This window comes from Salvia miltiorrhiza, chromosome 2 (assembly GCF_028751815.1).
Source record: "Salvia miltiorrhiza cultivar Shanhuang (shh) chromosome 2, IMPLAD_Smil_shh, whole genome shotgun sequence".
NCBI lineage: Eukaryota > Viridiplantae > Streptophyta > Magnoliopsida > Lamiales > Lamiaceae > Salvia > Salvia miltiorrhiza.
In genome coordinates this window covers 31770049-31842137 of record NC_080388.1, presented here as the reverse complement: position 1 = coordinate 31842137, position 72089 = coordinate 31770049, and the positions used below count along the sequence as shown (strand labels likewise).

The 72089-nt window shown below is 39.5% G+C and overlaps 3 protein-coding genes, 2 long non-coding RNA genes and 1 other non-coding gene across 6 annotated transcripts; 4 read left to right on the top strand and 2 right to left on the bottom strand.

Annotated features, from left to right (window-relative positions):
- The first annotated feature begins 30884 nt into the window (after nt 1-30884).
- LOC131013357 (protein DETOXIFICATION 18-like) lies at nt 30885-37480 on the top strand. Its single transcript, XM_057941420.1, has 7 exons — nt 30885-31350; nt 35766-36310; nt 36398-36484; nt 36553-36609; nt 36691-36929; nt 37004-37122; nt 37206-37480. The coding sequence occupies exons 1-7, from the start codon at nt 31090-31092 to the stop codon at nt 37338-37340; spliced, it is 1443 nt and encodes a 480-aa protein (XP_057797403.1). The 5' UTR covers nt 30885-31089; the 3' UTR covers nt 37341-37480.
- Nucleotides 37481-42232: 4752 nt separating this feature from the next.
- Nucleotides 42233-42772, top strand: LOC131008305 (uncharacterized). Its single transcript, XM_057935193.1, has one exon. It carries the CDS (start codon nt 42233-42235, stop codon nt 42770-42772), a length of 540 nt encoding a protein of 179 aa, XP_057791176.1.
- Nucleotides 42773-53195: 10423 nt separating this feature from the next.
- On the top strand, nt 53196-53301 carry LOC131013731 (small nucleolar RNA R71). Its single transcript, XR_009097818.1, has one exon. It is a non-coding gene; the product is annotated as a small nucleolar RNA R71 (small nucleolar RNA).
- A 1939-nt stretch (nt 53302-55240) lies between these two features.
- LOC131013356 (uncharacterized) lies at nt 55241-58680 on the bottom strand. Its single transcript, XR_009097653.1, has 4 exons — nt 58504-58680; nt 57096-57175; nt 55678-56133; nt 55241-55592 (listed from the first exon to the last, which is right to left on the bottom strand). It is a non-coding gene; the product is annotated as an uncharacterized LOC131013356 (long non-coding RNA).
- A 1750-nt stretch (nt 58681-60430) lies between these two features.
- LOC131013354 (uncharacterized) lies at nt 60431-63010 on the bottom strand. The gene is made up of 7 exons (XM_057941419.1): nt 62933-63010; nt 62517-62691; nt 62141-62411; nt 61680-61779; nt 61030-61168; nt 60588-60936; nt 60431-60513 (listed from the first exon to the last, which is right to left on the bottom strand). Exons 2-6 carry the CDS (start codon nt 62664-62666, stop codon nt 60775-60777), a joined length of 822 nt encoding a protein of 273 aa, XP_057797402.1. The 5' UTR covers nt 62667-62691; nt 62933-63010; the 3' UTR covers nt 60431-60513; nt 60588-60774.
- Nucleotides 63011-68068: 5058 nt separating this feature from the next.
- LOC131013353 (uncharacterized) lies at nt 68069-69052 on the top strand. Its single transcript, XR_009097652.1, has 2 exons — nt 68069-68590; nt 68687-69052. It is a non-coding gene; the product is annotated as an uncharacterized LOC131013353 (long non-coding RNA).
- Nucleotides 69053-72089: the final 3037 nt, after the last annotated feature.

Sequence of the window (72089 nt, the reverse complement as noted above, 5' to 3'; positions counted from 1 at the left end):
GCTGCGCCTTGTGGGTGCCTGGATTTGGGGTCGTCCCTGCCGCCGCTGTCGCCGGCGGCGTTACTGTGCGTTGAGATCTGTTGATTTTGTTGTATTTTGGCCGCAAAAAATCCCCAAAGAGTCGCCTGAATCCCCTTACGATTTGCTCGAAGAACTTCTGGTTTGCGATTTGAGATGTCTGGTTTGGAATTTGATAGAGGGGCGAGCGGCGATCGCCGTCGCCGTCGGCCGGAAAATAGAGAAGAAGGCAAAGATTTAAATTCAAGAAAGACTTAATTACTTCTTTAATTTTGGTGGACCATACTTAATTAAAACATAACAATCCCTTTCTTAATCCCCGTGCCGAAAAGAACGTGGCCGATTTTAGCGGGACGGAGGGAGTATAAGATTTGAAATATATATATATATATATATATATATATATATATATATATATATATATAGGGGAGGGCTATCATGAAAACACCCCTTAGTCTACAAAATAAGAACAATAATTGACCATAGATTTAGATTGATCGATGGCTTGGATTTGATTCTGATGATTCATTTCAATTGGTAGCGGTTCATAATTAAATTCATACGATTATTTAGTAGAAGGATATAATTGGTATTGTGAAAATTTGACTTTCCATCTCTAACCACTCAGTTCCTATATTTGTGGCCATTAATTAGGAAAGTAAGATTTTCCATGTTTGACACTTAATTTCCTGAATTAACGTGAGATTTTAGAGGTGTGATTTATGTGAGTCAACACATTATTCTATGATGTAATTTCAATTCCTAATGGTTTGACACTTATAAGTAATGTTACGATTTGAACGTACTTTTGTTACGAATTAATTTTTGTCATGAATTTTAATTTATGTTACGAATTGGAAGTTTTTTTTGTTATGAATTATATTTTCATGTAACAAGGAAATCTTTCATTCTATGCACAAATTGAAAATACTTTTGTTATGAATTAATTTGTGTTATGAATTGGACGTACTTTTGTTACGAATTAATTTTTGTCGCGAATCTTAATTTATGTTACGAATTGAAATTATTTTTGTTACTAATTTTAATTTATGTTACGAATTGAAAGTATTTTAATTTAGCTTTGGTCTCGTTAATTAATATCTCAGGTTTAAGGATACAATTTCTGAGTTTTACAGTTAAAAAAGGTTTAAATTTTAGGTTAGAATGGCTTCACATGTATAAGTGTTAAAAGAAGTGGAATACGTATATAAGTGTATTAAACAAAGAATCTTAAAAAAATATGGAAATAAAAATTTGATTACTTAATCAAATCTTCTTAATCGATTTTAAGAATGTAGAATTACTAGATTATCCTCAATATGATTTGCCGTGAATTATTAAAAATGTAATTAGGCAGATCTCAAGCCATTAAATCAAATAATATTTAATGGACAAGATTTATCCATATTTTATACACTTAAAAATATTTTTATTATATCCCTCCCCTATATATATATATATATATATATAGGGTGGGGATCTACAAAGAATCCCCTTAGTATAAAGAATAAGGAATTAATCTCTACCATTAAAACCGCTTAATCATGCGGTTGAGATAAATCTGATTTTCAGCTTTTAATTTATTATACCAAATTTTCATTAATTGGTTTTAATTGGAAAAGGGCAATTAAGAGACTTTGAAAATGATAAAAACGGATGGGGCGAAATTTACTCCCCCGTTTTAATCTCTCACTTCTATCTCTCTTGCAAATCCCTCAGCCGCCTCCCTCATCCCTTCTCCCCATTCGACGGATTTTTCACAACGATTCACATCCCCCTCGCCGTGCAAAACAGTAGGGTGGATCGTCGCTTCGTTCAACGGTAGATGCTCCGAAACTCGCGCAGCGTGAGATCTGAAAATTGCGTGACGCCGTGAATGGCTGAGTTGATGTTGCAGTCACTCGCAGGCGGTGCAAACATGTAGCGACCCGCTCCTTTACTATAGTTTAAATCCAGTAATGCGTGATTACTAATCTCTTTTTAGTGAATGAAACACTTTTTATTGCTATATGAATTCAGTTATGACTCTGAATTATATATTTTTGGAGGCAAGGTTATTATATGAGCTTATGCATTTAATTTCGCGTGATTTAAGACCGCGACATGAATCTTTTAGTCGATGAATATTTATTATTCAAAGTTATAACTGACTTAGCGAAGTCATGTTATTTCTGTGATCGAGATGGATTTCTAATCCTATTTATTTTACATAATTACGAAAGTCGTGTATTATTTTTTTCCGACTTGTTAAGTAAATTAAATCTATGGATTTAATTTAATTATTAGAACGACCAGTTTCGACTGCGAATAAACGATATTAGCAAAACACAAAACCAGTACTTCAAATACAGGACGACCAACACTGAAGGATTTTATTTAAATCACATCACAACTTTTAATCCCTTACAATCAACTTTATACCCTACGCCTCTACTACACTTCTACTCTACCACCTGCACAAAGGAAAATAAGAGAGAGGGAAGAATAGGAGCAGCTGCAGGCGTCCCATCTCTTCCCAACTGCTGCACTTTTCACACTCCAACAGTCCAGCCATACCCAACTGCCTAATTGTTCTAATTTTGGGGGTTTGCTTGTGCATATTTTAAGTTAAATCTTCTGGAAATTGGTGCGTTTTGTGGTTTGTTTTATGCTTTGCAGGAGATTTAGGTTTTATAGATGGAAGTGTGTAATTTTGGAGATTTTGGAGTAGAATGGCGTATTCTGGCACACTCTGGTGTCCAGAGCTGAAAAGCCCGCGCCAGAGCTGAAAAGCCCGTGTTAAGAGCTAAAAGCCCGCGCGCAGAGTAGAGCTAAATCGACAGAGCTGACTTACGCGCCAGAGTAAACTTGACAGAGCAGAGCTGAAGATCGACAGAGTCAACATATTTTGCCAGAGTCAACATATGCAGAGCTGAACTTTGCAGAGCTGACTTTCAGCTCTGTCTTTTTCAGAGCTCGCTAATGCCAGAGCTGACTTTCAGCTCTGCACTATACTTTCCAGAGCCGAATTTCCAGAGTTCGCTTATGTTGCCAGAGTTGAGATGACTTGCAGAGCAGGATCCAGATGGACTTTCCTTCCCTTTCACGATTCTATTTCCTTATGAGTCCTAGTTTTCATGGCAAGTTTGATGGTGATCAAGATTGGATTGAAGTCTATAAAAGGGGACTTGAACGTGAATGAAGAACAATCCTTCTGCCTCCGGCGCTTAGTTAGAATCAATCTCTTTGCCCTAATCTTTAGTTTCCGCCTAGTTAGCTAAAGACTTAGGTTTATTGTTTTCTTAGTCTTAGTTTCGAATTATGTTCTTAGTTAGTTTATTATAGTTCTTTCAATTCATGTTTTAGATTAGTTCTTCGTTTAAAGTTGTAATCACGTGACATGTTGCTTCTCGAGACGTTTTACGGTATTTCTTAATCAAGTTTATTTATTTACTTTTACTTGCTTTCCTTTAAATTCTGTAATTTAATTATGTTTATGCTTTACTTTCGTTTATTGATTTCCTTTAAATTATGTAATTTAGTTTATGTTCATTAGATTAGAAGATTTAATTCAAGTATTTAAATTCTGCCTTTACTTTATGCGTTTAATCATGCCTAGGTTTAATAGTTTAATTATGCTTAAGTATTTACGTTTGTTCTTTCTCGCCTAGTTAATTCTTAAGTTTAAGTTTTAGTTAAGTTTAATTTACAAGCTTTAGTTAATTCCTTTTCGCCTAGTTAAGTTTAGTTTTCAAGTTAAGTTTACTTTACAAGTTTTAGTTAATAATCCCTAGTTTATAGTTTTTGTGTGACATAATTAATTTCCCTTTAAGATCTTCCTTGAGAGACGACATTGGGTTAGCTTACCACTGCTAGAGTGTCCTTGTCCTATTGCAAGTCAATCTAGAGGTGTTCTAGTTGAGTCAAATTTTGGCGCCGTTGCCGGGGAAGGTTTTAGGCATTTTAGTTGTGTCACTTTTCTTTCCGTTTTTACTTGTTTTCTTTACTTTACATTTTGTTTTTACTTTTTCTCCCGCCGGTGCGTTTAACCCGTGTGTTAAGTGTTGTGTATGTAGGGACGCCGTAGTCTGAAAAGAAAACTAACGTCTCCGCTAGATAACACTCGCACGCGTGACAGAGCAGACGTTCTCTACTCTGAAGGGAAGGCGCATACCAGAGCAGACGAGTTATACTCTGACTCTGGTTCTGAGGCGCGCTCTGACTCTGACTCTGATCGATCAGAGCAGACCATAGACACGGCAGAGCACACCGTAGAAACGAAGGAGGAAGCCAGCTCTGACTCTGACCGAACAGTGCAGAACATAAACACGGAGAAGAGGGAGATGGCGCAAAACATGGAGTACATGGGAGATTTCACCAGGCCCATCATCGGAGACACCAACACTTCGGCTATTATGCTCCCTACCGCCGTCCGAAACTACAATTTAAAGCCGAATGATTCCAGCTTGTTACCTTTGTTCCACGGGATGCCGAGTGAAGACGCACTGCAATTCACTCGTGATTTTTGCACGCAAGTTCAAACCATCCCACTGCTGAATCTTACGAAGGATCATCTTAAGCTCAAGTGTTTCCCGTATGCCTTAAAGATCGGGCGAGGACGTGGATGCTATCTCTGCCGCCCAACTCCATCACTACTTGGGGAGAAGCTTGCGAAAAATTTATGTTAAAGTATTATCCCAACCACAAAACACAGGAGCTCAGAACGCAAATCATGGAATTCACCTAAGGATCGGACGAGCCCTTACATGAAGCTTGGGAAAGATATCAAGAACTTCTCCGCCAATGCCCTCAACATCAATTTACCAATGTGATGTTGATGCAATTCTTCTATGATGGGTTAGTGCAAACTGCCCAATTTATGGTGGACAGCACGGCAGGAGGGAACATCGCTAGGAAGACGGCAACAGAGTTAAAGGAGATAAACAAGACCTTAGTCGAGAGCTCCCAGCAGAAATTAGTCCGTGGAATGAGAGTTGAGGCCAGCGCTGTGACGAACCAGTATGAGCTGCAGCAACAATTAGCTTCAATCATGCGCGAAGTACAGCAGCTCAAGATGAGCCATACAGAAGCTGCACCTGTCCCTGCGCAGAGCATAAATTATAATCAAAGCAATGGTGGATGGAGAGGTCAGCAACAAGGAAATTTTCAGCCTGCTCAACAATTTAAGAATGCTCCACATTTTCAAAAGCAGAAACAATTAGAGGAAACGATGTAATCGTTTATGGAGATAAGCAAGCAGAACATGGAGATGACGAAGTAGAATTTGGAATCTCAGTCTACAACCATAAAAAGACTTGAGACCACCGTGGGGCAACTGTCGGGCGCTCTGAACCAATTGCAGCAGCAGCAGTCCGGGAAAACAAATCAAGCGCTAGCTTTGGCGAGGATGCCAGAGCAGACTAGGATGACAGCTCTGACGCGATGGCCAGAGCAGATAAGGGCGCCAGAGCAGGGGAAAAGGGGGCCAAAGTAGAGGAGAAGGGCGCCAGAGCAGAGAAGAGCGCCAGAGTTGATGAGGCCAGAGCAGAAACTTCATAAATCCACTATGCCTTATCAACCACCGAATCTCAGCCCACCTCTGCCACCATCAAGTTTTGATCCAACCCAACCATTACCGAAGCAAGAAGATCCAGGGAGTTTCATTATCGATATTGGTTTGGGTAGAGTTGGAGAATTCTCGGGCATGTTAGACTTGGGTGCGGCAGTCAATTTGATGCCGTTTTCTATATTCCAGAAATTGGGCAGGAAGGAAGAGGAGCTTAAATGCATGACACGAGACTTCAGTTAGCTGACGGAGCAATTAGCAACACGCATGGACTTTTAGAGGATGTTGAAGTCACGGTAAGAGGAATTAACGTGTTGGCAGATTTTGTGGTGCTCGAAGCAGGGCAAGGTATTACTGGAGAGAATGGGCATCTTGTTCTACTTGGCCGGCCTTTTATGACTACTACCCAGACGCGCATTGATGTGGGTTCTGGAACTTTGAGCATGGTCGGGTCTGGTAGATCGGTAACATTCTTAGCTTTTTATAAGAAGCCTATTATTTCTAACACTTCTATGCATATCTGTTCTCTTGTTGAGATTTCTGACCATGAGGAAGAAGTGGAAATTTTCAGAGCTAACAGCCTTTTGCCAGCTCTGCCTAGCACGCCAGCTCTGCCCGTTCCACCAGCTCTGACGTTGGACGCCAGAGCAAACATTCTTTCGCCAACTCTGACGAGCCCAGTTCTACCGAGTCCAGCTCTGACCACCACTCCAGCTCTAATGTTGGATGCCAGAGTAGACATTCTTTCGCCGGCTCTGACCAGCACTTGCCAAAATTCTACCGAGGATAATTTTATGAACACCAGCCCGGAAGAGGATGAAATTATACAGGATTTTCTTGACAATCTGCAAGATGAGGAGGCTATTGAAGATCAGTTTTTGGCTAAGCTTCCACTCGAAGTTAGTGCAGAGCAAGAAGTGCCGACAAACTTGAAAGATGACACCGCAGTTGAAGAAGGACGGGTTGATGTGCTGAAAAGCAATGAGGAAATCGTGCAAAGAGTGCAAAGTAAACTGCCTTTGGAGGAGAAGGAAGAAAGGAGATCTCGACCTAGCTCTTAGTTCGAGAGAATGATGAATGTGATGAGCACTGCTTGCTCATTAAGAGGACCCGCAGCTGACATGGAGGATGATGTGTTATCACAAGGATTAATTCAGCTGACTTTTCATAGTGATTTTGGTTAAGGGTTTCTCTACGTCGGGCTGGCGACTTTAAAACTAGCGTTTGGTGGGAGGCAACCCACCGTTGGTTTAGTTTTTTTTGTTTTTCTTGTTTTATGCTTTTTGTTTTTTGTATTTTCCTAAGTTTTGGTTGCTTGTGCGGATGCTTTGATTTTTGGGTGTTTTTGTTTTGTTTTCAGCGCTGCATTTCTACTCTGATTTTGCCGCCAGCGCTGAAGAATGCCAGCGCTGCACTTTTACTCTGACTCTGCCGTTCAGAGTCAGAGCTGAAATTTCACTCTGCAGATGCCAGCGCTGAAATTCTACTCTGCCACAGACCACAAATTCCTACTTTTCGCCGCCTCTCACAGAGCTTATGCTTTTCAATGCCGATTATCAGGGATGTTTTCTAACTCTTTTATTTTTATGCCCTGAGGATATGGCATGCTTTAAGTGTGGGGGGGTGTCTTATTTTGTTGCATGTTTTCAATTGGGCGATTGATCTTTCTATGCTTAGCTTATTCTTTGATACTTGCTAATTTTTATGAATTTGTGGAAGAGAAGATGGTTTTCGATGTGAATTTCGGGTTTGTGTTTGTTTGGTGGTTATTCTTATTTTACTTTTGATATATGTTTCTTGTTTGTGCAAAGAATTATGAGTTTTGTTGCAACACGATTGTAAGTAAGTAAAATGTGATTTATCCGGTAGATGCCAGAAGGAGTGTTCTCATTGTGATTGCCTATGATCGTATCCTTATCTGTGAAAATGCTGGACGAATTGCCAGCTCTGAAAATGCCAGCTCTGAAACGTGACAGCTCTGAGTCTCTGCTCCTCTAGTCTAACTATGAGCATGGGAAACCACGTGAAAAAACTTTGGATTACATCCAAATGGTTTTTATTTCATGAATTATGGCTCAGCTGTCCAAAAACTTAAGCACACAAAGTGTGAAAAAAATGGTGATATTGATTATAAAGGCGATCACATTAGGAAATTCACTTCTAGCGGAGAATTGGGTCTGATCGAATTACTTGCATTACTATTTTGTTGCTTCGTAAACTTTAAGTTACTTGCATGATCGAGAGATGTATGTTGATTGTAAAATTTTGAATTGACTTTGTTGAATGTTTGGATGGAAATAAACATTGTTGAAACTAATATCTTCCTAGGATTCATACTGATTTTGCTTGAGGACAAGCAAAAGGCTAAGTGTGTGGGGGGGGGGGTTGATTTATGCTTAATTGTTCTAATTTTGGGGGTTTGCTTGTGCATATTTTAAGTTAAATCTTCTGGAAATTGGTGCGTTTTGTGGTTTATTTTATGCTTTGCAGGAGATTTAGCTTTTATAGATGGAAGAGTGTAATTTTGGAGATTTTGGAGTAGAATGGCGTATTCTGGCGCACTCTAGTGTCCAGAGCTGAAAAGCCCGTGCCAGAGCTGAAAAGTCCGTGTTCAGAGCTAAAAGCCCGCGCGCAGAGCAGAGCTAAATCAACAGAGCTGACTTACGCGCCAGAGTAAACTTGACAGAGCAGAGCTGAAGATCGACAGAGTCAACATATTTTGCCAGAGTCAACATATGCAGAGCTCAACTTTGCAGAGCTGACTTTCAGCTTTGCCTTTTTCAGAGCTCGCTAATGCCAGAGCTGACTTTCAGCTCTGTACTATACTTTCCAGAGCCGAATTTCCAGAGTTTCCTTTAGTTGGCAGAGCTACGAATTTTCGCCAGAGTTGAGATGACTTGCAAAGCACGATCCAGATGGACTTTTCTTCCCTTGCACGATTCTATTTTCTTAAGACTCATGGTTTGCATGGAAAGTTTGATGGTGATCAGGATTGGATTGAAGTCTATAAAAGGGGGCTTGAACGTGAATGAAGAACAATCCTTCTGCGTCTGGTGCTTAGTTAGAATCAATCTCTTTACCCTAATCTTTAGTTTCAGCCTAGTTAGCTAAAGACTTAGGTTTATTGCTTTCTTAGTCTTAGTTTCGAATTATGTTCTTAGTTAGTTTATTATAGTTCTTTCAATTCATGTTTTAGATTAGTTCTTCGTTTAGAGTTGTAATCACGTGACAAGTTGGTTCTCGAGACGTTTTACGGTATTTCTTAATCAAGTTTATTTATTTGCTTTTACTTGCTTTCCTTTAAATTCTGCAATTTAATTATGTTTATGCTTTACTTTCGTTTATTGCTTTCCTTTAAATTATGCAATTTAGTTTATATTCATTAGATTAGAAGCTTTAATTCAAGTATTTAAATTCTGCTTTACTTTATGCGTTTAATCATGTCTAGGTTTAATAGTTTAATTATGCTTAAGTATTTACGTTTGTTCTTTCTTGCTTAGTTAATTCTTAAGTTTAAGTTTTAGTTAAGTTTAATTTACAAGCTTTAGTTAATTCCTTTTCGCCTAGTTAAGTTTAGTTTTCAAGTTAAGTTTACTTTACAAGTTTTAGTTAATAATCCCTAGTTTACAGTTTTTGTGTGACATAATTAATTGCCCTTTAAGATCTTCCTTGAGAGACGACATTGGGTTAGCTTACCACTGCTATAGTGTCCTTGTCCTATTGCAAGTCAATCTAGAGGTGTTCTAGTTGAGTCAGTAACCTTCTACCTCAGTTGCTACTTCTATTGACGTGAATCACACTCACAGAAATCATGTTCATATGCATTACGAGAGAATAAATGCATAGTCAGTCACGTCCATGTAGAGCCAGCAACATAGAACCTTTCATAGGCTACGAGAATCTCCAACTCATAACAATATAGACGAACGTGAATAACCACAGCATGCTCTCACTGGTAGAGTTTTAAGGTCTGTATTTTTACGCGAAGAGGTCCATAGGCTTTTTACCATATCGCTGTGTGAGAATCAAGGCGAGACCTATATGGTTTAAATCCGATAGCCTGAACTAATAGTAGAAATTTCCCTAATTATTATCTCAGCATAATTTATTAAAGGGAATATGAGTCATGCATGATTACTTCACGCATCCTCATTACTTGGGGACTTGTCTCGAATTAAAACCTTACGTTATTTTTTTCTCGAATCAAGGTCAAGCGCAAGAGTTAAAGCTTAGCCACAAGCCTTTACTACCAGATGGGCTTTCTTATGTATAAACTAAAACCATATTATAGAATTGCTAAGACTTTATGCTTATGAATTTAAATGATTGTCAATGTCTAAATGCTTTATGTTTTATTATTAATTGCCTATCTGATGTTAATCAAATTCGAATTCTGGATGGGACCGCAAATCCCTTCGGAATTAGTGTACACCTTTGTGATCGTGAGTCATCTAGCGGGTTGGCCGATCATAGTATCCGTAGAGGGAGGCCTCCCTCTCGGCACGAGTTACTGATATGGTTATTAATGATATAAAATGCATGCGCGGGTTATTTATGAAAGAAATGATATTTGTAGTAAATACGAGTCTTTAAAGGAAAACCCTCGTATCTTACTTCTGATGAAAGGCTTGACGATAAAATATTATGCATGTATGTAAATTTCGGCAAGTGTCCACTAAGTACTCCCGTACTTAGCCATGTATGTATTTATAAATGTGCAGGTTGAGCTGTGATCGGAGATGCAGTGTGCAAGCGGAGCTTTTGTCAATCTAGAATGAAAACCTCAGAGTAGAGTATATGTCTTTATACATATACTCGAATTACGATTTTTCCGCTGCGAACACTGATTTTGTTAAGAGATATTTTGTTGCTCTGGCAACCTTGTCATGTATTATTAACTTTATACTCAAACTCGTGGGTACCCTTTCGATAATTATGTAAACCCCCTTTGTGGCCTTCTTGGACATCTAGCTAAGTTCAATTATATTCCTTTATATAAAGTCGAGTCATCAAGAAGTTAAACACGCCCCCTTTCTAATCCCGATTTGCTATCCTTAGCAAAATGCGGTCGTGACAGAATGGTATCAGAGCGTTTCTCTTGCTCTGAGTACTAACCATTCCTTCTAAGTTAAGTCTAAATTAAATAAGTCAACATGCTCATGAACCAGTTGACAAAAGCTTGGCACTACATCTCGTCACGCTCAACGAAGAATACAGTAAATGCTTTCAAGTTTTGAAATTTAGTTAATTTCTTGAACTATATGAAGCATGAATAAGCATGATTATGGTATGAATCAGAAGAACTTAGAACTATTAAGTGATATATGCTCACTTTCACAATGGGACATAGAAGAGAACTTAAGGAGAGGACTTAACTTTTCTTCATGTTACGATGAAATCAACAATGACGGTTGAAAGAGGGAAAGAGGAATCACACGAAGGGTTGCATGATGAAAAAAAAAGAGCATGGAGGTAAAGAAGAGTATAACGAACGTCATTAGTACGCTAATGGCGTGGGCATAGCTTCAACATTCGAGTGTTCTTCTACGAAGAGATTCTGAAATTGGCTTTGCCTTTTATGAACTTATTTTGTTGAAACTTTTTAGTGCTCGTTACTAGATCTAAGAGTATATCATCATCGCATAACAAGCCCTAAGATTGGTAGACAATCACACTAGAACTATATGATAGTCGAATTCTTAATCTGTGATTAAGTATTAAGGACCTCTATGACTTGTGCATGAATACTAGATTTAGATGATGTGGTGATGTCTAGATTTTACTAGCTATGTGTTTTTTTCTTATTCGAACCGAGCTTTGTTTTCCGATTATAGATGTTTAGAACCTTATCTTTTTAAGTTACATGTCACGTGTTACATTGAGTTTGACGATAGAACTTTCTTTTGTTAGATGGCGAGGACTGTTTTTACCCGACGACGACCATTGCCCCCTTGGGCGAGTCTAGAAGAGGTCAGGCGGGCCTACCGCACCTATGCCCCATGCCACGGGGATAACCTCGGACAGTTCCTCGCAGGACTTCATCGACACTGGGTCGAGGCGAGTGCACACGGAGTGTCAGGTTATGACGGTATCTTGAGGTTGATTCCATTGTTGCCTTCTGAGTGGCAAGGGTGGGCTATGCAGATCTCTCCCCACTATATCTTCCGCCTGGAGGATTATCACAACATCATGGGAGACTTCCTTAGTTTCATCGTGGAGATCCAGACCTGTTTCACTTTTTGGGGCAGTGCCCCTCTAGGGCCATACATCATTCCGGGAGATTTCGTGCAGATGGGGATGTCTATGCCCGCTGGAGCACCCGCTGCCGCTCCTGAGCCCCCGATGACCCCACCACGAAACCCTCCACCATATGCCTCGGTTCTAGGGCGTCGTGGTAGGCACGATGATGAGGAAGGCCCATCTCGTCCACGAGCCCGCAGAGATTTCCCATCGTCTCCCGACTCAGCGTTCCGGGCTGCTACTCCTCCGCCACCATTGATGCCTACTGTAGATGTAGAGCTTGCGGCTGCCATGGCGGACATCGACCGAGTCATGGCTAACATGAGGGAGTTCCTAGATAGGGGCAAGGCCCCTATGCAGGAGGATGATAAGATAGTATAGTATGGTACGAGGGGGATTACTCGCCTCGAGCCTCTGCCACCTCCAGCTCCGATCGAGCCTCGTGCCACGGCCAGGATCCGCACTAGAGACGATCCGATCCGTGAGATTATGGACGATATTTTCCGCTCAGCCCATACCATTTGGGTGACAGGCGAAGGTCAGGGAGAGACCCTTTTGCCCAGCGAGGAGCCGGACGAGGATGTGGAGGAAGATTCCGAGGAGGATCCTGAGGAGGACCCCCTGGTGTCACCGAGGAGCAGCCGTACCGTGACTCGGGGTTCGCAGACTTGATAGTTTTTAGCTTATGGATGTATTCCGGAAACGATGATTCGTTCTGATGTTTTTGTAACTCTATGACTATGATTTTTATTTTGTTGTCTTTAGCTAGCATTAGTACGGAAACGCTGATCTTTAGGACGTTCCGTAACTAAGTACCTTTTGTGATTGCTTAGCTAGTAAGCCGGTACACCATATGGAGTACTTGGATAGACTTCTATTTTCCGATTTAGATGATGATGTAAAAGTCCTCGTCGAGGCAATTTTTCCATGATATATGTACGACCCTACTAGCATGGGCTTTTTGCGGCAATCTCACGTATGTTTTATGCTTCTCTACGGATTTTATTCTTGGGAAGTCAGTTGAGAATGTAGTGACTAAGAATATTGTGACTTGTGTATGCAACAGTTTCTGTCAATATCTATGTTTTTGAGTTTATGACAAGTTAATTTTTTTTATATAAGTAGTTCTTTACTAATTGCCTTAGACTCGTGTTTAGAACGTGTTAATAGGAGTGTTTTGTAACTTGCAGAATGCCGCCTAAGAGAGGTTGCCCTACTAGGAAAAACGTTAACAACGTTGAAAATCGAGATGAAATACCAGAAGAACCGCCAAACAACAGGGAACCTACCCCACCTCCTCCACCCCCTGCGAGGAGAATCGAGGAACTTTTTCTTCGACAAAATCCGCCCACGTTCAATGGAACAGGCGACCCAGCTGAGGCTAAAGCTTGGGTACGCGCCTTGGAGCGCATTTTCACTTTCCTACACTGCACGGAGGAGGAGCGACTCTCGTGTATGTCTTTCCAACTAGCTAGATCGGTTGACTTTTGGTGGGAAGCTCGTCAAAAGACGCTGACTCCCGAGCAATGGGCAGCCTATACTTGGGAAGACTTTAAGACTGGATTATACGATAAGTATATTCCCAAGAGCTACAGGAAGAAGAAGGAGGCTGAGTTCTATAGCCTGAAACAAGGAAAGAAGACAGTGACAGAATATGACAGAGAGTTCTGTGATCTATCGCGTTATGCTCCGCAGCAGGTGGATACTGATGAGAAAATGGCAGAGAAATTTTGTGCCGGTCTGAGGCACGCGATTAGAATGACTCTAGCAAGTCATGGTGGACTTTCATACACCGAGTCTTTGAACAGGGCACTGGACATCGAAGCTGCGATGCCAGTAGAAAGGTTGGCTCCGTCACAGACCTCAGCACAAGCCAACCCACCTACACGCCCTCAAAACTTTAAAGGGAAGCGCAACTGGAACGACCATGGAGAAAATGAAAACCGAACTAACAAGAGGCCATGGCAAGGAAGTGCATCGTTTGGACAATATCAGCAACAAGGACAAGGGAAGCAACAAGGTCCTGCCCAGGCTAGAGGCATCCAAAGACAAAATGAAGTTTTCCTGTGTCCAAAGTGCAACAAACCGCATCGTGGTGTCTGTAGGGCTGGAACTGGCAGTTGCTACACGTGTGGCCAGAAGGGCCACCACTCATCTCAGTGCCCCAACAAATAGCAAGGCGCGACAGTTAGGGCCACTCATGCCCAGTCCCTACGGGCAATACCAACTCCGCCAACAATAGCTGCACCAGCACCAACAGCGCCAACAGCAACAAAAACGGCCGCAACAACTACCACAGCAGGCGAGAGCCTTTGCACTCAACCAAAACTAGCCCGAGAAAAACCAGAGAAACCTGGCAGGTATGGGCAAGCTTAAAGGTTTTTCCATTATGATTCTGTTCGATACTGGTGCTTCGCATTCTTTTATTTCTGCCCCTTGCGTAGATACCTTAGAAATCGAATCAGAACGAGCTAAGTGTGACTTAAGAATCACTACACCCTCAGGAGGAAGATCTACCACCACACATGTTTGCTCGAACGTAGAATTTGAAATGGGAGAACTTAAGATGGTAGCGAACAATCTTAATATTCTGCTTATGTGGGACGTAGACATAATATTAGGAATAGACTCTCTAGCCAAGAATCACGCCACCATCCTTTGTAATGAACGAAAAATTTCTCTTCGACCACCTGGAAAAGAACCGACAGAATTTCACGGCATCGGTATGAAGAAGAGAGTACCAGTGATATCAGCATTGCAAGCCAAAAAAGAGATGATGAAGGAAGGAAGCAAAGCTTATCTCGTCTACCTAAACGGGGAAGCTAGTGAAGACAAGAGGGTGGAAGATGTGGCAATAGTACGAGACTTTCCAGAAGTTTTTCCTGAAATATTGTCGGGACTACCTCCAGACAGGCAACTAGATTTCACCATTGATCTAGAACCTAGATCTGCCCCAGTATCAAAAGAGCCGTACAGGATGGCCCCAAAGGAACTACAAGAATTGAAGGTGGAACTACAAGAACTCTTGGACTTGGGTTTCATCAGGCCCAGTGTTTTGCCTTGGGGAGCGCCTGTACTCTTTGTCAAAAAGAAAGATGGAACCATGAGGATGTGCATTGATTATCAAGAGTTGAACAAACTGACGCTTAAAAACAAATACCCCCTTCCAAGGATAGATGATTTGTTTGATCAACTCAGGGGAGCCAGTGTATTCTCAAAAATAGATTTAAGGTCTGGGTATCACCAGCTGAAGATCAGACCAGAGGATATACCCAAGACCGCTTTCCGTACAAGATATGGTCACTATAAATTTGTTTGCACGCCATTCGGTCTAACCAATGCACCGGCAGTATTCATAGACCTCATGAACCGAGTCTTCCATCCATACTTAGACAAATTTGTCTTAGTATTTATAGATGATATCCTCATCTATTCTGAGAATGACCAGGAGCATGAAAAACATTTGAGAATCATCCTGGAGACATTAAAGATGGAGAAGTTGTTCGCCAACTTCAGTAAGTGCGAATTTTGGCTGAAAGAAGTAATGTTCCTAGGGCACATCATTTCAGCAGATGGAATCAAGGTGGACCCCGCCAAGGTGCAAGCAGTGCGCGAGTGGAAATCACCAACCACACCTAATGAAATCCGGAGTTTCTTAGGTTTGGCGGGATACTACCGAAGATTCATCGAAGGATTCTCTAAGATAGCAAAGCCAATGACGCAATTACTCCGCAAAGGAATCAAGTATAAATGGAACGAAGAGTGTGAAGCCAGCTTCCAAGAGCTGAAGAGGAAATTAACAACTGCACCAGTGCTAGCAGTTCCAGCAGCCGATAAAGAACATGTGATCTTCACAGACGCGTCCAAAAATGGGTTAGGTTGTGTATTGATGCAGGAAGGAAAGGTCATCGCCTACGCCTCGCGACAACTAAGGCCACATGAATTGAACTACCTCACTCAAGATCTGGAACTGGCAGCAACATGCCTTGAAAATTTGGAGGCACCATCTATACAGAGTTAGATGTGAAATCTTCACCGATCACAAAAGCCTTAAGTACTTTTTCGAGCAGAAAGACTTGAACATGAGACAGAGGAGATGGCTCAAACTCGTGAAGGATTACGACTGCAATATCAATTACCACCCGGGCAAAGCTAATGTAGTAGCCGATGCTTTAAGTCGTAAAACTCAATCCGAGTTAGGACTTCTTCTTGCTCAAGAGGACACACTCGTAAGAGATTTTGACAAATTGAGGATAGAGGTGGTTCAGCCACCGGCGACAACAAGAGTAATTATTGCGACTCTGGTAGCCACCCCAGACCTCAGAGAGAGAATCGTCAGTGCACAGAGAGTGGACGAGGCATTGGAGAAAGTTCGTCTGAAGATCCAAACAGGCACACCAGGAGGCTACCAAGAGGCAACGGATAACGCCGTTCTTTTTGAAGGGAGACTGTGTGTTCCCCATGACGAGGAACTCAGAAACGAGATCATGAGTGAAGCTCATGACACGCCCTATACCGCACATCCCGGGAGTACCAAAATGTACCAAGATCTGAAATAGAAGTTTTGGTGGGACGGGATGAAACGGGATATAGCCTCATTTGTAGAGCACTGCCTTGCATGCCAGCAAGTGAAATCTTTACATCAACGACCATATGGAAAATTGCAGCCATTGGAAATCCCAGAATGGAAGTGGGAGCACATAGCGATGGATTTCGTGATGGGTCTACCAAAGATAAATAGGGGCAACACATCTATTTGGGTAATAGTAGACCGCCTAACGAAGTGCGCCTATTTTATGCCGATTCCAATTCACCCATGGATCGGAGAAGCTAGCCCAACTGTACATCCGTGCGATTGTACGGCTACATGGAATACCAACATCCATGACCTCGGATAGAGATTCGAAATTTACTTCTAGATTTTGGATCAGCTTGCAGAAAGAGTTGGGAACAAGACTAAACTTTAGCACCGCCTTCCATCCTCAAACAGATGGACAATCGGAAAGGACAATTCAGACCCTTGAAGATATGTTGAGGACAGTGGTGCTAGACCGAGGAAGAAGTTGGGAATCGGTGTTGCCACTGATCGAATTTGCCTACAACAACAGTTACCAGGCAACCATTGATATGGCACCTTATGAGGCGCTGTATGGAAGGAAGTGCAGATCACCACTTTACTGGGACGAAGTGGGTGAAAGAAAAATCCTTGGGCCAGACGCAGTAAGCGAGATGATCGAGACCATCCGCCAGATTAGAGAAAGGATAAAAGAGGCCCAGGTGACAAACATGGTTTTCGTACCTCAATATCGCATGAATTGTTGTCATTTTCCCCCATGAATTGATTGCTAATATGTGTTTGTATCACAATTTTGAGTTTTGTTGAGTTTTGATTCCTTGGTGTAGTTTTGGAGTGATTTCAGGGAAAATCAAGGATTAATTGGAGGATTTTGAAGATATGAGATCGAAGTACGTCTCGATAGGAATTCGTGAGCGCAAACGGTGACCAAATCCGAGTCCGGACGAGGGAGAACGGAGCCGAACAAGCGGACTGCGCATAAAGCCCAGGCACCCGCGGTCCGGGCCGCGGCCACGGGCCCGACCGCGGGCCTCTGCTCCAAAATTGCCCAGTAACCCGCGGTCCGGGCCGCGGCCACGGGCCCGACCGCGGGCCTCTGCTCCAGAGCAGTCCAGAACGTTTTTTACAGTCACCCGCGGTCCGAGCCGCGGTCGCGGCCCATGACCGCGGCCTCCCCTGCTTCCAGCCGCGTTTTCAACCGCGGTTCATGCCGTGACCGCGGGGAAGAGGCGGGGATCCGCCTTTTGGTGGGCCCAGACGTGATTTTTAGCCCAAAACTCCATTTTTCCCCTCTTTTCTCATATCATTCATCACACACACCCACTCCATCTTCCCCAATTCTCCAATTCCAAACCCTAGCCTCCATTCTCTACCATTTTTTCTCTCTTCCACACACAAAAATCAAAGAAAGAAGGGGAAGACTTGGAAAGGAGCTCATCAAGACCACATGATTGAAGATCAAGATTATAGGATTTGTCTATGAATCTCTATCTCTCTATATCTTTATTTATGTTTTCTTATGACTTGAGATTTGCTTTTATTATGAATATGCTTGGCTAAAATCTCTTATCTTAGGGATTAGATTAGATGGATTTGTAATGGATTGATTTCTTTGTTCTATATATATCTTGATTGTGCTTATTGTTATCTTTTCAAGCCCTAGATTTATCTCTTGTATGATTGGTTGGCCACCTTTTGTGCATTTCTAATTTGTGATTTGAATCGGGAGAGGATAATTACAATAGATTAGGAGCTTGAAACATATCATCTCAATAAACCGGGAGGTTGAGAGTTGGGTGAGGGCTTGTTGATCTTTTGTGCTCTTGGGAGTTATAGGTTAGAAATTGACCGGGGACGGCAATTATGACCCGTAATCTACTGTTTTAGTCGTCCGGGAGGGGGCTAGAACTAGTGGGGAGATCGCCCTAGATAAGTTGGTCATATCAAGATTAATATTGCTTTAGATTGAAGTTCATTACGATCCATCGAAATCTAGTCCCTAGGATAACTTTCCTTCGAGTCATTCTCCAATTTATTAACTAAGTTTATCTTGTTGTTATTTTATTTACTTGCTTTATTTAGCTATGTTTTAGTTCTCAACACCTCTTCATCTTTGGTTGTCTAAATAGATTGAAAACAACTCATTAATAATATTCAGAAGTTTAAATTCACCAATCCTTGTGGAATACGACCTTGCTTCCCTATATTGCAACTACACCGTGCACTTGCGGCGTAGCGAAAATAATAGCGAACAAGTTTTTGGCGCCGTTGCCGGGGATTGGTTGAGTTTTTACTTTTGATATTATGTAAAGTTGCTTTTGTCTAATTTAGATATTTTTATATATATATTAGTTTATTTATATGTTTATTTACTTTTGCTAGAGAAAATTGCCGCACAACCGAAAAAGCGGCACCAAAAATGGATGATGGAAGGAATGAGTTGGTTGAGCAACTCCAACTACAATTGGCGTTTATGCAACTTAAGTTGCGTGTTTTGGAAGCCAAAAGAAATTGTAGGCAACCAATGATCCAAAAAGCCTTCCAACCAACACCTTCCTATGGTGAGTATTATGACATGGGGTGCAATGCCATGGAGTGGCAATCACCATTGGAGTATGAGGACCATTTCAATAGTTGGAATTATGATAATTCTTATTCCACTCAAGAAGGCTTCCAAGGGGGAAATCGATGCTATCAAGAGGAGAAATCGAATTCGAAAGACGATCTCCTACAATGCTTCTTAACTACACAAGCTTGGATAGAAAAAAGTCTAGCAAAATCGGAGGTTATGCTAGATGAGCAAAGGAGGTCTTTGGCTACTACTATGGAAAATCAAAAGCGAATTGATGATTTGTGCATGGCCATTAGCCTACAGAATGGAACCTTGTATGAGGAACCAATGCCAATGCTAAGTGAAGAGCCTCAAGAAGTTGAAGAAGAGTATGAAGAAGATGTGGATCAATTCTCCAAACCCCTTGAAGTCGAGAGCCCAACTTTTCCAACACAACCTCTACAATTCCAAAAGGATGAAGATTTCACAAGTTTTAAAGAATGCAAAGTCAAAAATTTTGTCGATCCTTACCTCGACATGGGCGATTCTATGAAGGCTTGCTTCTTTCACTTTTATTTATCTTCATCTTTTGATTTTCACTTTGATTTGTCTAATAAGGAATTGTTTGAGTGTGGTGGTACTCTAGATGGTGAACGAGATTACCATGACGCCCGGGATGTCTCAAGAATTGCAAAGCCACCATATTTTTGGGTCGCGGTGGATGGAACATGCAAATTTGATGAGAAATGGCCACCGCCTAAGCCTCCACCTCGTTTGTGAGTACGAGACAAGTAACCATTTTCTCCTTCATCCAAACTTATTTCTCTTTTGTGTGAAATAAGTTTGGGGGGAGGGTGAAGATGGGTTACTTATCTCGTTTATCCGTTGTTTATTTATTTATTTAGTTAGTCTAGTTTTCGAATAATGAGATTTTGTCTCTGTTTTTGAGCTTTTCCTTGTCTTTTGTTTTTGAGCTTGATTGTTGAAAAACATGAGTTGGATGAAATGTGTGTTGGGCTTATGATATGAATGTTGCTTTTGAAAATAAATTGTTGTGTTTCACTTGTTGATTTTGCATGTAGAGTTTGAACTTGTGACAAATGAGCTAAATATTTTACCTCCAAGAACTTGCAAATAAAATGAGCTTGTGAGAATTGAGCCCTTGATTGTCATCCAATTACAATCTCATTTTGTTCTTGAGTGCAAATCAATTGAGCATGTATGTTGGTCTCTAGAACTTGCCATGAGTCATCTCTTGAAAATAAAAGTAGATGTGTTGTTAATATTGAAGTGATCTAAGGCCATCCTTGTTAGCCACTTAACCTAAATTGTGTCCAAATTCTCATATGATCATAGTTTACCCACTTTGTGCCTTATAGCCTTTTTTTGAATGAACCAATGAAAAATGGGTAGAACTTAGATTGTTGGTGGTTTCTTTGATGAAAATGGTTGGAAAATGATTGAAATTGCTTGTCAAACTTTGATTGAGTGAAAATCACTAGTCTCCTATAAGCTCAAGAAAAAAAAATGAATAGACATGCTGAATAAAAGAGCATAAAGGGGAGTGATTTGCCTTTTGAATCATAGCCATGATAAATATCACTAAGGATGAAAAGAAGAAATGTAGGGATTTTGGTTTTTGATTGATAAGAGAAATGGTAAATTTGACTTGTTCATTGTGATTGTTAGATTGTGGGATATGAGTCATTTGCCTAAAAACACCTCACCTCACCAACGAGCCCTCATTACAACCTTATGAAAGCCCTTGTTGATCATTATTTATAACACATTGAAGTATAGAGAGTTAGGATAAATGGCAAGCCTATGGTAGATTGCATACATGATTCAATTTGAGTGCAAACGCGTCCAATCTAAACACTTGAGAGTTGAGTGCATCATTGAAACATCCACATTTGTGAGGATTCAAGTTTGGAGGCTATAATGTTGAACTCATTATCACTTGTGACTTCTTGGAATGCATTTCTACTTGTGATACACTTTTTAAAGATTTTTGAAAAATTTGAAGCCCTTGAAATAACACCAATTCATTCTCACATGTTTGTTATCTTTTATTTCTCTTCTCTTTGTTGTTTGGGGACAAACAACGCTTTGAGTTTGGGGGATTGACAAACATGGTTTTCGTACCTCAATATCGCATGAATTGTTGTCATTTTCCCCCATGAATTTATTGCTAATATGTGTTTGTATCACAATTTTGAGTTTTGTTGAGTTTTGATTCCTTGGTGTAGTTTTGGAGTGATTTCAGGGAAAATCAAGGATTAATTGGAGGATTTTGAAGACATGAGATCGAAGTACGTCTCGATAGGAATTCGTGAGCGCAAACGGTGACCAAATCCGAGTCCGGACGAGGTAGAACGGAGCCGAACAAGCGGACTGCGCATAAAGCCCAGGCACCCGCGGTCCGGGCCGCGGCCACGGGCCCGACCGCGGGCCTCTGCTCCAAAATTGCCCAGTAACCCGCGGTCCGGGCCGCGGCCACGGGCCCGACCGCGGGCCTCTGCTCCAGAGCAGTCCAGAACGTTTTTTACAGTCACCCGCGGTCCGAGCCGCGGTTGCGGCCCATGACCGCGGCCTCCCCTGCTTCCAGCCGCGTTTTCAACCGCGGTTCATGCCGTGACCACGGGGAAGAGGCGGGGATCCGCCTTTTGGTGGGCCCAGACGTGATTTTTAGCCCAAAACTCCATTTTTCCCCTCTTTTCTCATATCATTCATCACACACACCCACTCCATCTTCCCCAATTCTCCAATTCCAAACCCTAGCCTCCATTCTCTACCATTTTTTCTCTCTTCCACACACAAAAATCAAAGAAAGAAGGGGAAGACTTGGAAAGGAGCTCATCAAGACCACATGATTGAAGATCAAGATTATAGGATTTGTCTATGAATCTCTATCTCTCTATATCTTTATTTATGTTTTCTTATGACTTGAGATTTGCTTTTATTATGAATATGCTTGGCTAAAATCTCTTATCTTAGGGATTAGATTAGATGGATTTGTAATGGATTGATTTCTTTGTTCTATATATATCTTGATTGTGCTTATTGTTATCTTTTCAAGCCCTAGATTTATCTCTTGTATGATTGGTTGGCCACCTTTTGTGCATTTCTAATTTGTGATTTGAATCGGGAGAGGATAATTACAATAGATTAGGAGCTTGAAACATATCATCTCAATAAACCGGGAGGTTGAGAGTTGGGTGAGGGCTTGTTGATCTTTTGTGCTCTTGGGAGTTATAGGTTAGAAATTGACCGGGGACGGCAATTATGACCCGTAATCTACTGTTTTAGTCGTCCGGGAGGGGGCTAGAACTAGTGGGGAGATCGCCCTAGATAAGTTGGCCATATCAAGATTAATATTGCTTTAGATTGAAGTTCATTACGATCCATCGAAATCTAGTCCCTAGGATAACTTTCCTTCGAGTCATTCTCCAATTTATTAACTAAGTTTATCTTGTTGTTATTTTATTTACTTGCTTTATTTAGCTATGTTTTAGTTCTCAACACCTCTTCATCTTTGGTTGTCTAAATAGATTGAAAACAACTCATTAATAATATTCAGAAGTTTAAATTCACCAATCCTTGTGGAATACGACCTTGCTTCCCTATATTGCAACTACACCGTGCACTTGCGGCGTAGCGAAAATAATAGCGAACACCAGGACAGACAGAAGTCTTATGCTGATACCCGACGAATCGAACTATAATTTCAAATTGGAGACAAGGTTTTCCTTAAAGTGTCACCCTCTAAAGGGATCATTAGATTCGGTGTTAAGGGTAAGTTGAGACCCCGTTTTGTAGGACCTTATGAGATCCTTGACTGCTACCACCTAGCTTTGGAAACGTCCACAATGTGTTCCACGTGTCACAGCTAAGACGGTACGTGTTTGACCCTAAACACATGATTCACCAAGAGGAAATGATTGTTAACCCAGACTTGACGTACGAGGAAAGACCTGAAGCCATTTTGGACCGAAAGGTTCAAGAGCTGAGGAATAAATCGGTCGCGTCAGTCAAAATACTATGGAGACACCATGGACCTGAAGAAGCGACGTGGGAACTTGAGGACCAGATGAAAGAAAAATACCCAGAACTTTTCACATAGGTATGCAAATTTCGGGACGAAATTTTTGTTAAGAGGGGTAGTATGTAGCGACCCGCTCCTTTACTATAGTTTAAATCCAGTAATGCGTGATTACTAATCTCTTTTTAGTGAATGAAACACTTTTTATTGCTATATGAATTCAGTTTTGACTCTGAATTATATATTTTTGGAGGCAAGGTTATTATATGAGCTTATGCATTTAATTTCGCGTGATTTAGGACCGCGACGTGAATCTTTTAGTCGATGAATATTTATTATTCAAAGTTATAACTGACTTAGCGAAGTCATGTTATTTATGTGATCGAGATGGATTTCTAATCCTATTTATTTTACATAGTTACAAAAGTCATGTATTATTTTTTTCCGACTTGTTAAGTAAATTAAATCTATGGATTTAATTTAATTATTAGAACGATCAGTTTCGACTGCGAATGAACGATATTAGCAAAATACGAAACCAGTATTTCAAATACAGGACGACCAACACTGAAGGATTTTATTTAAATCACATCACAACTTTTAATCCCTTACAATCAACTTTATACCCTACGCCTCTACTACATTTCTACTCTACCACCTGCACAAAGGAAAAGAAGAGAGAGGGAAGAATAGGAGCAGCTGCAAGGCGTCCCATCTCCTCCCAACTGCTGCACTTTTCACACTCCAACAGTCCAGCCATACCCAAGTACACCTAGGCTGTCAATCAGCCACACTACAACCATGCCAATCCCTGACATACTCCAACCTTGCAGCCAACAATCCTTCCTTGTTAATCTCATTGCAGCAAGCAAGAACTTCATTCTCTCCCATTTTGGAAAGAGAAACCCACCAAGGAGCAGGAGAAACTGCCATTGCCTTGCATTCATTACTCTGCCCACATTCAAGGTGAGATCTTGTGTTTAATTCGTCCACCCCCACCTTGATTCACATGCGTTCATTAAGCAACAACAGCCACTTTCATTTTTAGTTTCATCTCTCTCAATACTTCATAAACGAAGGGGAGTAAAGCGAGTTTCCTGCTGCCAACTTGAACAAGCTAACACCTCGACACTTGAAGAAGTGAGGGAGGGGTCGTTCGTTCATTACCCTAACAAAGCACGCTATATATCAAGGTAACCTTCGACCTCGGTTGCTACTTCTATTGACGTGAACCACACTCACAAAAATCATGTTCATATGCATTACGAGAAAATAAATGCATAGTCAGGCACGTCCATGTAGAGCCAGCAGCATATAACCTTTCATAGGCTACGAGAATCTCCAACTCATAATAATATAGATGAACGTGAATAACCACAGCATGCTCACATAGGTAGAGTTTTAAGGTCTGTGTTTTTACGCGAAGAGGTCTATAGGCTTTTTACCATATCGCTGTGTGAGAATCAAGGTGAGATAAGAACTTAGCTTTTAGGCAACGAGCGATGCTACCCTATCCTATCGAGCCCCGGGCAACGGCGTGGCCGAATGGCAACTGTAAATTGCCATACTTACAGAACGCGGCGGCAGCCAACGTCGGCGGAAATGGGGGCGGAGAGTTTTGATTGCGGAAACTGGAGTCCTCTTCGTTTTCCCAGACCAGAGCAAAGCACAGTGAACATGGCAGTGCAGAGCTAACATGGCAGAGCAGAGCTAAACATGGCAGAGCAGAGCCTAACATAGCAGAGCAGAGCACACCAGACCAGAGCGGAGCAGACCAGACTAGAGCAGAGCGGAGAGCATGGAAGATCTGAGTGAACATGGCAGAGCAGAGCCGAACATAGCAGAGCAAAACGGAGAGCATTCCAGAGCAGAGCAGAACATGAAATAGCAGAGCAGAGAGCGAAGGAGCAGAGCAGAGCACAGAGAGTGAAGGAGCATAACAGAGCAAAGCGTAGCAGAGCAGAACGCGAGAGAGCAGAGCACGAAAGAGCAGAGAAGAGCATAGGGCGAATGAGCCGAATAGTTATTTTCTTCCCATCGACTACAAGAAGTGGGATTTATTTTTAATTGACGGATTAGAACGCCCTAATGTGAACGGATTATATTAGTTAATTACTTGACCTTTTGAGACGAAACCTATATGGTTTAAATCCGATAGCCTGGACTAATAGTAGAAGTTTCCCTAATTGTAATCTCAGCATAATTTATTAAAGGGAATATGAGTCATGCATGATTACTTCACGCATCCTCATTACTTGGGGACTTGTCTCGAATTAAAATCTTAGGTTATTTTTTCTCGAATCAAGGTCAAGCGCAAGAGTTAAAGTTTAGCCACGAGCCTTTACTACCAGGTGCGCTTTCTTACGTATAAACTAAAACCATATTATATAATTGCTAAGACTTTATGCTTATGAATTTAAATGATTGTCAATGCCTAAATGCTTTATGTTTTATTATTAATTGCCTATCTGATGTTAATCGAATTCGGATTCTGGATGGGACCGCAAATCCCTTCGGAATTAGTGTACACCTTCGTGATCGTGAGTCATCTAGCGGGTTGGCCGATCACAGTGTCCGTAGAGGGAGGCCTCCCTCTCGGCACGAGTTACTGATATGGTTATTAATAATATAAAATGCCTGCGCAGATTATTTATGAAAGAAATAATATTTGTAGTAAATACGAGTCTTTAAAGGAAAACCCTCGTATCTTACTTCTGATGAAAGGCTTGACGATAAAATATTATGCATGTATGTAAATTTTGGCAAGTGCCCACTAAGTACTCCCGTACTTAGCCCTGTATGTATTTATAAATGTGCAGGTTGAGCCGTGATCGGAGATGCAGTGTGCAAGCAGAGCTTTTGTCAATCTAGAATGAAAACCTCAGAGTAGAGTATATGTCTTCATACATATACTCGAATTACGATTTTTCCGCTGCGAACACTGATTTTGTTAAGAGATATTTTGTTGCTCTGGCAACTTTGTTATGTATTATTAACTTTATACTCAAACTCGTGGGTACCCTTTCGATAATTATGTACGGCCCCCTTGTGGAATTCTTGGACATCTAGTTAAGTTCAATTATATTCCTTTATATAAAATCGAGTCATCAAGAAGTTAAGCACGCCCCCTTTCTAATCCCGCTCCTAAATCCCCTCCCCTAGTCATGATTTCCCGGATTTGCTATCTTTAGCAAAATGCGGTCGTGACAAAACGCGACCATGGTTGCGTGGATCTTGTCGTCCAACTGGGCCTTCTCCAAATCTTTTGTTAGTGAGTTTGATTATTTTTTCTTAGTCATCTCTTTACACAAGTATGATTTAGTATGGTTTTTCTTGATATATTTGATTTTTATTTTTGGAATTCTGATCAGAAAACGGCAGAAGACGGGTTGTCGACGCCGTCATGCACAAGTCGTAAAGCTTCAATTTCACGTTCTTGGTTAGCTCTGGCTACCTTGGTCAGCTCTGACTGCCTTGGTGATTTCCAGCTCTGGCGGCCTTGGTGATTTCCAGCTCTGGCGGCCTTGGTCAGCTCTGGCTGCCGTAGTAATATGATAATATTCAGATGTTATATCGTATGTATTCACATGGATGTCAACATTATTCAGAACTTATTGTGTGATATTCAATACTGAATAATATTTATTCAGAACTTATTCGATTAATAATAAAGTGGTATTCGATTAATTTTCAATATTATTCAGTATAATTTTAGTGAATAAACTTTCAATGTTTGCGAATAAAGTGAATATTATTCAGAATAATTTTAGTGAATAAACTTTCAATGTTTGCGAATAAAGTGAAAAATGTACTAAATATGATACAAAATATGAAATACAGACTCTGTCGAATTAACATTTAACTAATCTGAATAATTTAACATATTAAACTGAATAAACTTTCAAGTTGTGCGAATAATATGAACAATGTACTGAATATGTTACGAAATATGAAAAAAAATCAAGCAATGAATATGTTTATATTAACAGGAAAAAAAAAACACATTTCAGAGTCAAGTTTCACAATTTTCAGGATATATATATATATATATATATATATATATATATATTATTTTTTTTCAGGTATGTTTTGTTCTTTAAGTTCCAAATTTTCTAAACCAATTATTTTATGATATCTCTGTTATTGTTACCGTTTAATTTATAGTCCCATATTTAATTATACAGTTGATGAATTTAAAATAGTAAATTAATTTATTTATTTTTATACTACAAATCCAATTTTCATATGTTATTAAATACGTGAGTCTATTTTTATATAGTGTTCTTAGATTTTGGCAAATTTGATAGTAAATTCCTTTTTGATAATAGGGGATCACCGATTGAATTTAAAGAAGACCAACATTTTAATAATGAAAAGCAATTTGGAAAATAACAAATGGAAATAATCGGTTACAGTAATGACGCATTAACCAATTTATAGGGATACACTGTATCTTGCCAAATATAAAATACAATTGAATGAATTAATTATAGATAATATCGGTTACATAATATTATAGATTTACTCATTTGACCTTTTGTGATTTAAATGCATGAAAATATCTCAAAATTTTGGTCCGTTAGATCTTGCATAATAAACGTCTAAGATTGTTTCTTCATTCTCCCCACATTTACATTTCTTTTTTGATCCCTTCCCTATATATATATATATAGGCGCGCTCCAGTGAGACCCCCTATTTTTCGTGAGACACTGAGTACAATGAATAAGACATATATACTGATGAACAAGGCCCACAAAGCAGTATATACGAAATTTAAAAAAATTGGTAATGAATAAGACATATAAACTGATGAACATGACAGTATATACAGATGAACAATGCAATATATAATGATGAATAACGAAATTTAAAATATATCGCTCCCTCCAGGATTCGAACCCTGAGAAAAAAAATTCTCCCTCTAGATACAATATCAACCATAGGATTGATGAAATAAACAAGATCGACGGCTGAGATTTGGTCATTACAAGCAGCTTATGCAAATTACAAGCATCGATGCAACATATATATTATGCAACATATATATTGGCTTATACAATCATTCTCCATTCTCACCACATTTGTCCATTCTCATTTGATCTTATATATATATATATATATATATATATATATATATATATATGTATGTATAGGGTTGAGTTCAACAGAGAATTATCTTTTTATTCATCATGAAAAAATCTATATATTTACGAACAGATCAACATAAGTAATGAACATACGTATTTAGTAAAAATAGAGAAAAATTCGTCACCAGCAGGATTCGAACCCAGGGAAAATTGTTGTTCATGCGGTACATTGATTTGTTCAACAAAATTATAGATCTATTCGTTTTTATTTTACGAATTCTCTATTCTCCACAATATTTAGCTTCTCTGTTGAACCCTTCTCTCTCTCTCTCTCTCTCCTCTATATATATATATATATATATATATATATATATATATATATGGTCGCATTCTATAGAGACCACGGAATATTGAACGTTCATCAAATTATATGGAACATGTTAGAAATTCCGTTGAACGTTCAATAAATTATATTGAATATTTGAGGATAACATAAAAATCCGTTGATCGTTTCGTGAACAAATGGTGACCGTTAGATTATATAAGACCAACGGCTGAGATTTGGTCTCTGTTATTTGAATATTTAGTGGTCTCCATTGAACTTCTATATAGGATCTAGGGGTGGGCTAAAATAAGTACACTTTTTAAGATATAAAATAAGAATCATTTTCAACCCTTAGATCATCAAGATCTACGGTTGATTCGTAACCCTGTTGGATGGAATTATGGTCCTGCATGAGTTCGTAATCCCAAAGTTAATAAAAACATATATATATATATATATATATATATATATATATGTGTGTGTGTGTGTGTGTGTGTGTGTGTATAGGCCAAGGTTCAATGAAGAAGGCCTAAATGTAAGAGAGAAGAGAGAAGTTTCCGTTGATCTTATCTAATCTAACGGACGTGATTTATTCAATATATTTGATGAATGTTCAACGAAAAAATCCGTTGAACATGGCGTAAACAAATCATGTTCGTTTGATTAGATAAGATCAACGGATGAGATTACTTCTCTTAGGCCTTCTTCATTGAACCTGACCATATATATATGGTGACCACGAACTATTGAACGTTCATCAAATTATATTGAACATGTCAGAAATTTCGTTGAACGTTCATCAAATTATATTGAATATTTTGGGGTTTTAGGATTCGACCCTATTTACGTTCAACATAAAAATTCGTTGAACATTGCGTGAACAAAATGTTGACCGTTAAGATTTGGTATCTGTTCTTTGAATTTATAGTGGTCTCCAAATATATATATATATATATATTGGGAAGAGTTCAATGTCAAATCTCAGCCGTTGGTCTTATCTAATCTAACGGTCAGCATTTATTCACGCGCATGTTCAACGGATTTTTTTTTGTTGAACATATAAAGGGCCGAATCCCACAACCCCCAAAAAATCAGCATTTATTCACGCCATGTTCAACTAATTTGATGAATGTTTATCAAATCCGTTGAACATATCAGTAATTTCGTTGAACATTCATCATATCCGTTGAACATGGCGTGAATAAATATTGATTTTTTGCGGATTGTGGGATTCGACCCTATATATGTTCAACAAAAAAATCTGTTGAACATGCGCGTGAATAAATGTTGACCGTTAGATTAGATAAGATCAACGGTTGAGATTTGGTCTCTGTTCTTTGAATATTTAGTGGTCTCCATTGAACGCGACCCTCTATATATATATGTGGTGAGATCTTGTAGATTCTACTCCCCTCAGTACATAGGTCCAAATCTGGACTACACATTTTGTCTACGTGGTGCACTAAGCACGCGACATGTGGCAGAGACTTTCCAATGCAAAATACACGCATGAGTAAAATATAAATAAAATTTTGAAAATAAAACAAAATTATTTTATTGTTTTGTTGATTTGTTTTTGTGCACGACCTTTTCCATAATTAAGTATATAGTTCAATACAAATATGCATATACATAAATACATATATGCATAATATGTATATACATAACATTACACACAAATATATATATATATATATCACTATGCGACCCCTTAGATGCCTATCGCTTCTGCTCACCGCCGTCATAATTATGCATATAATTGAATATAAATTGTGTATATATATATATATGTATAACGCTACACACAAATATGAATAGTATTATGCGATCTGTCACTTTGATATTTAATTTGAAAAAGAAAGGAGTTATTTAAATATTATATTTTACTGTTTATAAAAAGGAACTCACACAATTTGAATATTTTATTAGAAAAATATTTAATTATTTTTTTAAAAAGGAAAATGATTATCCACATGCTAGACACCAAATTTATGGCATTTAAGATGTTAGGTGTTGGATAAAACCCAATCTCGTGATACACCCATGAGTTTCTCTTTTGCTTGCACTCTTCCTTTTTATTCCGATAAATTGATATTTTTTCCGTGCATAAAAAATACTTCATTTTTGTCATTTTGAGATGTCCATAAAAAAAATTGCAAATTCTTATGTGCTCCATGGAGCACCGTGTTCCATGACACTAACACTTGCATTAAATGACACTAACATGATAGTGTTATTCGCGACAGTATTATTTATATAACATGATAGTGTCATTTGTAAAACAAATTAGTGTTAGTGTCATTTCAAGCAATATTATTTATAGTGTTAGTGTCATTTCAAGCAGTGTTATATATATAACATGATAGTGTCATTTGTTAAACAAAATAATGTTAGTATTAGTGTCATTTAATGCAAGTGTTAGTGTCATGGAGTACGGTGCTCTATGGAGCACACAAGAATGCCTCTAAAAAAATTAATCTCTTTTTATTTATTGATATTGATATGAATTGAGATCAAAACATCCGTTCTTAAAAATTATTGATATGTTCATCAAAATGAAATGATTTATTCACAACTGTTTGGACAATTTTCAATTCTCAACACATTTAGCATTCTAAATTGAACCTTTCTCTCTCTATATATATAGTTATATTAGGTAGTGTTTGAAGTCGGGAAAAGGATCGTGAGAGGGTAGTTAGAGGCGATGGATTCAGCTTCAAGCAGCGGCAAGGAGGGAACACCGCTTCTGGAGAGGAAGCCTTCGGATGGGCTGCTGAACAAGCTGATCGATGTGGCGGAAGCCAAGAATCAGGTGGTGTTCGCGCTGCCCATGATTCTCACCACCGCCACCTATTACTTCATCCCTCTCGTCTCCGTCATGTTCGTCGGCCACCTCGGCGAACTCCAACTCGCTGCCTCTAATCTCGCCAGTTCCTGGGCTTCTGTCACCGGTTACTCTTTCATGGTATTCTTAACTTATCTAGCTACGTGTATTTGGATCTTCATTTTACTTTTTTTTTTTTTTGCTCTTATCCCACTTTATTGCTTTCATTAGTTAAACTCGATTTTGGCTTCACTTATAATCGTAACATGGTAGCTCGATTTACTGATTTTTCATCTTAAACGATCTCAATCTTGGCTTGCTATTTCCTAAGCATGTGATCAAGTTTTAGCTTGAGTTTAATTATTTGGAAATGCGTTTGCTAAGCATGCAAAATTCAAATGAACACCAAACATGGCTTCTTTAACTACTGGTATACATATCAGATGAACTCTGTTTCTAGCTCTCGAATTTCTACTCAAGTTTCTAAAATTAGAGAGGAAAGAAGGGGAAATAAAATAAGTTGTTCTTGCATTTGTGCTCTTATCTACAAGTTTTCAGCTATGTTGATGAGTGAATGACCTCGTTTCAACAATCATTTGCCTATTATGAAGACCTTCTGCTTCAGTTGATTTACTACTCCCTCCGTCCCATAAATAGGCCTGTTTTCATTTTTGGGCTGTCCCATATATAATGGTCTATTTCCTTTTTGAGCTATAATTAACATCTAATTAAAATTTTTAATAAACCCATCAAACCCTAATCTTTTTCTCCCCCACCTAATTTTTCTACCTTTTTGTTCCCAAAATATTCTCTCTCTTCTTCCCCAAATCGCTCAACACCAACACCACTTTTCTTCTTCTTCTTCTCCTAACACTGCCGCCGTCAGCCCTCTCTCGACCAAACGGACTTCCAAATCCTCCCGCGCCCCATGGGAATTTGACGTCAGCTTCCCCCAAACTGTAATCTCCTCACCGCCGGAAGAAATCGACACTGAGACCAAGGCTTTCGTGGAGGACATGAACGATAATTGGTACCAGAGGAAGGGTAATCGGCTGCCGAAACTGTAGAAGGCTAAGTTGGGGAATTTCGTCTGATTTTGGGAACCAAGGGCAGTTGCAGAGGGCGCCGCCGCCGCTTGAAATACGGGCGGCACTGGCTGGGCGAAGGTGATAGATAAGTCAGAGGGGAATCGAGAGATGGAGGGAGGCTAGGGCTCAGCGGCGGAGCCGCTGTTGTCTGGCCGTGGACGGAAAGTGAGACGAGGGAGAGAACGGAGAAGTGATTGGGCGCGGCGGCGGGGATGAAGGGTGGCGGCGTGGTTGTTAGAGAGAGAGAGAAAGAACTCGAGAGAGAGAACCGATGAGAGGGGAGAGAGAGTGAGGAGAGAAGGGAGTTATTTTATTAAAAATATTTAAAACTAATTAACAATAACATTAAACATGTGGTCCCTACAATTTTTCTCCTTAATTCAACACTCCCTAATCTCCGTGTCGAAAAGAAACGTGTCATTATTTATGGGACGGATGGAGTATTTTTTTCTTTTTTTTAATAAATTTACAATATTAAATAAAGAAATGGGTAAATATCAATTTTTGGCCTATCATTTGGGCGTTTTCTCAAAAATATCACATCCTAAAGGTAATTACAAAACAATACCCATCGTTTCATTTTTTTTCTTATTTGTGACCCACAAAAATAATCCGATGACCGGAAAAATGAGGTGTTCCGGCGAACACCCATGTGTCAATACACGTGGAATTCAAAAAAAAAAAAAAAAAAAATCAGAGACAAGGGATGCCTGGCTGTACTTCGCCACGGCCCACGCGGGTGTTTGTCCGAGTAATCACGCCCCTCATCTCCAGATCCTTGCTCATCAATTGAATCATTTTGTCTTTGATCGCCTGCACATATATAGTCCTAAGGCATTTTCATTTCAAGATCCAAACCCTCAATTTTTTCCTTCTTTGCAACAGAGTCCCAATCTTTTGTAGCAATCCCCGTAAGTTCTCCATTCTAACCCTACTGTCATTGGTTTACCACTCTGATCACTGTTGTCCATCATAAAACATGACGTGTAAAAGGAATGAATCCAATGTGGAATGAGGATTTGTGTGTGTGAATTTTTTTTTTCTTTTTTCTTTTGTTGGAATTGTGTTAAAAATGAAAGTGGGGATTTTTGTCCCACATTGGTTGAGCTATCAAAGTAGGTGGAGACCCTTAGGCTATTTAAGGAGTTCCAAGGTCTTTGATACAATTGCACCAATCACTACCTTTAGTCTTGTGATTACTTCTAGTTTGAAATTCCTTACTCTTTGTTTTAGAGGGGTTAGAGGTTTTCAAAGGCTTGTAAGAGTGTAGTGGTTGTGAGTCGAGAGAGTGAGAAATACTGTGTGATTGTAGAAATTTATCATATAGTAATTTTTCAGTGTGTCGTGGTTTTTTCTCCGGATTTGGAGTTTCCACGTTAAATTCTTGTGTTGTTTAATTGTGTCTATTTTTATTCTTATTTCTTGCTTCTACCAAGTTTGGATGGGGAACTGATTTCCCAACAATTGGTATCAGAGCCTGGCTGAGGTCTCTTGATATTCCAAGTATGCTCTGTGGTTGCAGCATTGTCTGATCTTCCACATCAGAAAGGATTTCTTGAGAAAGATCCGGGCGGGGTGTCTCTTGCGAGACGGCTGTTCATTTTGGTGGAGAAGCGGTACGTCAAGTCAACTTCAAGTCCAAATGAAGTTCGACGTGGAGAAATTCGATGGAATAATAAATTTTGGCTTGTGGCAAGTGCAAGTCAAGGATGTGCTGATACAATCTGGGTTACACAAGGCCCTGAAAGGAAGTCCGAGTGCAGTCAAAAAGCCCGGTGCAGATGATGACGCAAACAACAAGTCCGGTATGAGTGATGAAGATTGGGAGGATCTGGATCTGAAGGCGGCAAGCACAATTCGTCTCTGCTTGGCCAAGAATGTACTTGCAAATGTACATGGGATTTCGAGTGCGAAGGAGCTTTGGGAAAAGCTGGAAGCTCTGTACCAAGCAAAAGGCATCTCGAATCGGTTGTATTTGAAGGAACAATTTCATACCTTACGGATGGATGAAGGTGTGAAGATTTCAGATCACTTGAGTATTCTCAATGGCATTATCTCTGAACTAGAGAGTATTGGAGCGGAAATTGAAGATGAGGATAAGGCGTTGAGACTCATCTTGTCTCTTCCACGTTCCTATGAACACATGAAGCCAATATTAGTTTATGGGAAGGAAACTCTGGTCTTTGCTGAAGTCACGGGCAAACTTCTTTTGGAAGAAAGAAGGCTGATGAGTGAAGGACGTCCTTCATCGGAAAATTCAGCAATGGTGGCCTTTAGCAGAGGGAGGAAGAAAGACTCCAAGGGCGTTGTTTGTTGGAGGTGCGGAAAACCCGGCCATACGAAGCGAAACTGTCCAGGTGGAGCTCGTCAAGGTGGAGCGGATTCGGCAGAAAGCTCCGAACAAGCAGCTAACATCGTGTTTGATGATGTCCTTTGAGGACATGAATATCCTTATGGCATGTCCAATGGCCATGATAGAGGATGTGACGATGTTAGTTGGACCACATGTGCATGTTTTTTTTGGCATGGATGCAGGTGTGTGGTGAAAAGTATGTCGATGGCTGATGACTTCTAGGAGGGCCAAAAGCTAGAAGGTTGCACCAAAAATTTCAGCAAGGTTTTTTTCGACATGTGCCGAAGTAAAATTCTTAGAATGGTTTATTCTAAGTGTTCTACTCATTTGGTGGAGTAGGTTTATTCTCTTTTGAGGATGATGGTTCTTTGTGATAAGAATCATAATTGTCGGTGAAGACAATGGCGTTTTTTCTTTCATTTTTAACAAGATGGAGATTGTTGGAATTGTGTTAAAAATGAAAGTGGGGATTTTTGTCCCACATTGGTTGAGCTATCAAAGTAGGTGGAGACCCTTAGGCTATTTAAGGAGTTCCAAGGTCTTTGATACAATTGCACCAATCACTACCTTTAGTCTTGTGATTACTTCTAGTTTGAAATTCCTTACTCTTTATTTTAGAGGGGTGAGAGGTTTTCAAAGGCTTGTAAGAGTGTAGTGGTTGTGAGTCGAGAGAGTGAGAAATGCTGTGTGATTGTAGAAATTTATCATATAGTAATTTTTTAGTGTGTCGTGGTTTTTTCTCCGGATTTGGAGTTTCCACGTTAAATTCTTGTGTTGTTTAATTGTGTCTATTTTTATTCTTATTTCTTGCTTCTACCAAGTTTGGATGGGGAACTGATTTCCCAACATCTTTTTAATTCCATGTGTATTGACACATGGGTGTTCGGTGGCCGGATTATTTTTGTGGGTCACAAACAAGAAAAAAATGAAACGATGGGTATTGTTTTGTAATTACACTTAGGATGAGATATTTTTCAGAAAAGGCCCATACGATGGGCCAAAAAGTGATGTTTACCCTAAAGAAATTAAAAGGCCGCGCCACAGACTTTAGACATTAAGCCCTTACACCGCTTGACCAACACACGCACACTTTGATTTACTATTTTTGATCCTAGGTTGGGTTGGGTGGTGCTCTTGAGACCTTATGTGGCCAAGGATATGGAGCGAAAATGTACAGGATCATGGGAGTATATCTCCAGACGTCCTGCATTGTATCACTCATCTTCACTGTCATTGTATCTGTTCTCTGGTGGTATTCCGACATCATCCTGATTTTACTACATCAAGAACCTCGAATTGCATACGCAGCCGGTGCGTATCTCAAGTGTTTGATCCCCGGGCTATTTGCTTACGCTTTCTTGCAAAATATGCTGAGGTTTCTTCAGACACAGTCAGTTGTTATGCCACTGGTTGTGTGCTCGACAGTCTCTCTTGCCCTGCACATCGGCATTGCCTATGCTTTGGTTAAATGGTCCCCGCTCGGATACAGAGGAGCTCCTGCGGCAGCTTCCATATCTTTGTGGATATCAGTCTTTATGTTAGCCACATACTTGCTTAGGTCAAAGAAGTTCGAACAGACGTGGGATGGATTTACTTCAGAGTGTTTAAGTCATATATGGACACACTTGAAGCTTGCTTTACCTTCTGCAGCAATGGTGTGGTGAGTGATTAATTCCTTATATTAAATTTGGAACTTCAGAGTTTGTGTCATTGGTTTCTGATTGATGCTATCATACTCTTAAATCAGTCTGGAATATTGGGCTTTCGAGATTCTTGTTTTGTTGGCCGGAGTGATGCCAAACTCAGAGGTCAATACTTCCCTCATAGCAATGTGGTAAGCATCATCTAATTTGAAGCTCAAATATTTGTTACTGAAAATTCTAATGACTACATACCTATCAGTGTGAACACAGAAGCAATTTCCTACATGATTGCTTATGGCCTGAGTGCTGCAGCCAGGTAAGAATACAAATTTATCCGTCTTATTTTAATGGCTTTTGCTACTGCTAAAATGTGGTTGTGTTGTGTCTACTCTTGCAGCACGCGGGTGTCCAACGAGTTGGGCGCTGGACACCCTGATCGAGCGAGGCATGCCATGCGTGTCACTCTTAAGCTAACCGTTGTCCTTGCACTGGCTGTGGTTTTGGCACTGGCTTTAGGTCATAATCTCTGGGCCAGCTCCTTCAGCACCAGCCCTGTGATAATCGATGCATTCGCCTCCATGACACCCTTTCTCGTGGTATCCATATTGTGCGATTTTGTTCAAGGGATATTATCAGGTTTGTGTGTTGTTCTTGATTGTAATGTAGCTAGATTGAAAGAGCAGATTCATTGGGTTTTGTTTTCACCGCAGGGGTAGCCAGGGGTTGTGGTTGGCAGCATTTGGTTGTGTACATCAATTTGGGAGGATACTACTGCATTGGCATGGTTGTCGCTACTCTCCTTGCATTCAAGACTACACTCCATGCCAAGGTAATCTACAATCTGTATAATATAAACCCTAATTAGTGTTAAAGATCTCAAGTTCTATAAAATATCTCTCTTATTTGGTACAGGGATTATGGATTGGGTTGACATGTGGTCTGTTAGCCCAGACGATTGGCCTCTTTCTGCTCACCAAGTTTACAAACTGGAAAAGGATAGAGATGGCCAAAGATACATCTGCCAAGAATGTACAACACCATGTATGAGCCTCCACATCCTCTTTAATCTTATATTCTCTTCTTCTTCTTCATGTGTATCCAATGATACAATCATTTTGCACATCGTGTATTTATTTTTAATCTTATTTAAATAATCTATAAATAAAATTATAAATATTAATAAAAAATAATTCGATTTTGTTTTCTTTTTTATCGATTTGATTTTATTTTAATCCTAAAATTTCTGATTATTAGATTCGATTTTAGCAAAAATTCGAATGCTCGCACAACTGCTCAAGGAAAATCCAACTCCATGTAGGACTATTTTATCCTATATAAATTATTGGAAATTTCACATAAAAACGCTCTTCAAAATCTTCTTTTCAATAGTTAATTGACTGAGGTTTGTAGTATATATAGAAGTTGGTTGGTTATGACATGGGACATTATTCCAAATTTTCAAGATACGTTTTATATAAACTCCTGGCACTGGGAGTATATAATTAAGAAAATTGTTTCAGATACTATCTAACGACACTTTCAGAGAAATTGGCTACAATTTTTTTGGGGGTACTAATTTCATTGCTCCATGTTATAATAAATTTTATTTTTACGATGAATGGAACATCATATTAAATCAATATAACTTCACAATTACTACCCCAAACTTTGAGGTTTTATGTAAAATCAGAATTTGATAAAAGTTCAATAATTTATTTAATCCTAAACATTACTCCCTCCATTTTTTATTAAGTGTCCTCAACCGTCAAAATACATATACCAATAAAATAAGATATTTTACATTTGTAACCTTAGGAATTGTCATAATAAATGCATATATACAACTAATTATTACATTCATACAAGTATTAAATAAGAATACTCTCAAATTTGAAATGGGACACTTATTGAGAAACAAAAAAATAAGCTAAAAGGGACACTTATAAAAAAATGGAGGGTGTATTATTTATAAAAATAAATACACCTTCAAATGTCAATATATTTTGTGACATGCTTTTCATTTTGGGACACATTTACAAGATGCCATAAATTTACAAGAAAATTTGTCGGACACTGACGAAATATTTAATTTTACGACGAAATTTTTTATTTTACCGATGGAATTTCTCCTTACCGAAGGAATATTTGATTTTACCGACGAAATTTTTCATCGGTATCCAACCAATTTCTTATAGAGTTAGTGCTATATTTTAGGTAATAACTTTTTAAAAATTATGTTACTACTGAAATATTTTACTGTAACGAATAAATTACAAATTATGTATAGAAAAATTTGGAGAGAAGATCCAATTCACTTGCAATCTTACAGTGACTCAGATTACATATTTTCCCTGCTATTGTTATTATTTTTTTAGAAATGAAAATTAATTATGTATTTGACTCAACCTAAACACTACGCTAGATTGACTCGCAATAGGACGAGATCTATTGTAACGTGTAAGCTAACCCAAGTCGTCTCTCAAGGAAGATTTAACAGGGCTCCTAATTGTATCACAACGAAAGCAATAAAGATTGTCGTTTGAAAACTGTAAAATTAAACTAACGTTTGTAAATTAAACTTAACGTAAAATTAAACTCGGAATTAACTAGGCGAAACACAAATACTTAAGGATAAATAAATTACTAACCCTAGGCAGAATTAAGAGGTAAAGTAAAGTTTACTCGAACTTAAATGCTATTACGCTAAGAATTTAAACAACTGTAATTAAAAACTTCTAATCTAAATTGACATAAACGAAATTGCATAATTGAAAGCAAAACATAATTCAAGTAAAAGCAAAGAATTAACGTAAATAATAAATACCAAAATCGTCGCGAGAAGCGAATCACTGTCACTTGATTACAACTCGAAACAATAAACTAAACAAAACTTAATTGAACGCTAACTTAGAACAAAAACTCGGAAATTTTAAGAACTATAAAAACGAGAGAACTGTAAAGTATTTTGATGCCTAAGGTAGAAGATTATCTTGGTCCGAAGGCTAAGAATATTTTCTCATGATGAACGTTAAGCCCTTTATATAGACTACCTCTCATCAACCTTAAAGACCATCAAGAACGGCCCAGCCAAACTGGGCCTAAGAGATAGAATCGTGACAACAAAGGAAAGTTCAGGTTGGAAAGAGTGCTCGGCAAGTAACAGCAACGCTGGCGAGTGTTTGCTAGCTCTGGAGCAGTGCTGGCAGCCTTGCGCGTAACTGTCAGCTCTGGAATATTCAGCTCTGTAGAATTGTAGTCTGCTCTGGAGATATAATCTGCTCTGGAGATGTAGTCTGCTCTGGAAATGTAATCTGCTCTGGAGGTGTAAATCTACTCTAGCTGAATGGTCAGCTCTGGCTATGATCAGCTCTGGATGCGGTGAGATCTGGATATAGATTGTCAGCTCTGGCTCTGGCACAGATTTTCAGCACTGTGCACCACTTTGCGCTTAAACAAGAATTTCTGATCCAAAATCTCCAAACTATGATTATTTCTCCTATTTTATCAAAATCTCCTGCAACACATCAACTAGACTCATAAACGCACCAAATTCCAGAATATTTAACTCAAATTTAGCACAATCAAACCCCCAAATTAAGAACAATTAGGCATAAATCAGTCCCTCACACTTAACCTTTTGCTTATCCTCAAGCAAAATCAGTATGAATCTAAGGAAGAGAGCATTCCACAATGATTATTTCCATCCAAACATTCAATAAGTCAATTCAAAATTTGTCAATCAACACATATCTCTCAGATCATGCAAGTAACTTAAAGTTTAGGAAGCAACACATCAGTAATGCAAATAATTCGATCAGACCCAATTCTCTGCTAGAAGTGAATTCCCTAATGTGATCGCCTTTATAATCAGTATCTCCATTTCACAACTTTCCCTTTCTCACACTTTGTGTGCTTAATCACTTAAATTTCGACAGTTGAGCCATAATTCGTGAAATAAAACCATTTGGATGTAATCCAAAGTCTTCTCACGTTGTTTCTCATTGCTCATAGTTAAACTAGCGGAGCAGAGACTCAGAGTTGTCACGATTTTCAAAGCTGGCTAGATTTTCAAAGTTGGCCAGATGTTCAGAACTGTCAATACTTCCAACATTCAAACTGTGACGCCCCAATTTTCTTACTTAATAAAAAGAAGTACTTTGATTAAAAAAAATAAGATTTCAATATTTAAATAACTAAAACCCAAATCCAACAGAGAAAAGTAAATAATCATCATAAACTGAGTTTTTATTCTAATTGAAAAATAAAATATTATTTCTTCTTTTATCTTGACCATCACTCGCCCTGCCTCTCATCGCCCGAGTCATCTCCTGAAAAAATATTGTTTTGGGGTGAGTACAATAAACTCAGTGGGGTGCATTTATCCATATTATAAGAATCACAACAAAATATAAGTGCAATGAAAACTGTCTGCTCTTTCATATTGCCCGAAAGCAATAACTTTCTGTCTCTTAGCCCGAAGGCTATATAACTTTCTGTCTCATATAGCCCGTAGCTATAACTTTCTGTCTCATATAACCCGTAGGTTATAATTTTCGGTCTCATATAACCCGTAGGTTATAACTTTCTGTCTCATAGCCCGGAGGCTCTGCCTGCTTCTTACACATATAAATTGAGCAAAACGTATAATAAGGATAAATGTTAAATGCAACGTTATAACCCTACCTTTACTTCTCTTTGACACGTGTGAAGTGATTAAAGATTAAGTCTTGCGTGCCTCGCCTAAAAATAAATTATGAAATTATAATTAAGATATGTTTAATCAATGAATGCACATGAAGATACGAATATATAAATATATATATATATATATATATATATATATATATTGCCTTTCTTCCAAACTCTATTAATCAAAAAAATCAGAATACATTTTATATTAAAACATCTATAATATTTAAAATATACTTAAACGAAAATAACTCAAAATTCATTTAACACACACATATATATATATATATATATATATATATATATATATATATAGGCTAAAGTTCAATGAAGAAGGCCTAAATGTAAGAAAGAAGAGAGAAGTAATCTAATCCGTTGATCTTATCTAATCTAACGGACATGATTTATTCACGCCATGTTCAACGGATTTTTTCGTTGAACATATGGGGGGTCGAAACCCAGAACCCCCAAAAATATTGTATATGTTCACGAATGTTCAACGAAAAAATCCGTTGAACATGACGTGAATAAATCATATCCGTTAGATTATATAAGATCAACGGATGAGATTACTTCTCTCTTCTTTCTTACATTTAGGCCTTTTTTATTGAACCTAACCCTATATATATATATATATATATACACTAAAAGAGCTTCTTTAGAATACATAGTTATTATACTATCGTATCATTTACTAAAAAAATATTTGAACAAAAGTATACATGCATTTATATATCTAAACACATATCTTCATACATATATATACCCACGTAAAATGATGATACATACTATGTATTAAGCAAAATAAAAATAAAAAAAATAGAGAAATGACTTTTGACCAACACATAAGACCTGCGTCCACTTCATATATATAGACTCACTTTTGCTTTTGCGTAAAAAAAATCACCCAACAAATCAATAGGCATGCAGAAACTATTTAAATAAAATATTGCTAGGCAGGAAAGGTAAAAGAAAACAATTGATGCTATACATACGTGTACTCATAAGAAAATAGAGTTTCTGATAGAGAGAGAAAATGAGGAGTAACTAAGGAATCAATATTGTCCCCTCTTGGTCTTCAACCTTTGGCTAGTAATGATATTTGCCCCATCGCTTCTTGGCTTGATCGCATTCGCCAGAATCCGGTTAAGGAGGTTCACACTTTGTTTGCGGCGATTGCCTGGGCCTACTGGTACTCTCGGAACCTCCTTATTTTCCAGGACAAATCGCTCTCTCATGGTGATTGTCTTATGATAGCGCAGCGAGCTGTTTGCTCGAAACCTTTACCTGATCACCTATCGCTTGCCAGAAACCTTACTCTCAAGTGTTCTCGTGACTCTCAGTTCAAGATTAATTGTGATGCAGCGATTGATGTGGGACGTGGCTTTGGCTTTGGTGTGGTGAGCACGAACAAGGATGGGATGTTGGTGGGTGGTCGTCAGGGTTTTATCCCGGGGTTTTACTCGGCGGAAGAAGGCGAGGCTAGAGCGATTCTTGAAGGCCTGATCATGTGCAAAGATAAGGGACTCGAAGACATCATCATCGAGACTGATTGCCAATCCTTATTTTGGAGATTACAGAACAGGAAGGAGGATCGTTCTTCTCTTGGTGACTCTGTTGACAAGATTATAAGTTTGGCTGCCTCGTTTGGATGCTGCTCCTTCAGCTGGACACCCCGTGAAGGCAACTATATAGCTGATTGTTTAGCTAAAGTTTCTCTCCTTAATCGTGTGGCTCAGTTTGTTTCTGAGGTCTCCCTTCTGTTTCTAAACTCTCTTCTTGCTGATTAATGAAAGTTGCCCTTGTTTTCTCAAAAAAAAATAAAAAAATATTGTGACAGTGAAAAAAATATAAAGGGAACAGTAACTCATTTACTTCCTGACGGGGAATCCATATAAGAAGAATACAACACAGAGGCCCGTGAAGAAGAAGGAAGAAAAAATGAGGAGAGGGGTTACCTCGCTCACAGACGGCTTGTTGCTGAAAGTGCGTGTGTGGAAAAAGAGATGTAAGGGCTGCTATTTATACAAGAAATTGGAGGTTTATTTCTAGCAGAAGAATCAATTAAGAAAAATCTTTCCAAAATTTGGGATTTGCTAAAAAGGAAAATTAGGGCACAGATCATGCAGGGAACGAGAGTCAATGAAAGTGCCAAAACCCTACTGCTTTTTCTTTGGGCCAAAAAAAAAAAAAAAAGAATTGGGCTGAAATAAAAATATAATTATTTGGGCTTAAATATGTAGTAACTTATAACAAACGAATAATAATAATAAATGCTTGAAATGATTAAATGCTCATGCTCATGCAATATCTAGGCGCGACTTATAAGACTTAAAATTTAATTAGTAAAAATAATTAAAGAAATTAAAAATTTAATAATTTGAAGTTAAAATATTTTGGGTCACTACATCCTTACCAACTAAAAAAAAAATCATCCTCGAAATTACTTACCTGAGTCAAACAAAAGAGGGTATCTAGATCTAATGTCATCTTCCTTTTCCCATGCAGCCTCGCTATGATCATGTCTATTCTATTGGACTTTGACTAGAGGGATTTCTTAACTTCTTAACACATGAACTTTTCTATTCAAAATGGTTATCGGGTGCTCATCATAAGTTAGGTCCCTATCTAGTTCGACGTGATTCACAATCTTGCCCGGGTCGTGGACGAATTTTCTCAAAGACGAGACATGGAAGACGTTATGTATCGAAGTCAAGCTTGGCGGCGACGCTAACCGATATGCTACCTCACTAACTCGTTCGAGAATATCATATGGCCTGATGTAACGAGGTCTTAGTTTTCCTCCCTTGTCAAACGATCTATTCCCACCACCTTTCTTGAGGGAATTCTTACCTTCAAGGGTTGTATCGGCTTTTCATAGAATCTCTGACTCAACCCAAAACACCTAAGGGATTGACTCGCAATCGTACGAGGTCGTCCTAGTGTAATAAGCTAACCCAAGTCGTCTCTCAAGGAAGGCTAAGCAGGGCTCTGATCATGCTACGCACAGAAAACGGGAAATAAACCTAAACACTCTAATCGGGTAGTTGGGTCTGGCACTATCTCGCACTCTAATCACCAAAACATAAACGGAAGAAAGCAATAAACATTAACTAATGCAGTAGACATGTAATAACTAAGAACATAGAGATTGAACATTAAGGCTATCAACTAGGGTTTCAATCTAGTACTCTAAACCAAACGATCATAAACTCATGAACATCAACGATTAATTACTACCTAGGCAAGAAACTAAATCAAGCATCCAATTCAGTTTTCAAGAAAGCTTAAATCACCATAAGAGAGAGATTCCTAAGCATACTCAAACAAGAGAAATACGTAGGCAAACAATGACGAACTAACGAATCACGTAAATTATCAAGATTCAACGAAAGTAACTTCAAATCATCACATTCATCAAAAGCATAAAACAAAGGATTCAAATAAATCAAAGGATTCAAATTAACTAAGAGAAACAAATGAGTTCTTACAAAACGTAGTGATCCAAGTAAACTAATCCAACGGAATGAAAAGTGCAATCCACAGTAATCCAATGAATCCGAGAGCGAAAGTTGATGTTTTGAATCTCTAAAAACCAAAGGAAAATAGTGGAAATCGCCCTAGAGGCTGCTGGGATCGAGAATACTCGCCAAAAACCCTAAAAAAGGATTTTAAACCCCTTGAAACGTAACTGCCGAAAAACGTGGGCGGCGGCCGCCTGGGAGGCGGCGGCCGCCGCAGGCGGCGGCCGCCGCCCTACGGCGCCGCCGCCTACCCCCTTCGCAGCTCTTCTCCAATCAGCAACAGGCGGGCGCCGCCAGGCGGCGGGCGGCGCCGAGGCGGCGGCCGCCGTGAGGCGGCGGTGGCTGCTCCAATGCTCTTCAAAACGGCCTCCAAAACTTCTAAAACTCGCCCGAGAACCAGATAACCTGCATGTAACACCCAAGAGCACAAAAGATGAACGAGCAAGTAAAAGAAGATACTTTAAGGCACAGAGCATGCTCGAAAAAGTGCTAAAACATACAAAACGAACACTCAGAAATGAGGTAAACAACCCCCCCACTCAGAAACATGCTCGAAAAAGTCCCTCAAGATTTCAACATTCCCACAAAGTGTCCAAGGTTAACGCTTAAACATGCAACAACAAGATAATACAATTTAATCCGATCAGACCCAGTTCTCCGCTAGGAGCGAGCTTCCTAATGTAATCGCCTTTACAATCAAATCACATTCATTCTCTTCGCTTCTCCTTTTTTTTTTTTTTTTTTTTTTTTTTGGAACTCGTTATTTTTGCTCTTGACAGATAAGCCATAATTCACGAGATTACAACATTTGGAGGTGATCCAAAGTGTTCTCGCGTGGTTTCCCTTGCTCATGACTAAACATCAGCGGAGCAGAGACCAAGAGCTATCAAGAACTCAATAACAAACCCGAATTCACCAAATTTCAAAAGAGATAAGATATTAGGCAATTACAATGAAAGCACTCCTCCTAGCATCTACCGGACAAATCACATCAAAAATTGCTCATCAAGGTGTTGCACCCAAAACGTTAATCCAACAAGACACTCTGCATGAATAAATCAATCAAAGTGGACAAGGACAACAACCCAACAAACACAAAACCAAGATCACAAGGGACTCTTGCCAGAAACAAAGGTGCACTCAAAAGCAAGTAAAAGAATCATAGTAGGGGGGCCATTTGCTCAACAACAAACAAGCAAAGTAACACAACGTGGGAACCAGTCGTCCCAAGCACCCAAAGAAGAGACACCTACATCCCCCCCCCACACGAAAATATGCGCTGTCCTCAGGGCAAAATATAGACAAGAATAGAAGAGAGCTTCCCTGAAAAGAAGTGCAACCACGGAGTCGGCGGTGGAGGAGAAAAGCGGACCAAAACAGCGAGCTGCAAAGACAAAACAAAGCAAACAAACCAAACAAGAAGAAGAGAACGAGAAAAGACAAAGAAAATAAAAATATGTACAAAGGGAACGGAGGAAGGTCAGCTCACAGTGGCCCCGAAGGCGGGGGCGGAGGGTGGTGGAACTGGTCGCGATGCTGCAAAGAGAAGGCCGCCCACTGTGCTTGGATTGCCTGAAGACTGTCATCATTAGTGGCCAGGTGCTGGTTGTAAGAAACCATGCGGGTGTCGAAGGTGGACACCTGGGTGCGTAGATGCGACATCTCCCCAGATAAGGAGTTAAGTTGGCCATACATATGGCCCATCTGTGTCTACATCGGGTGAACATGGCCCTCAAGGTTGTCCAGATGACCATAGAAGTCATCCATTCGGCCATATAACCCGGTCATTGTGTCCTGCACTTCATCAAAGCGCTGGAAAACGTCTTGACGGAACTGGCCCAATGATGAATCAAAGTGAGCCTGAAACTGGGCAAACGCGTCAGAAGGACCAGCAGGAGGGTCATAAGTATATGTAGGTGGCGGTATCGGATCATCCTCATAAGTTGCCTCCTCCTCTGCAGCGTCAGCATCGGGCACAGCACGCGACCTAGAAGAGGTCGCCCCCAAGGTCCGGGTTTGCAAGAAGGCACGGACCAGCGGACGCTGCGACTGGGGAATGATGGAAGAATCTGCGGCCACAAAAAGTTTCAGCTCGGCAAGATCAATAGGCCGGGGTGCAACGATTGTCTGAGAAGCTGGGACAGCTGTCGCAGGAAAAAGGGAGAAGTGGAGAGCAATGGCTGTGACAACTGGACTAAGAGAAGGCATGAAACTCTCACGTCGAGCCATGAGGTCCATCTGATTCCACATGAAGGTGGTGGCGTCAATTTTTCTCTTATGCAACGCACACCACAACAAGTAGACTTCCGAGGAGTTGACCTTGTTTGCCTGCTCCTTCCCGAAAATGCAAAAAGCGAGGAACTTATGTAAAATGCCGAGCTCGGCATCCTTCAGAAAACCACTTCGAGCACCCTGAGCGGTCCAGTTATCAAACCCAGTAAGCTCTCGCCAAGCTTCGTGCGCCATCCAATTGGTTGGCTTATTTTTCAAGGGACAATGATGAAAGCCAAAAATCTCCTTCATTAACTGGTAAGAAAGGATGATGGGTTGACCGAGAAGGCGACAATGGAGTTGTGATCTATCGGCAGTGAAGTTCAAAGTGCAAAGGAACTCTAGAGTTAGCGGCTCGAGATCGGGATGAGACGTTTTGGCATACTTGAGGAGGCCAAGCTGCTGAAGATATGTCTCAATTTGCTTATCCACCTTCAAAGTTCGCAACAAGGGCCACTGCAAGAAGCGGGGTTGGCTAATTGTCTTGTTCTTGAGTTCCTTATACCTCGTACCTTCCCATGCTTCAAAGATTGCGAAGGGGGCGCCATAGAGATGCCGACAATCCTCCCGTGGTGTAGGAGGGCGAGGAATGGGCGAAGAGTTGCCCCGCGCTTCGTTGTCGGGGTCAGACGTGCCAATTGCCCGGCGCTTAGCACGGCGAGACATAACGTCGGCTGGCAGAGCCGCAGAGTGCTACAGGCGGCGGTGGCAGGCAGGCGGCGGCGGCCGTAGCAGGGCGGCGGTGGCCGTTGGGCAGCGGTGGAGGGCTCAGCAGCGGCGGCTGCGGAGGTGCGAGGAGGATGGTGGCTGTTGACGCTAGAAGGCGGTCGGTGGTGGTGAATGATAGTGGGAGGGTGGTGGTTGGGGTGGGGTGGCGGTGGTGGGCTGCGGTGGTTGGCTCAGCAGCGGCGGCTGCGGAGGTGCGAGGAGGATGGTGGCTGGTGGTGGGCTGAGGTGGATGCGAGTGGGTATGGTGGGGAGTGAGGAGAGGTGCAGCTGGGGGGGTGGGGAGGGAAAAAGTGGGCTAGGGTTTAAAAGGGGCTGGGCTGACGGGCCGGGCCGAGTCGGGCTGATTGGGCTGGTTGGGCTGGGAGATGGCGGCGGCCGCCTACGAGGCGGCGGTGGCCGTGTGCGGCGATGGCCGGGTAGGCGGTGACGCCCACTAGGGTGATCGCAGGAGGTAGCGGGCGGGCGCCGTAGGTGGGCGGGCGCCGTATACGGCGGGCGCCGGCAGGCGGCGGTGGCCGCCCCTGTGCGTTCAGAATTTCGCCCAACTTCTTAGTATCCCAACAAAAACCTGTACCACAAAAAAAACAAGTCACAAACGCAGTAGAGCTCCCACAAAACGCGAATCACACAATTCCTAAAAAGATAACAAAAAGAAAAGAAAACAAAGGAAGGGAAAGAAGTGGGTTGCCTCCCACAAAAGCGCTCTAGTTATGGTCGAGAGCTCGACAAAAGGTAGGTCGGTTAAGAATCCGGATCATGAAGCACTTGTCTTTCTACCACAACGGAAGAATGATCATGCTCCAAGTAGGGCTTCACCCTATGTCCATTGACCGTAAATTGCTCATCTGTGCCTTCCTTGGTTAACACCACAACTCCGTGATTGAGCACTTCTTTGATGATGAACGGGCCAGTCCAACGGGACTTGAGTTTTCCGGGAAAGAGTTTCAACCGAGAGTTGAACAACAGTACTTTCATGCCCGGGTGGAAATCCTTTTGCACGATACGACGGTCATGTATTTTCTTTACTTTGTCTTTGTAGATGCGCGCATTCTCATATGCTTCATTGCGCAACTCGTCAAGTTCTTCCATTTGTAAGGCTCGGTGCTTCCCTGCGGATCGAAGGTCCAAGTTCGCGGCCTTGATAGCCCAATAAGCGCGATGCTCGATCTCGACCGGCAAATGGCAGGCTTTGCCATACACAAGACGGTAGGGACTCATCCCAAGAACTCCTTTGAATGCGGTCCGATATGCCCATAGGGCATCCGAGAGCTTGATGGACCAATCTTTGCGCGATGGTTGCACGGTCTTTTCAAGTATGCCCTTGATTTGCCGGTTGCTAGTTTCGGCTTGCCCCGAAGTCTGCGGATGATAAGGAGTTGCAACCTTATGGGTGATGCCATTTTTTCTCATAAGCTTCTCAAACAATTTGTTGCAGAAGTGTTTTCCCCCATCACTAATGATAGCACGGGGGAAACCAAAACGGCACAAAATGTTCTCCTGCACAAACTTGAGGACAACATTAGCATCACAGGTCCTCGTGGGGATTGCCTCAACCCACTTGGACACATAATCAACCGCCAATAAAATATATTCAAATCCATAAGAAACGGGAAATGGCCCCATGAAATCGATGCCCCATACGTCGAAAATTTCCACAACTAAAATGTTAGTTAGGGGCATCTCATTCCTACGACCAATGTTTCCCACCCGTTGACAACGGTCACAAGCAAGATAAAATGAATGAGCATCCTTAAAGAGGGTTGGCCAATACAAACCAGATTGGAGAACTTTGTGGGCTGTCTTTTGTCCGCCGAAATGGCCTCCACAATGAGCGTCATGACACCACTGTAAAACTCGTTGTTGCTCTTCATTGGGCACACACCTTCGTATCACTTCATCCTTTCCCAACTTGAACAAGTAGGGGTCTTCCCAATAGTATTGCCTGCAAAGAGATAGAAAACGCTTCCTCTCTTGGGAAGTGAGGTTAGGTCGGAGTTCTCCACAAGCAAGATAATTGACAATATCTGCAAACCACGGGACTGAAGCCAATGCATATGCATGCTCAAATGGGAAAGACTCATGAATAGCGGCATCGTGTGACTCTACCTCATTTTGTTCAAGTCTAGACAAGTGATCGGCCACAGAGTTTTCACTTCCTTTCCTATCCTTAATCTCAACATCAAATTCTTGCAACAATAAAATCCAGCGGATAAGACGTGGCTTAGCTTGGGATTTAGTCAACAAATATCTAAGAGCGGCATGATCACTATGTACAATTACTTTAGACCCGATAATATAAGCACGAAACTTATCTAAAGCAAAAACCACAGCAAGCAACTCTTTTTCAGTGGTGGTGTAATTCACTTGTGCACTATTGAGAGTCAAACTAGCATAGTAAATCACACGCAACATCTTATCAACACGTTGACCAAGAACCGCACCCACGGCGGAATTAGAAGCATCACACATGATTTCAAAAGGCATTGCCCAATCGGGTGCAACCACGACTGGAGCCGTGCTCAACTTGGACTTTAGCAACTCAAAAGCATTCATACAAGAATCATTGAAATCAAAAGGCACATCTTGGGCAAGTAAACGGCATAAAGGCTGACTAATCTTAGAAAAATCCTTAATGAAACGCCGGTAAAACCCGGCATGACCTAGGAAACTTCTAATCCCTTTTACATCAATAGGTGGAGGCAACTTTTGAATGACCTCTACCTTGGCTTTATCAACCTCTATGCCATTTTTAGACACGACGTGGCCAAGAACAATGCCACTAGTCACCATGAAGTGACTCTTCTCCCAACTTAAAGTCAACCCACTCATTATGCACCTTTGCAACACCAAATCGATTTTCGCCAAGCAATCATTAAAAGAGCAACCAAACACGGAAAAATCATCCATAAAGATCTCAACAAAATCACCTATCATTTCCGCGAAGATCGACATCATGCACCGTTGGAAAGTTCCCGGTGCATTGCACAAGCCGAACGGCATCCTCTTCCACGCAAAGGTGCCGAAGGGAGTGGTAAACGCCGTCTTGTCTTGGTCCTCTAGTGCAATGGCTATTTGGTAATACCCTGAAAGTCCATCAAGAAAACAATAAAAATTATGACCCGCTAAATGATCAAGCATTTGATCAATAAATGGGAGGGGAAAGTGGTCCTTTTTGGTGGCTGCATTCAATTTCCTGTAGTCGATGCACATGCGCCATCCCGTCACGGGGCGGGTTGGCACCAACTCTTGATCGTCGTTAAGGATGACAGTGATCCCTCCTTTCTTCGGCACCACGTGCACCGGACTAACCCACTCACTATCGGCGATCGGGTAGATGATCCCTTCCGCCAATAGTTTAAGGATTTCCTTGCGAACCACCTCCATGAGGACCGGATTCAATCTCCTTTGGCCATCTCTCTTGGGCCTCGCCCCTTCCTCAAGGTGGATCCTGTGCATGCAAGTAGCAGGGCTAATGCCTTTGATATCAGCAAGGCCCCATCCGAAAGCTGCTTTGTTCTTCCGCAAAACCTCCATCAATGCCAACTCTTGCTCATGCGTAAGCTCGGCAGATATGATCACGGGCTTCTCCGCCTCTCCTTCCAAGTATACATACTTGAGATTCTTGGGGAGCTCCTTGAGCTCCAAGGTTGACTTCATCTTCGTGGCATAGTCCATCACCACGGCCTCATCAATGGGGAGCTTAGCTCTGCGGGCCCGCTCTCTTTCTTCGTCTTCACGGGCAAACTCCTCCATGTCCGCAGACCCTGCAAAAACCTCAACAACCTTTTGCTCCTGCACAAAGAACATCTCGGCCAAGCCATCAATAGCATCAATGTAAGAACATTCATTAGTGAGTGAGGAAGATGGCATAGCACGATTATGATGCACAGAGAAAGACACTGACTCTCCTAACACAGTCATTTTAATTGTGCCATTTTTAACATCTATCAGTGTGTTAGTAGTTGCCATGAATGGTCTTCCTAGCAAAAGGGTATGTTCTTTGCCATTTTCGTGTACCTCTCCTATTTCCAAGACAACAAAATCCACAGGTACAATCAACCCACCCACTCGAACAAGGATATCCTCAACTACCCCATGAGGATACCTTACCGACCTATCGGCTAATTGCAAGCACATACGAGTGGGTTTCAAATTTCCTAACTCTAATTGCTTGAAAATAGAGTAAGGCATTAGATTTATTCCAGCCCCCAAATCTAGCATCCCCGAGGCCTCCTTACCATTCCCCAAAGCAATATTAATCACAAAGCTACCTGGATCTCGTTGCTTGGTCGGTAAGGGCTGTTGCATTATGGAGTTTGCAACCTCGGACACCAAAATCTTCTCGTTGTCCTCGAACCTCCTCTTCTTGGAGGCCAACTCTTTAAAGAACTTCAAGTAAGCTGGGACATTCCTGATCACGTCTAGCAATGGCAAGTTCACGTTGACCTTTGCCAACATGTTGTAGAAATCGGTGAACTGTTGGTCCAGCTTTTCATTCTTCAACCGGCTTGGGTAGGGGACCGGTGGCTTATATGGCTTGACAGCCTTGTGGAGCTTCACTTCGGGCTCCTTCTCTTTCTCCTTGTCCTCCTCTCTTGGCTGCAGCGGCTCCTTTACTTGTTCTTCCATGCGGGCTTCCTTGGGTGGTTCTTCCACGGGGGCTTCCACCTTGTTGTTCACCACTTTCCCACTGCGTAAAACAGTCACTGCTTGAGCTTGGTGAGGCTGCAATCCTTGTCCATGGAGCTTCCCTGGTTGTTGCTGCTGCTGCATCTGGTTCAATGTCCCGGAGAGCTGCCCAACGGTTGTCTCGAGATGCTTGATTGTAGCCGACTGGGACTCCATGCTCTGCTTGGTCATCTCCATAAAAGATTGCATGGTGTCCTCGAGAGTCGGCTTCTGCGGTTGGGCTTGCTTCTGAAACTGTTGGGGAGCAGTCTGAAATTGCTGCTGCTGCTGCTGCTGAAAATTCCCCTGCTGCATAGGGAGTTGTTGGTACTGCTGATACTGCGGGGGCTGCTGCTGGTAAGCTTGAGGGTAATTCTGCTGCTGAGGAAATGGGAACTGCTGTTGAGGCGGGTAGAACTGCTGCTGGTTCTGATACCCAAATTGCTGAGGAGGACGGCGGAATTGATTTCCTTGATTTGATCCCGACCCTTGGCCAGGCGCTTGGTTCCTCCATCCAGGATTCTGCTGAGTTCGCCACCCCGAGTTGGAATTCTGTTGCCCTTGATTAAACATGGGCCTCTGTTCAAATTGAGGTCTCCCCTGGTATCCCTGAGCAGCATAGACCTCTGCCTCCCCTTCAGGTGTGAACTCCCCCATTCGGTGGCACTCGTTAGTTCCGTGGCTAAAATCGCCACAAATGCCACACCCTTCTGCTGGCGGTGCCTGAGCTGGCGGTGCTTGAACGGGTTGAGGCTCCACCTGATTCATTCTTAGATGCTGAACTTGCCTCATCAGGTCCGCTACTTGCTTCTGCAGCTCATTGTTTGGGGCTACATCATTGGCTTCGACCCTCCTTCCTCTGACTGATTTCTGTTGAGAACTCGCGGCCAGTGTGTCGAATATCTCCTTGAGCTCATCAGCTGTCTTTCGGGCAATGTTGCCCCCAGCGGTACTGTCCACCATGAATTGTGCCGTCTGAATCAATCCGTCATAGAAGAACTGCATCAACATGACGGGTGCTAACTGGTGCTGTGGGCACTGGCGGAGGAGCTCTTGGAATCTCTCCCAAGCCTCGTGGAGGGGCTCGTCAGCTCCTTGCAGGAAGTTCATTATCTGACTCCTAATCTCCTGAGTCTTGTGGTTGGGGTAGTACTTGAGCATGAACTTCTCGCACGCCTCTCCCCATGTAGTGATGGAGTTCGGCGGCAAGGACAATAACCACGTTCTCGCCCGGTCCTTGAGTGCATAGGGTAGGCACTTGAGTCTCAACTGATCTTCGGTGAGGTCCAACAGAGGGAAGGTCTGCACTTGAGTGCAGAAATCACGGACGAACTGTAGGGCGTCCTCACTCGGCATCCCATGAAAGAGCGGCAGCAGGTTTGAGTCGTTTGGCTTCAAATTATAATTCCGGACAGCTGTGGGAAGCACTATCGCTGAGGTACTAGTGTTCCCGATGACCGGCCTGGAGAAATCTCCCATGTACTGTACGTTCCGCTCCGCCATGGCTTCTTGGTGAGGATTGGGATGAACTTCTTCTTCTTCTTGCTCACGCCCTTCGCCGTTCTCTAACGGATCTTCTAATTCCACTGAGCGTGAGTCCTCAAAGTCTTCCAGAATGGGGTTTGGAGTGATTCTCTCTTCACAGTCTTCCTCTCGAAACTGTGATTCCACAAGGTTTCTCGAACTGGACTCGGACTCCTCCTCCAGGCTTGAAAGGATCTCACGGGGTCGATGTATGTTGTCGTAGTAAGGTGCGAGCTTTCTCTTCAAGCTTCTACGTCCTTGCATACACAACACGAACAAACAAATCAAACGCACCGGAGGGAGAAAATAACCGAGTCAAAAGAAAGAAACAAAAATAAACACGGAAACAATGCAACACAATCAAATGCCTAAAGCCTTCCCCGGCAACGGCGCCAAAATTTGACTCAACCCAAAACACCTAAGGGATTGACTCGCAATCGTACGAGGTCGTCCTAGTGTAATAAGCTAACCCAAGTCGTCTCTCAAGGAAGGCTAAGCAGGGCTCTGATCATGCTACGCACAGAAAACGGGAAATAAACCTAAACACTCTAATCGGGTAGTTGGGTCTGGCACTATCTCGCACTCTAATCACCAAAACATAAACGGAAGAAAGCAATAAACATTAACTAATGCAGTAGACATGTAATAACTAAGAACATAGAGATTGAACATTAAGGCTATCAACTAGGGTTTCAATCTAGTACTCTAAACCAAACGATCATAAACTCATGAACATCAACGATTAATTACTACCTAGGCAAGAAACTAAATCAAGCATCCAATTCAGTTTTCAAGAAAGCTTAAATCACCATAAGAGAGAGATTCCTAAGCATACTCAAACAAGAGAAATACGTAGGCAAACAATGACGAACTAACGAATCACGTAAATTATCAAGATTCAACGAAAGTAACTTCAAATCATCACATTCATCAAAAGCATAAAACAAAGGATTCAAATAAATCAAAGGATTCAAATTAACTAAGAGAAACAAATGAGTTCTTACAAAACGTAGTGATCCAAGTAAACTAATCCAACGGAATGAAAAGTGCAATCCACAGTAATCCAATGAATCCGAGAGCGAAAGTTGATGTTTTGAATCTCTAAAAACCAAAGGAAAATAGTGGAAATCGCCCTAGAGGCTGCTGGGATCGAGAATACTCGCCAAAAACCCTAAAAAAGGATTTTAAACCCCTTGAAACGTAACTGCCGAAAAACGTGGGCGGCGGCCGCCGCAGGCGGCGGCCGCCGCCCTACGGCGCCGCCGCCTACCCCCTTCGCAGCTCTTCTCCAATCAGCAACAGGCGGGCGCCGCCAGGCGGCGGGCAGCGGCCGCCGTGAGGCGGCGGTGGCTGCTCCAATGCTCTTCAAAACGACCTCCAAAACTTCTAAAACTCGCCCGAGAACCAGATAACCTGCATGTAACACCCAAGAGCACAAAAGATGAACGAGCAAGTAAAAGAAGATACTTTAAGGCACAGAGCATGCTCGAAAAAGTGCTAAAACATACAAAACGAACACTCAGAAATGAGGTAAACAATCTCCTTACGATAAACGAATGTAAAACACTGGAAAGAAATAGTACTAGAGCAGTCTTGTTCGAAACGGGTAAGATACCTGACATAGTCTGAGCCCCTCCATCCATCTCTTCCTAGTTCATGGCATAAACTCGTGCCTCTCCCTTGCGGGCACCATTGTTGTTGTAATTTTGGTTCCTTCCCCTGTTGTTGTTGTTGCCGTGATTTCTTCCCCAGTTATTGTCCTTATCCTGTCAAGTCGGGACGTTGTTGTTGTTCGGGACATTCGTACTCCGTGCTTCTGGGCAGTTCATCGCCATGTGTCCTCCTTTGTGAGCATGAGGAAGTCCTCGTTTTTGAAATTCAATGGTGTACACAACTGCAAAATACCAAAAAAAAAAATGAATAATGTATGTAACTATATCATTTAGGATAATTTTAATCATATGTAAGATAATTCGTACCTGCTTTGACTTTGCCAAATAATTTTTTCTTTTGCAAGTCTTCGATTAGATTGTCCAACTTGATCTTGAAGACACGAGCAATGATGTCAGGACGATCCTCGGGTTTCAAACCTTTACTTCGAACATATCTAACTATTTCGGGCCATTTTGGATTGCAAGTAAATGTAATAAACAAATCTGGATAACCTACCCATCTACAAATGGCCATAGCATCTTGATAATTCTGTATCATGTACCGTGCTCCATCGGTGAAGGATGAAGGCAAAATTACACGTTTTCCATGCCGAGCCGGATCTGTTTCACCCCTTAGAAGAGCTTCTTTTAAACCCTTATACATCTCTGAACGTAATTCTTTTTTATGGTGGCGCACATATGATAATCTGCTCATTCTACCATTGTGTATGCATCAACAACAAATTGTTGAAACAATCGCCTTGATGACAAAATAGTCGACACCTGTCACACCCCAATTCTTGAATGAATAAATATAATCGAGGTGCAACTAATTCATAGAAATAAACAAGGGAAAAATCTTGTTAAAACCGAAATATGATAGAAAGTCGGGCTATGCCCCTTTGGATCACAAGTTTTGTTTCATGCTTCTGACAACCGACATTCATTAGCATAAATTTAGTAGTGAAGAGTCTGAGCTCGGTCAAGTATATCATTTGAAATTTAACATGAAGATCTTAAGTTGGGAAAAATAAAAGACGGATATGAGTAATTGCTACAGCGGAAGTCTAACAAAGGAAATTAACCCTAGCCTCAGCTCCGTCCCGTCAGCACCAGCCAGCCAACCTGAAAACATTTGAAAGTATTTTTGGGCTAAGTACTAATGTACTTAGTGGACATGCATTTTCTGAAACATTTCATAATTTAATAAAAACAGTTTATCCAATCATACTTGACATAACTTAGAAGGTTTTAAAGTGAAATAACTTCTAAGCATGTTAAAATAATTTCTTTCATTTGTGCGCACATGTCACACTCCCTTTCTGTTACTCGCTGTGATCCCGGACCTTTTAGCCACCGACGGATCCATTTCTCCCATTGCACTTGCCCTGAGGACGTAACTCAGACAAGTTGAATTGACCTTGGGACGCTACCCAGACAGGCCCTTACATTACATGCTTTGGAACACATCCAGCAAGCACCCTTATAACGCCTCTTAGTTAGTGCCCGATGGAGATCAACCCACCGAGTCAGCTAACGAGTGTACACAATTCTCAAATAACGTGTTAGGCCATAAGAGAACCTCAATTGATTCGTTGTGGCGAGCCTTAAACAGAGCAGAGTGCACATAAACATTTTATTGGATAAACAGTTTGCATTTCATTAAATAAGCAGTTTGCATTTCGTTGAAACATTTAGAGCTTAATAACTCAATCATACTTTATACATTTGGAAAGTAAGCCCACCTGGTTAGGCAAAGCCTGAAGATCATAATCACATAAACTTGTCTTGGGAAAGCAACGCTAATCCCCTTGGTCCATAAAGCCTACAAGAAAATCTATTCTTAATAGGTCTCCTCAATCTAATCTTAAGTCATAGTGTAGTGCTGCTTAACATTCTATGATTCATCACTCCGGGTTTTAAAAAAATTAATGAATAAATAATTGAAAACTAAATTCTTGAGTCAAGAACACCAACAATATCCTTACTCGATCTTCTTTGATATTTGGATTTATGAAACCAATTAAAATCATAATTCTTTTTATTGCATAATGCAAATGCAATTTCATGTCATGCTTGAAAGTTGAAACATATGATAAGTAATTTACTTAACATAGGCACATAATAATAATATAATATTATTATGCAATTTATCTTTTAAAAATAATTAATCAAACTAATGGTAATTAAATTAATTAAAATATGAACTGTCCAAAATAATTAAATTCAAGGCCCAAGTTCTTAAAAATTCACAGCCTAAGTTATTTAAAAGATGAGGCCCAACATTTAAATACTCAACCCATGACTCAAATAAATAGTTGCAGCACAATTGTAAAAATTCTGAGCCCAATATTTTTAAAATAAAATCGGCCCAACAGAAGTTAAAATCAGCCCATCAGCCAAGCCCAAAACCTTTCTTCTTCTTCCCCCAATTCGCTCCCTCTCTCTCTCGGCTACACACAAACACAGACGCTCTGCTCTCTCAAATCTCTCTCTCTCCCTCGACACGCACCAGAATCCGACAGAGACGGCGCTGCCCCTGTGACCCCAGCGAAGGGCGCCGTCGTCAGCCGCTCCTCCCGTCGACTCTCTCTTCTCCCTCATCTATTGCTCCGATTCTGGTCGACGAAGAGGCGCCGCGAATCGGAGCCCTAGCTCCCCAACTCGCGCCATCACTCTAACTCCCGGCGAAATGGCAGCGACGAGCCACCACTCCGTCTCACAGCTCTCACTACTCCCTCACCGGCGACGTCCCCACCACCATGGCCGCCGCCTCATTCTCGACTCCCTTGACGGCTGCTGAACCACCGCCACCCCTTTCTTCCTCTGAAAAACCCTAGCCCCACCGCCTCATCTCTCCCTCTCCGTCCTTGGCCCAACAACAGCGGGCAGAGCCGCCGTGCTGTGGCCTCCCTCTGTCTCCGACGCACAACCAACAGAACACACACACAACACCATAAGTTCTAATTGCTTCAGTTTAGTAAAAAGGTTTTAGTGTAACTCAAATTATGAGTGTAAAAGTTTACATTTTTATAGCTTTTGAAGTTCAATATGAGTTGTTGGTTTGCTGTGGATTGAAAATATGAATGCAAATTACAGCAATTTAACACTTGTGAAAGAAGTGTGTAGAGAGAGTAAAGTTAGAGGTAAAACCTCTAAGTATGAGTTGCTTGAATAACTTCTGCTCAGGGAGTTTGCAGAGAATATAGGTTGATTTCTGCGCAAGAAATTTTGCAGAGACAATAGAGAAGAAATAAATTGAGAGATAGAGCAGCGTAACTAATTGAAGCTTGCTACGGAGAAGTTGCTGCGCTTGGATGGAACTTTTGGTGAATGGGGCTTCTCAAAGAAGAAAGCTGAATAAAGGTGAATGGGGCTTCTTAAAGAAGAAAGCTAAATAAAGAGGTTACGTGGATGCACCCTATCCACAATTTCTTAATCAATATTAAGAAAATATCTAAGTGATTAATAAAGATTGGGCTCAATTGAGTTGGATTTACCTATGAAATCAATAGTAATTAAAACATAAGGTCTAAATATAAAATCAAAGTCCAATGCGCACAAATAATTAAAGTCCAACATAGACTTTAATTTAAATTTTGCAAAAATCAATACTAATTATCGGTAGAATATTTTGCATATTCACACATTCATATTTAAATTAATATGCAATGCACAAAAATTTAAATAACTTAAATATTTACAGAAGCTTTTGAAATTCATTTTTGTTGGAATTAAATAAATCATTTTTCTTTTATCCGGCGTGAATCATCTTAATCTAAACTTAATAGAAATGGGCGGGGTATTACAACACCTCATCTTTCTTTCTGTGCAATCTATAAGCAAAGAATTCTCTAATGCTTACTTTTGTGCGTTTGTCATTAGACGATCTTTTTTATTCTGAAAATAGAATGTCTTCTCGATATCCATCCTCGCCATATGGAAATAGCAGTGGATATTGCAAAGCAAGATAAGATGCATGTAGCTCACTTATACGTTTAAGTTGACGTGATTGTGTTTCAACAATTATATCTCTTTCTCCCATTGATTCATCAAAATCACCCACAACTAACGCAGCAACCTCAGACACAAAAGGAAGATTATATCTTCTTGCGTCATGTCCTCTTTCTCCGATTAGTCTTAACTTTATCTGTGAAGATCCAGTCTCCAAAAGTTTCTACTTTGCCATTCGAAATGACTTGACTAAAACATTGTTCTCATCTAACATATCCTTAATCTTTGCTACAATCTCAGCATGAAGTTGATTTATGTCATTCTTTTGCCTACGAAAAGATCAGAACATAATTAATATAAATATATAGCAAGTTAAATTGAATGATATATTTTTTAATTATATTCATTAGACTAACCGCACAGAGAGTATCCTATTTGTAACTTCATTTTCAGTATCATAAATATAAAGTTGGGCAAATCGCGGTGGCTCTCCTACGGTTGGCATCAAACTTCCAATCAAATGATAATTCGGACCATGCATTCGAAACACAGGTGGTGACTTCCCATTATTTAAATTCAAATCTATCTTTCCTCCCATGGACGTGAAACAAAACATATTGTTGTATGATCGAATATTTTCAACAAAATGTTTGCTCATAGCATCATTTCCAAAAATAAAGTCTTGCAAGACTTTAGGAGGTTCTTTCATTTTTGGAAGTTGAATTTTTTCACTCAAGTAACACACAGAATACTTCGGATTTTGGGTATTCAAATGTTTCTTCAATCGTTCTTCATACCGAAACATAGCTCCACAAAATTCACAAGTATATGTCGGATTACCTATATCCCAATAATCTGCAAACAATCAAACAATGATTTATCATAAATACTTAAAATCATATCAAAATATCTAATTTGAATTATTAGTAAATTTCTTTACAAATTATTCTTGTCAAATCGATACATCACAGAAACTAAAAAATGAGATACATACCAATTGTACCATTGCAAGGTATATATTCAAAATCATCAGAACCTAATAAAAGTAGCAAGTTGGTGTGAGAATAACATGCAAATTATATATATATATATATATATATATGTATATATGTCCAAATTTAAACTCACTATCATCCAAAACTTGAACAAAAACTTGTGGTCCAACAAAGCTTTGGGGATTTCATTAGGAAAGTCATCCACATTTTCTTCCTAAAAAAATTGTGAGAACTTATTAAAATGGGATGAACTTACACATAATATTGTATAATGATTTATATTTATACCTCTGAATTAACTTATAATTCTGCAGTAGCCTTTCCTATAACTTGCTTGCACTCTCTATCCCAAAGCAGAAATTGTGCTCTACCAGTATCGTCCTTCGCATGAACCTTAATTTGTACTTGTCCAATACATTTATAACAGAACATTAATATAAGTTAATCCTAAATATTTAATAAAGATTATAAATAGTTACCTAAGAGTGGCTGATTCATAATGTGCGCTGCAATGTTTACAATAGAACTGATGTTCATCTTTGATCATTTTCTTCATACATCTTTTGCAAGAAAGATAGTACCAACCATAATCCCAATATATGCGATCAGTAGTACCAATAATCCAAGAGCATCCTGACTGTGATAAATAAGTTGTTTGAAAAGTGTGAGATTTAAAGTTTAAAGTTAAAAATAGATTTGCACATTTCAAAAAAAGGGCAGGATATCTAACCTCATCATCAAATAATAAATCCTCAATTGCCTTAAGGTTGTTCATTCCTTCAAAGAGATCATCATTGCTTAAAGTGCATTTTGCTCCTTGTGAGATACTACTATTATTAGTAGTATTCAAACTGGATTCTTTCACAAGCCTTATACACATAATAAGAAAATCAAAATCAACACAATATTATTTTATATATGTAAAAGAAGTATCTATTGATGTAACAATATGTTACCTCTCCCTGAAATCACCTGAAATCAATGATTTCAGGCACATCTGCATTCAACAACAAGTTGGTGACATTGAAAGCATTTTATGCTCTAATTTCACCTGCATTATATGTTTAAATATATGAAGTAGGTACGTGCATGTCTAGATCTATACGTGCAGATTTATAAGGTTTAATATGAGTAGTTTTATGTAATATGCACTATTTGATAGTCTCCATACCTCTATAGATACTTGTCTTGCAAAATTGCACAATGAGAATATTAGTATCTTGATTTTGTTTTTCAAATAATTTCAAGAAGTCATCCACGTAATTCTCCCATAGAGTGTAATAGAGTCTTCTCATCCTTCACATCAATTAGTCCTCTTACAAAATGCATAACAACATATTATATAATGCATTAGAAATTAAAGAATTTAGGATTATTTACTCGGTGTCTTCAAGAGTCAGCTCGATTAGTTTTTTTTGTTCTCCAGTAGATGATGTCCGAATTTGTACTTCCCCTGGATGCACCAACACTCCAATGATATCTGTATAAACATGTAACTTTTAGTATTTACTCCCTCTGTCAGCCAAAAGTGGACCACTTTTACTACATCGGGCGTCCGTAAAGAGTATACCACTTTTCTTTTATAGAAATTATCCCACCATCCACTTTAATCTTGTATCCTTACAAACACTATTTATTTACAAAAAAAACCACCTCAAATTCAATCTCAACCACACATCTCATAAGTGGTGGGACCCTTTCTCCACTACATCAAAATTATTACCAATTTTATTAAATCCCGTGCCCAGCCAAAGTGGTCCACTTTTGATGGACGAAGGGAGTATCTATTAGTATAAAATTGAAACTGAAAATATCATAAATGAATAAAAGTTTTTGTATACCAAATAATGAGCCATTGTATAAGTTATCTTTTATTTGAACCTCCTCAAATGATTTGAATGAAAATCTTTTCATTGGAAAATTCTGAACAAATAATTCATGTATCTTTGTGTCTTCACATAGTATGATCTTGTACTTGTGTGTAGTAAGCTTGTTCTTCTTTGTGTTGTGCACAACCTTGAAATTTTTGATTCTGTACACCAATCTTTTCACCAATTGATCCCTCAAGGTGGCAATGAGATTCTTGGGAATGGTAGCCTCAATTCTATCTCCCTGTACAAATCATATAAAAGAATGTTAATTTTTCATGGAAAATGTGTGCACTGCTCTTAAGAAATTTGGGGGGCTACAAATGATAATTTTTCAAAGTTCTCATACTTGAAAATCATGAAGAATGCATTTCCAACTAACGATTTCTTCTTTGTTTGTAAATGAAGGATTTCCGTAGGAGCGGACCAGTCGAACTTTGACGCAGAATGTGGTTTTTGAGTCATCCAAATCACAAATGGAAGACCACATACTGGGCATGAATCCAAATATGAAGCTCAAAAATCTGCAAAGCAACAAAGTATATTATTTATTCTTGTTTGAGTTTGAAAAAAATGATAGAATCGTAGGATATGAATTGAGTGCTCAATATGTATTAAATGCATTATTTATGGTATTGATGATCTGAAAAGTTGTAGATTTCGTAAGCTTTTTCATTGTTTTGAATGAGGAACTTGTTTTGTTGAAATAAAAAATTGAAACATGTATTGATGAATCAGATTTTACCGATAGTGTGTTTTACTTACTTTTGAAATATTTTGTGGTTGCAGGATTTGTGACGTTTGCTGATTTCCTGGACGGTGAGAAGAGATTTGATGTATGTAATTTGATTGCTTTTTGCAAAATTGAACTGAACTTGTATATAATGTTTATTTATAAGGATGGAGCGACCATTCAAATTCTGCAGCCTGTTGTAGGTCAATTTTTCATTTATTTTTATTTTTTTATCCATCAATGCGTAAAGCAAGACTGTTAGTATTCTATGCTACTTTATCAATTATGAAAATTTAAATATCTTATATATACTAAAGCTGAATAATATATACTCCCTCCGTCCCATATACATAGGCTGATTGAGATTTTCACAAAGATTAAGAAAAATCATTGAAAATAGTAAATGAATATGCCCATATTTATTATTCAATGATATATTAAAGTTAGAGTAAATTAAAGTAGTAAATGAATAAAAAAACATTACTTTTTATAAAAATAGGTCTATATAAATGGAACATCCAAAAAAGGAAAACAAGTCTATATATATGAGACAGAGGGAATACTATATATGACATAGAAATTTTTTATGCTTTCATCGAAAAGTGGAGTGTTACAAATCAAGAAAAAATATGGTGTTACAAATCAAGAAAAATATTTTTTATTATTTTATTTGTAGTTTGTGTACTTTAAAAATAATAATAATTAAAAAGATTATCAAAAAATTACAATATAAAGAAAACAATAAACTAGCTAAATCCTATTTTATTTTGAACCAAAATTTTTAAATAAATTTATTTTATAATGTATTTAACCATATTTTGTCCGGACAAATTTTGTCCAAATAACATTATTGATTTGCTAATTCATTTTGTTGGGCGGTTGTAATAATTGTTTTGAATGTTGAGCCTCTTGCATGTGTATTTTAATTGTTTTGATGTTGGACGTCCTGCATGCATTTTAGGTGATATTGCATGTATTTTGGGCGGGCATGCATTTTAGGTGGTATTTGCATGTATTTTGGGCGGGAAATTGTAAGGCAATCGTTTTGGCTTTAATATAATATTCCATCTAATGTGGACACGGAGACTAAAAAAGCTGTAAAAGGTGATGTCGATGAAATATAAAGATAGTTGACTAAAGTGATAAAGATGTTATGAGTGAATCCATTAGTAATAAAGTGTAGTAAATATAGAATATAAAAATGATAAATGTGTTTTAAGGTGGATCTATTAGTGGCAAAAGGTAGTAAATATAGGAAAAAAAAAAGTAGAGTAAAAAAGTACAAAAACAGAATAGGGCTTTAATTTGTGGACAAAAATTTAAGAGCAAGTAGAACTTTAAATTGTGGATGGAAGGAGTAATAGATTTACGACTAAGAATAGTCTTAATAGTAAATTTGAGTTCAAAAACTTGTATTCACAAATAAAAAATTACTAATAAATAGTATTTTTTTAATTTTTATCTAAAAGCTAAAGTTACAACTGTGATTAATTTTTAGACTAGAAAATGTTGAAAGTTTATTAATTGCAACTAGCTAAACGAGGAAAACAAAGTTTATGAAAGTTTACAATCATGAAAGTCAGATGCTTGGTGTTTGTGCATATACTACAATTAACCCACGAATTCTGAGATCATCAGAATTTATAATCATGAAAGTTTATGCTTGGTGTTTGTGCATACATTTTGAAAAGTTTAAACAAAATTTACAATCATGAAAGTTTATGTGCAATATATTAGAGAAATCAAATGAGGAAAACAAAGTTTATTAACTAGAAAGATAATATTAATTAAAATTTAAGATTTAGATATACTTGGTGTTTGTGTATATAATTAACAATAAATTTATAGAATGTGGCTACCCCACATATTAATTTAATATGAAATTTTTTGATTTATTTAATTTATTTTTTAATAGAAATAGAATTTAGTTATTTTATTTATTCTCTATGTTATACTTATTTTTGTAAAAAAAATTATATTTATTATTTTGATTTTATTTTTTTTAATAAAAATAAAAAACTTATAAAACATAATTGCAATGTAGGCAACAATAAAATAACTAAATCTTATTTTTATTTTAAAAATAAGTTAAATAAATTATTCTTTTTTCTATTTAAGTAATTTGTGGGCCGCTGTTCAACATCCCTCTACAATTAAACCTTTTATTATTGCATTATCGATATTCACTAATTAAAAAATTAAAATTTATGCATATATACTTGGTGTTTGTGCATACAATTAAACCTTTTATTATTGCATTATCAATTGACATAAATTATTTCGAATATAAAACAATTGCATAAATATTTAGTAAATTTGTAACAAGAGCTGAAACTTTAGTTGCTGTGCAGACAGCAGTACGGTTCAGATTCTTTGTATCTGAGTTCGTCACAGATATATCTAAAAACGAATCAAAATACGGATGATATCAATAATAAATCTTTCAATATGAAAACTATCACACAAATATTTAATTATGAGCTAAGGTAAAAGGATATATATCCATTTTAAAATAAAATAATATATAAATATCGTTTTGAAACTTTGTATGCTAAGGTAAAACCGTAAAAGGATATATATCCAATTTAAAATAAAATAATCTATATCCTTTTGAAACTTTGTATTCCTTAAAGAATCATTGGAGGGTTGTATGTCGAGAGAGGGGATGCAATATTGCATCGTCTAAAGTTTGCCGAATCATTCGAAAATTTTACTTTTTCATTTTTTATTTTTGTTTTATTCTTTATACTGATTTTGCTTAATTAATTTCTTTTATTTATCACAACAATTGTAGTTTTTTTCATTCATTTATATTAATTATTTTTAATTATTAACCTCAACAATTGTAGTTCTTTTTATTACAGTTTTTTATAATTATATAATTTGAAACCTACTGCCAAATAACACTTTGGCTTGCACTACTTTTTCATTATTTTTTCTTCATTCTACCTTTTCTTTTCGCGAGCTCCTATATTTTTTATTATTGTGTGTTCCTATTTATTTTTATTATTCTTCTTTTTTCAGTTAGTTATTTATCATTGCTTTTTAAATAATCTTTTTATCTGCTAAATTTGTTATGCAATATTTATAAAATAATTAATTAGTCCCTCTGTCATTCAAACATCTTCCTCTCTTTAAATTTTGGTCCGTCTCCAAAACATCTTTCTAACTTATTTTTAGAAACAATACCATTAACTATTACACTTATAATCTTCACTTTTTGTGCGACTCATCCCCCACTCATTAAATATACAACTAATTTTTATTAAAATTCGTGTCACTTACTGTCACAGCCCACTATCCCAATGACGGGTTAACCGGGGTTATGACTTGGGTGAACAATAAGAAATGGAAATTAAAAAGGGATTTACTAAATAACCAACATTAATAACAACAAACTAGTGGTATATATATATATATATATAACCACTTGGGTAATTAACAAATGAGCCAGCCATAACGACTAAACCCCAAATGAGAGTTAAACAAAATGAAGGAGTAATAAGTTCCACAATACGATAACAAATTCAGAGTGTTTGTAGCGGAAAAACGTGTGAGTTATGCATATGGAGATGCATACTCAAGGTTTCATTACATAAACATCAAAAGGGAAATCCGCTCAACACCGATCCATTCCATCGCCTGCTCAACCTGCACATTTAGAAATACATGCAGGGCTGAGTATAAAAATACTCAGTGACATAAGCCGAAAATACAACATGCATACATATATAAATTGAACTGCCATAACAGTAACACACAGGGGTTTTCATAAATGACCTGCGCTTACTAAAACATTTCATTCATTTTCATAAAGGTGGATGCATCCCATTTTCAGTCTATATGATCCATATCTGTCCTTTCTGTCACGCGCCGGGAAGGAGGCCTCCTTACCACGGACGCCAAGACCGGTCGCAAGCGACTCGCGGTCTCCATGAGTGTACACGTTAACCCTAGCTAGCGACCTTTGTCTAGCATAGGATCCCAATTGGATTTCCTTTAAAGTTGGCGAACCAACACAGATAGGATACATATAAAAACATAAACATTTTGGCAGTCAATCATTTCATAAACATTTCATTTTCATAACATTTTCATTTTCATAAAGGGCATTAAACATATAAACATTTCATAAGAACTGAATAAATAGTCAAAACATATCATGCATATATATTCGCATATGAGGCCTACGTCACGCAGGGGATCTCTATATACGTAATAATAAAATAATGCCCACCTCAATTGTTCTTAAAGTTGGCGTGGAATCGTTTCTTCTTCTGCTTCACTTTCTGTCGCTCGGACCTTCATTGATGAAGAGTCGATAAGTTCGTGAAGAAATTGTCATAAGACAAAGTCTAATTCTACGTGCCTAAGGTATCTTTTAAAGTTTTAGGGTTCTAGCATCCATATTAATCTCGTTTCATTCAATCAATAAAATGTAACCAATTATCATGTAACTATCATATAGGTTCGAACCCATTTGTTCGAACATCAACATGTACATAATCCATAACCTCCCTCTATACCCGTCATTTAGTCAAGTACTCCATCAATTAAGAACAAGCCATATATTATCACCCTGAAAATTATAAATCATGCTTTCCAATACTTCGCACATTTTCATCACTTAAATAAATAAATCATTTAAAAACACATGCTTAGTAATTTAATATCTCAATTAAATCCCAAGCTCATTTGTTAAAGTAAATCATATACTTAATCATTCTATAACACAATTCCACATTTTTTTTTTATCATGAAAATAAATAAGAAATTCCATTATTCATTTATAAATAATAAAACATTTTAAAATCCATTGATATGAAATAAAACATTTTAACCATAAACAAAAAATCCATACTCGTAAGCTTTGAAAATAATTTTATCATATAATAAATGGGGCTTAATCCCAAAATATTTGCTTTAAAGTCCATTAATAAATTTAGATAAAAGAACGGACTTCATTTAAAATAAATAGTCCCAATTTTCAATATTAAAATTAAGTCAAGAGATTTAAATTCACTAAAATAATTTAGTGAAAAAAAATCAAGCATTTTTAAATTAAATTAGGCCAAAATTCGTAGGCTTCATTAATCAATAACAGCCCAAAATTAATTAAAATGAGCCCAACAGAAATAAAATCGGCCCACTCGTTTTTTTTTTTTTTTTTTAAAAAAATTTCGGCCCATCCTCATTATAGGGCTTTGAGCCCAAGCCTAACCCTAATCATACATACATATACATACACACACAAAACACATAACACACGCACACACACAGCACGCCTCACTCTCCCTCTCTCTCCCTCTCGGTCTGCCTCCCTCTCCCTCGCCGGACGACAGCGGCGCCGTCAGCAGCGAGCGCCGCTTCGCCGGCCGCTTCTCTTCCCTTCCCCTATTCTCTCTTTCCCCTTTGGTTCTTCCCTTTTCGTCCGTCTCTATCTCTCGGAAACAACCACACGCCGCCTCTGCCTCCTTCGCGTGCCACTGCCGCCTCCGCCGTGGCCAAGCACGGCGCCGCCTGGTCGTCCCCGGCCTTGGAACAGGGTGGCAGAGGCCTCTCCGCCGCTGCATGTGCCTTCTCCGGCCGTTGTGAAAAGCCGAGCGTCGCCGCGCCGCTTCCCCTGTTCTCCGCCGTCTCCGCCATGGCCGGAATCGTGGTGGATGGCCGAGCTTTGTCTCGCCGGAAAGGTAAGCTCCAGATCTGAGCTCCCTTTCCTCTCCTTTCTATTTTAAAAAAAAACAGATCTGAACTCCTCCCTTTTCTCCTCTTTTCCGGCCGAACAGAACCGCCGTTCGTGTCGCTGCGCCGCTGCTTCCGCCGCGTCGTCGGAAAAGATAAGTCTCTCCCCCTTTTTCCCGTATCTCTCTCTCTTTTTTTTATTTTTACAGAAGCCCTAACCATCTCTCTCTCGTTTCAGATAGACAAAGGAAAAAGGCGGCGGCTGCCGCCGCGCCGCCTCCGGCCGCGAGCAGCCGTCGGCTGCTCTCACCCCCCCCAAATTCCAGTCACACGCACAAAACACACATAGAGCACTTAGGGTTTCAATTCTGTTCATTTTCATTCATTTCTATTTACAAAAACTGATCTGTACTTGTAATAGATAGAAATATAGTAAAATGTGTGCGTGTGTATTATTCTGTTGGTGGTTCTCTGATGGTGATAAGCTAATGTAATTGAAACAATAATAGTCTAAAAGAAGTGGTAATGGATGCGTGTGTTCTATCTGTTTTCATTTGAATCATAGTTTTGTAATTTAACAAATGAATGTATGGAAAAAGTAAAGTAGGAGGTAACCTTGATAATTTTCTGAACTCACAAAGTTGGATCTGCGAATCAACAATTTAACAATGAATTTGGATCTGAATCTGCTTGATTACTGGAATTTGGAAACATAAACATAGTTAAAATGGAGGGTTGTATCCCCAAGGAAGAAGAAGAGAATTGGTTGGAACACTTACCTCTGCACTTTAAACTTTGTTGGGTGTGTTGAAAAGAGAAGGAAAGAGCGGATGAACTAATAGAATGAAACTTAGCTTTTAAAACTTGGCTTTTGTCTAATTGAAATGGCAGAGGATTGATGATAAGATTTGCTAAGATTATGAGGATTTGATTGTCTGCATAAAGGAGAGTTGGTGGTGAAAGTTGGTAGTGAAGTGGAAGATTAGGTGTAGTGGTGGGGAAAAAGAAAGAAGAAGAAAAAAAAATGTAATGGTGGGGAAGTAGGCTACGGTTAAGATGTATCAAATTTAAATAGAGCTCTTGACTCTGATCAATTAAAAGATTCTTTATGAAATCCTTGCAGTAAAATTATTGAAGTAAAACACTTTATAAAACTTAATATCCCATTTAAAGGAAATTTCATGGCTTCATGCCCACTAAAAAAAAAATCCATAAGGCTCATATAATATGCTCAAACCACTAATTAAACTTGTGCACCATATTTATAAAGATCCTTTAAAAATTCAAACGGATTCAAATAATAATAAGAATTAAGCACATCAAGACACATATAAAACAATTAAATGACATCTGATAAATCAAACCATTTTTATTATTAATGGATGCCGAACCCTAATTATTAAGTCTTTAATCAATGATTAAAAACTGGGATATGACATACTATCCCCCTTAAAATAAATTTCGTCCCGAAATTTGTACCTCAGGAAATAATTCTGGGTATTTCTCCTTCATGCTAGACTCGAGTTCCCACGTCGCCTCTTCTTGATCATGGTGCTTCCAAAGGACTTTTACTAAGGGTATCGACTTATTCCTTAGTACTTGAACCTTCCGATCTAGAATAGATTCGGGTCTCTCTTCATAGCTCATATCTGGGCTAAGGATAACGTCGTCTCTTTGGATCACGTGTTTTGGATCATAAACATATTTTCTCAACTGCGACACATGAAACACATTATGCACATTCCCAAGGCTTGGCGGCAACGCCAGCCTGTAAGCTACCGGGCCCACCCTTTCTAGGATCTCATAGGGTCCTATAAAACGGGGTCTAAGCTTACCCTTTACGCCAAATCTTGTAATCCCTTTAGAGGGAGAAATTTTCAAAAAGACTTTATCCCCACACTCAAACTGCAAGTCGGTTCGACGTTTGTCGGCATAAGACTTTTGTCTATCCTGGGCCTCTTTAATACGCTGTCGAATCTGACGGACGATTTCGATCATCTCGCCTACTGTATCTGGCCCCAAGATTCTTCTTTCGCCGACTTCATCCCAGTAAAGCGGCGATCTACATTTCTTCCCGTATAACGCCTCATAAGGTGCCATGGCGATAGTTGCTTGATAGCTGTTGTTGTAAGCAAATTCGATTAGTGGCAACACACGCTCCCAATCTTCTCCTCTATCTAGCACAACAGTCCTTAACATATCTTCTAGCGTTTGAATTGTCCTTTCGGACTGACCGTCGGTCTGCGGGTGGAAAGCTGTGCTGAAATTCAACCTTGTTCCCAATTCCTTCTGCAAGCTTATCCAGAATCTGGAGGTAAACTTCGAATCTCTGTCGGACGTGATTGTCTTCGGCACCCCATGTAAACGCACGATCTCCTTGATGTAGAGTTGGGCTAACTTATCTGATCTATACGTGATAGGGATAGGCAGAAAGTGTGCACTCTTTGTGAGTCTGTCTATAATGACCCATATTACCGTGTTACCTCGTCTTGTTTTTGGCAATCCTGTAACAAAGTCCATTGCAATATCGTCCCATTTCCATTCTGGAATCTCCAAAGGTTGTAGCTCGCCGTAAGGTCGTTGGTGTAAAGCCTTTACTTGCTGGCAAACTAGACACTTTTCGACGAATAAAGCCACGTCTCGTTTCATTCCTTCCCACCAGAAATTTTCTTTTAGATCTTGATACATCTTAGTGCTTCCCGGGTGGGCGACATAAGGAGTGTCATGGGCTTCGCTCATGATCTTGTTCTTGAGTTCATTGTCATGAGGGATGCATATTCTCTTCTCAAAGAAAATAGCATTGTCGGCTTCTTCGTGATAGTTCTTGAGATTTCCTTCTCTTATCTTAGCTCGTAATTTCTCCAATTTATCATCCTTCCTTTGAGCTTCTACCACCAATTTCCTCAAATTCGGTATAATCGCGACCACCCCCGCTATTGTAGCAGGTGGGTTTATCACCTCTAATTTCATCCTATCAAAATCTCGTATGAGCTCTTCTTCCTTTGTAAGGATGTATCCCAGTTTCAATGGGACCTTGCGGCTCAATGCGTCGGCTACTACATTGGCCTTCCCCGGGTGATAATTTATACCACAGTCATAATCTTTTACTAATTCGAGCCACCTTCGCTGTCTCATGTTGAGATCTTTTTGCTCGAAGAAGTACTTCAGACTTTTGTGATCGGTGTAAATCTCACACCTGACACCATATAGATGATGTCTCCAAATTTTTAGTGCGTGCACTACCGCCGCTAGTTCAAGATCATGGGTCGGATAATTCAATTCGTGTGGCCTAAGTTGCCGCGATGCATATGCAATCACTTTGCCTTCCTGCATCAAAACGCATCCTAGTCCGTTCTTTGATGCATCCGTGTAGACCACATACTCCTTGTCTGGTTCCGGAATTGTTAGCACTGGCGCTGTAGTTAGCTTTTCCTTGAGCAGCTGAAAACTTTCTTCACACTCGTTAGTCCATGTGTATTTAATTCCCTTTCGGAGCAATTGCGTCAT

Excerpts from the sequence above, each read along its gene's own strand:
- LOC131013354 (XM_057941419.1), bottom strand. The coding sequence starts at position 62,666 with ATGCCCAGTATGTGGTCTTCCATTTGTGATTTGGATGACTCAAAAACC. Across the intron at positions 62,412-62,516 it reads GCATTCTTCATGATTTTCAA|GGAGATAGAATTGAGGCTAC; the intron begins GTATGAGAACTT and ends TGATTTGTACAG. Across the intron at positions 61,169-61,679 it reads CTGACTCTTGAAGACACCGA|GCTTGTGAAAGAATCCAGTT; the intron begins GTAAATAATCCT and ends TATGTGTATAAG.
- LOC131013357 (XM_057941420.1), top strand. The coding sequence starts at position 31,090 with ATGGATTCAGCTTCAAGCAGCGGCAAGGAGGGAACACCGCTTCTGGAG. Across the intron at positions 36,930-37,003 it reads TGTTCAAGGGATATTATCAG|GGGTAGCCAGGGGTTGTGGT; the intron begins GTTTGTGTGTTG and ends TTTTCACCGCAG. Across the intron at positions 37,123-37,205 it reads AGACTACACTCCATGCCAAG|GGATTATGGATTGGGTTGAC; the intron begins GTAATCTACAAT and ends TATTTGGTACAG.
- LOC131008305 (XM_057935193.1), top strand. The coding sequence starts at position 42,233 with ATGATAGCGCAGCGAGCTGTTTGCTCGAAACCTTTACCTGATCACCTA.